This window comes from Pristis pectinata, chromosome 6 (genome assembly GCF_009764475.1).
Source record: "Pristis pectinata isolate sPriPec2 chromosome 6, sPriPec2.1.pri, whole genome shotgun sequence".
Classification (NCBI taxonomy): Eukaryota; Metazoa; Chordata; class Chondrichthyes; order Rhinopristiformes; family Pristidae; genus Pristis; species Pristis pectinata.
This window is the reverse complement of record NC_067410.1, coordinates 62,844,732-62,905,679: the sequence shown is the minus strand read 5'-3', so window position 1 is coordinate 62,905,679 and position 60,948 is coordinate 62,844,732. Positions and strand designations below refer to the sequence as shown.

Sequence of the window (60,948 nt, the reverse complement as noted above, 5' to 3'; positions counted from 1 at the left end):
AATATGTGAAGCCTTTAAAAAATCTGCTCTCAGCTCAATACAGAAAGCCAGAAATGACATCACTATTGTGATTTAAGACAATATTTCTCAACTTGAAATCGTGCATAGAATGTTCTGGTGTAGGTGAGTAATGAGTTTGCATACCAGTGTCACATAAAAACAATTCTAAATAGGGCGAAGGCAAAAAAAAAGTGAATGAAAGAATAGCTAAATAAGTTAAGCAAATAAAACGTTTAATGTAATGATGGATAACAAAAGGACAAGGATGAAATACAGAAAACCAGATGATAGGAAATATGTTCTCTGAATGCCCAAACAACATTATTTTTATTTATGAAATGAACTAATGTCTAGAATTAACAGGAAATCCCCTCCTAGTTCCCTTGGAGATTACACTCTGTTCCTTCACTACATTCCTTGAGGTTTAAACAATGGTTTATTTGTAGGTAGCACAGGTGGGTTGAGTTTCAGTGAATGTACCTGTGAAATATAACCCAAGCAGACCAACGTCAGTGTGTCTCATTCCCTAGACTTTATAAAGGAGAGAGGAATACAAAGTCCTGCTACAAACAACTGCACAGCAGGTTTGTGACAGAGCCACACAATTTCTCTATTCCGTCACTCCATGGTTTGACGAGATGGTGTATCTCCACAGTGTTATATTCGCTGCAATTATTTGTGAGTATGATGTTTGTTTGTTTTGCTGGAATTTTAATTGATGCTATATTTCCATACAGATCTTTTCATTTCCAGATGTAAATATATATCTTAAATTTTTAGTTCCTCAAATGAACCAGAGTTCAATTTGCTGCAATAGTCCAGAATCAATATTGTACATAACGACTGAAGCAAAGCTCACTCAGCTGGATGTCTGAGTATCATTTGAAGGATAGTGGCGGATACGTTCCTGGAGTCCTGCTCAAAGTTCTTTCCTCATCCAATGTGCAAAATTCCCTGTCTTTCTCTATAATTCTCTGCATCTCTGTCTTGCTTTTGTACATGATGTTTGCCCTTCCTCTACAATTAGAATCCTTTCCCTTCTGTGTCATTGATGTGTTCACTCTCTCCTTTATAGAGTCATAGAGCTGTGCAGCACAGAAACAGGCCCTTCTGCCCAACTGATCCATGCCGACCAAGTTGCTTAACTGAGCTAGTCCCAGTTGCCTGTGTTTGGCCCATATCCCTCTAACCTTTTCAATTCCATGTAACTGTCCAAATGCCTTTTAATGTCCTAAGTTTATCTGTCTCTACCACTTCCTCTGGCAGTTTGTTCCATATGCTCACCACTCTCTGTGTGAAAAAGTTGCCCCTCTGGTCCCTTTAAAATTTTTTCCCATCTCACTTCAAATCTATGCCCCTCTAGTTTTGGGGACTCCCTACCTGGGAAAAGAATGTGGCTATTCACCTCATCTCTGCCCCTCATGATTTTATAAACCTCTTTAAGGTCTACCCCTCAGTCTCATATGCTCCAGGGAAAAAAGTCCTAGGCTATCCAGCCTCGCCTTATAACCCAAGCCCTCCAGTCCTGGTAACATCTTCGTAAATCTTTTTAGCATCCTCTCCAGTTTAATAACATTCTTCCAAAGCAGGGAGACCAGAGCTGCATGCAGTACTCCAAATGTGGCCTTACCAACGTTGTGTACAGGTGTAACATGACGTCCCAACTCCTGTACTCAATATTCTGAATGATGAAGAAAAGTGTGCAAAATTCCTTCTTCATCTGTGTTGCCACTTTCAAGGAACTATGCACCTGTACCCTTTAGTCTCTCTGTTCTAAAATACTCCGCAGGGTCCTACCACTTACTGTGTGAGGCTTGCCCTGGCTTATCTTACCAAAATACAATCTGAATTAAACCCCTTCTGCCATTCCTTGGTCCACTGGCCCAGTTGCTTAAGATCCCACTGTAATCTTAGATAACCACCTTCACTGTCCACCGCACCACCAATTTTAGAGTCATCCACAAACTTACTAACCATGCCACCTACATTCTCATCCAAATTGTTAATATAAATGATGAACAACAGCAGACCCAACACTATGTTGTTGTCTTCTTTTCTTCCTTCCTCCCTCTCTCCCCCCTCCCTTTTTTCCTATATCTCGCTGTTCATGTAGTCCCCTGTATGTTATTTTTCTCTATTTCTTTACCAATAAATCCAATCTAACCTTCCCCCTTTTCTTTCACCGTAAATTCACTCCACTCTCTCCTTCTACTTATTGTTGATAATTTCCCTCTCCACCCCTCACTGCTTCCAAAAATGGATTGATGCACCCACACTCACCTTTGCTGAAGTTGGCTACTGAATATCCAGTACACTTAAAGTAGTATTTTGGCAAGAATGATCATTGAGGTGCTTTGGCATAAAAGATGATATACAAATGTATTCTTCTCTCCCTCACAGAATTAATGTACTGAGCTGTATATTAATTGTCTCCTTTGTATAATCACTGTCATCTTCTATCCTGTGTTTTTATTGATTGTTTTCAATTCTGTATAACTTTGCAGTTTAACTGTATGATGTTCCTTTCCCTTTCTCCTGTACTACTGCTATTTACCTTTTTGCCTCCTACAGAACCATTGTGCTTTTAGTGTCCCCGCAAAACCATTGTGGTCTTTGCCCTATATAATCACCATATCTTTCATTCTGAACCTCGTATAATTTCTGTGCTACTTCCCCCTTTGCTAATTGTTCTCTGATGCCCTTTTTTAAATCTTTTTGCAGCGTTTTCATTTGCAGATGATGAAAAGATTACATGGTGTACAATCTCAACAGCAGAGTTGTCAAAATGCAATGATTTGAAGGATGCAATGTCAAAGCATTTCTTCAACTTTCAATGTATAATCGAGGACTCGACTGCAGCTTGTTTGACTGCTATCAAGGTAAAGCTTTATTTGGACTTGGCAGAAGTTTGTATTCCAAACACAACAAACAATCTGCTGGAGGAACTCAGTGAGTCGAGCAGTCCTGATGCGGGGTTTTGACCTGAAACATTGACCATTTCTTTTCCCGCACAGATATTGCTCGACCCACTGAGTTCCTCTAGCAGATGGTTTGTTGCTCCAGATTCTGGCATCCGCAACCTCTTGTGTCTCCTTTGTATCCCAAGCATTTAATTACTTGAGTTGCAGTACAATTAGAACAGCAGATGGCACTGTTTGTTTTATAATTCTAAACTGAGTCTCCCCAAGCCCATTGAACACAAGTCCCCTCTGCTGCTAGTCCCTCCCTCTAACTGAATGAGCTGTTGGTAGAGGAAAGGTTTATCAGAAAGCATCTTGTCTATGGAGTGTACCTTCCAGCAGGTATCAGCTCATAGAGTATTGGCATGCTGAGGTGATGTTGGAGAAAAAGATTCATTATTCAAGGTGTTCAGTAAAGGCCATTGATAAGTATTCTGAAGATTTTTAAGTTTAGGTCTTCCACATCCTTTCTGTTATGGGTGCCGTGGGACTGATGTGAGCAGGTTTGTCACCCATATATATATGGTTTGTGCTTTGACCCCTCTTCCACATCTACACCACAACATTTCTTCACAACTTTTCCATCCCATCCCCATTAATCTGTTGTGAGATATGTAAAACCACTGAACCCAAATTTAACTTCAGTTGCCTTAACAACATGTGAGCCATCATCCTAGAATATTTCTTTTTTGTTAAAAAATTACAAACAGAATTACAAACAGTGCTACAAAGTGGCCAATAGCTCCTGGTGTTGGGTCAGCAGATGAGCCTATAAGATGCTGTGGTCACCTGGAGCTGTATAATACCTGGTAATATGCTTGGTATAGTTATGTCTAATGTTTCAAGACTGCAAACCCCTCTTTGCCCAGGACAAGCCATACTACTGCCCAGCTGATGGTATCCCTCCAACATGAATGTGGGAACGTGTGGAAACAGACACAGATACCGATATTCCTCATATGACACAGAAGAAGGCCATTCAGCCCATCAAATCTGTGCTGGCTTTCAGAACACTCCCCCTGTCACATTCCTCCACTTATTCCCACAAGCTACTTTCTTTTACATGACTCATCAACTCCCCCCGATTCTTCTGTCATCCACCCGACACGAAGGCAAGTTCCCAACAGCCACCCCACCCCCAGTTGTAGCCAGTTAAGCTACCATCCTTCACGTCTTTGGGATGTGGGAGGAAACAGTAGAACCCAGAGGAAACCAACATGATCACAGGGAGAACATGCAAACTTCATGTAATTAGCACCAGAGGCCAGGATCGAACCTGGGTTTCTGGAGCTGTGAGGCAGCAGCATCATTGTGCTATCCCAACAGCATCTGGTTATTTTCATATGTTATGTTAGCCATCAAGACTATGCTGGCTTTCAGTCCAATCCTGTAATCCCATTAATCCCTTTCTTCCATTTAGTTCCCTGTAACCTATTCTCTAGGGTAGTGAATCTAGGCAAGGTAGATTTCTATACTGGAACCCTGGATTTGAGAATATTTGTGGTATAAATTAAGCCTGAGGATTTGCTTCTTAGCCAAAAGGGAACTTGCAACAGAGGGAGATGGAGTGACTTTACTTTACTTCGTGATATATGTCTCACCACTCTGATCAGATGTCACTGAAGTGAAAAGTACAAAGGCATCACCATGTGATATGTCATAAATGTCACATGTGATATGTCTTAAATATATTTAATGAGGTAGCCTCTACTGCTTCCCTGGGCAGAGAATTCACAGATTCACTATTCTCTGGGAAAAGCAGTTTCTCCTCATCTCCGTCCTAAACTGACTCCCCAAATCTTGAGGCTACGTCCCTAGTCCTTGTCTCACCTACCAGTGGAAACAACCTTCCTGCCTCTATCTTATCTATCCCTTTAATAATTTTATATATTATATAGGATCCCCTCTCATTCTTCTGAATTCCAGGAGTATAGTCCCAGGTGACTCAATCTCTCCTCATTAGGCTAACGCCCTCATCTCCAGAGTCAACTTGGTGAACCTCCCTCTGCACCACCTCCAAAGCCAGTATATACTTCCTCAAGAAAGGACACCAGAACTGCGTGCAGTACTCCAGGTGCAGCCTCACCAGTACCCTGTACAGTCGCAGCAAACCAACCTTTTGCGATTCATTCACAAGCACTCCCGAGTCCCTCTGCACAACAACAGCGTGCTGCAACCTTTCAGCACTTAAATGATAATCTGATCATCTATTTTTGCTTCCAAAGTGGATGACCTCGCATTTACCAACATTGTACTCCATCTGCCAAACCCTTGCCCACTCACTTAACCTATCTATGTCTCTCTGTAGACGCTCCGCATCCTCAGCTACATCTATTTCTTGGTTTATTGCCCGTGCCACTGTAATGTTATTATTTGGTGGCCTATAGACAACTCCCACCAGTTTTTTTTCCCTTTACTATTCCTAAGGGCAGGTGCAGTAGTGCAGCGGTTAGTGTAACGCTATTACAGTGCCAGAGACCCGGGTTCAATTCCAGCCGCCATCTGTAAGGAGTTTGTACGTTCTCCCCGTGTCTGTGTGGGTTTCCTCTGGGTGCTCCGGTTTCTTCCCACATTCCAAAGACGTAGGGGTTCGGAAGTTGTGAGCGTGCTATGTTGACGCCGGAAGTGTGGCGACACTTGCGGGCTGCCCCCAGAACACTACGCAAAAGATGCATTTCACTGTGTGTTTTGATGTGCTTGTAACTAATAAAGATATCTTGTCTTGTCTTGTCAAGTTCTCAACAAATTTGAAAAAGATAGAAAAGAATTTGCCGCAAGAATGGAGAAAAAGGCCACATGAGGTGTAAAAGTAGAACACATTTTGAATCAGTAGTTAGAAATTACTTAGACAACAAACTGGTGATAGAAGTCATGCCAGATAGATTACCTTAAACAGACTGACATATGAGAGATCAGTTTACAGGAAGTAAAAGGAAGGCATTTATCCATGTAAATCTTACTAGATGTCAATTAGAACTTCTTTATTGTCAAAATGCTGAATATACAGGAAACAAACCCAGCTTTGGGAAGTGTAGACTAAACAATGGTGAAATGGATTTTATGAACACAATAATATGAAAGAAAATGGGGAAGAACAATGTCAAAGTCCTGAAAATACTGGAAACACTCATCAGGGCAGGCAGCATCTGTGGAAAGAGAAACAGAGTTAATGAGAGAACTCCTTTTGTCCGAAGTATTGGCTGATTAGAAGGAAGGGACAGGGAGCCCATTTAACCACATTCATATTTCTGATTCTCAGAATCGAAAAGCAGATGCTATAACTGTGGATGGGGGAGATATATATGCAGGAGGTCTCGTGCCTGAGCCGCGTCTTAAGCCAATCATAGCCGAAAAGACTGCAGGTAAACAATTATCAGATGTTGAGAGCAAAAGCATGACTGCAAATGAGAGGGATAGTCACTGCATTATTTGTAATGTCTTCCCAGATGAAAATCTGCCACCTTTACCTGTTTCTGGCTGCATGTGATTCCAGAGCACAGAATTGTGTTTGGCACTGAAATGGCCTAGTAACTCATTCAGTTGGACAAAAAACACTATCTTAAAACACATGGTGAATAAAACCAGGAGTGAAAGTGACTTAATTCACAAACAGAGCATCGACTACTTTCTAATCCATACGCCGGACCAGTTGGTACCAAACTGCTGAATAAAACTGAATAGACTACCCAAGTCATTAGTTAGAGACACGGCAACGTTCTTCTCAGCCCCAGTTAGCTTTGCAGAATCCTCTTTACAAACATCTGAGTTGAGGGAGCTGTTCCACAGGTTAGCCAAGGAATAGCCTGTCATAGTCGTACTCAAAGAATTATACCTTAGAATCAATATCCTAGAATCCTCTGTCATAATTTCTCAATATATCCTGCATTGCTGGCAGGACAGACCAGAGATGTTATCATAGTAACCTGCAGTCGGGAAAGGAACCTGACAGAACCCCTCCCCAATGTTCTCTATAACCTGTGACAGACCCCTCTCTAGTCACCTCTATAATCTATGACAGACCCCAGATCAGAGTCCTCTACAATCTGCAGTAGACCCCTCTCCAGTCATCATCATAACCAGTGATAGAATCTTCTCCAGAGACATCTCTATGATCTGTAGAACTCACTGTATAATCTGTGGTAGACCCCTTTTGAGTCATTTCTATAACCTGTGAAATGACTGGAGAATGGTTCATCACAAGTTAAAAGTAAATGAGAAATAGAAGCAGGAGGAAGCCATCTGGCCCATCAAGTGTGCTCTGCCATTCAATAAGATCACGGCTGATCTGGCCGTGGACTCAGCTCCACCTACCTGCCTTTCCTCATAACCTTTAATTCCCCTACTATGCAAAAATCTATCTGACTGTGTCTTAACTGTATTTAATGAGGTACCCTCTACTACTTCCCTGGGCAGAGAATTCCACAGATTCACTATTATCTTGGAAAAGTAGTTCCTCCTCATCTCCATCCTAAATCTATTCCCCCAAATCTTGAGGCAATGTCCCCTAGTTCTAGTCTCACCTACCAGTGGAAACAACCTTTCTGCCTCTATCCTATCCATCCCTTTTATAATTTTATATTTTTTTATAAGATCCCCTCTCGTTCTTCTGAATTCCAGTGAGTGTAGCACCAGGCAACTTAATCTCTCCTCACAGGCTAACCCCTTCATCTCCGGAATCAACCTGGTGAACCTCCTCTGCATCGCCTCCAAAGCCAGTATATCCTTCCTCAAGTAAGGAGACCAGAACTGCATGCAGTACTCCAGGTGCGGCCTCACCAGTGCCCTGTACAGTTGCAGCATAACCTCCCTGCTCTTAAAATCAATCCCTCTAGCAATGAAGGCCAATATTCCATTTGCCATTTTGATCCTTATTACATTTATAACATATAGAGATCTTTATAACATTTAATACTCCCATCCAAAAAAATCTGTACAACAGCCAAAAGCCCTCTTTAATAATTATTCCATTAATTTGCAATGAACCCATCTCTGCTGTTCTCAGTATCACTGTTACTATCCTTTCTACAGTGTTCTTGAAAGTAATTCTCTATTACAACACTTTAAGGCATTTGACCTTAAAATTTGTGTCTGTGGCTTTCAGCAGAGATTCCACAAGCATCTTATTTCATGAGTATAATAAGTAGAATATTGGCATTATATTTAAATACAGTTGGTATTATCTATGGTTCTAATAGTTCCTGTATTCTTAATTCTACCTCCCTCGGTTATTCCGTTATTGTCACTTCAGCATTTCTTTTTGCAGTACTTCGGTTTGCACTACAATATTTGCACCATTCTGCTGTTTTTGCACTCATCTTTGTATTTATTGTTTTATTTATTAATACCATGTACATTGTTTACTCTGTGAGCTTCATACGAGAAGGAATTTCGTTGCACCCTGGTGTATATGACAATAAAATAATCTGAATCTGAATATGATGGACGGTACATTTTATATTGCTACAGGGAAATCCTGTTACTATGCTGTAGCAGTAGTAAAGCAAGGAAGCAACTTTGGGTTCCAAGATCTAATGGGCAAAAAATCCTGCCACACCGGCCTGGGCAAATCTGCTGGCTGGATTATCCCAATAGGAACGATTTTGAAACACAACCTAACATCTTGGAATGGAGTTAACCCCATTGAAGAAGGTAAAATGTTGTACTTCCTTATACTCTCAAAAAACATCTCAATGTTTAGAATATACAAGGTAGAAGAACTTCACACAAGGATGTCATCGAACTCAGCAGCAGGCGCAATGCATTGGACTAATGTATGCTGCAATTATGCAGTAAATGAAATAGGATTAGCAGAAGGATATAAAGAAAAGTCCAGAGGTAACAGTGCACCAGTCACGACATGGCAACGCAATAATGGCTCTAAAAATATCTTGGAATGTATAATGAGAACCGTATTGTACAGCGCTAATTTTGCAGAATTACATGAATTGTTTAGCGCCTTATCGCGGACAGAGAACATCTGAAATTATAGTGCGCACTCTCCCACTTTATCTTGCCATAATGAGCAATGAATCACAGATTGTGCATCTGAATTTCTGACCAATGTTTTAGGAGGTGATTTCAAAACTCAGGCTTATGCGCATTTATCTCAAGTGATAAAAAAAGTAAGATTTGATGGATCAGATTTTGCTGTAGTGAGGCTCCCAACTATATCTGTCATCCTTTTGACTTGTTCCTACAATCTTTACTGAAAATATCTTTCACTTCCCTTCTTCCTCCTTGGTCTTTCAAACTAACAGTTCCTCCTTCAGTTCTCACCTACCCGTCTCTTTATCTCCTTTCTGTCACACTCTCCCTTCAGGTTTTCTGTTTTATCCTCTCTCTGCTGGAATTTCTTTCCCTCTCTTTGTTATTACCTTCTAATAGTAACCACTGGCTCTCTTACCTTTGTTGATTCACTCACTCTCCGTTTGTGTGTCTCTCTCCCCCCACTCTTTTGACTCCCCGTTTCCTCTCTCTGTTCTTCCTTTCTCTGATTTTTTTACCTCTGCCTTTTGGTGCTTATTTGTGTGGAGGGAACAGGGACAGAAGACCTGGATCAAAGACAGGTCTGATAGTAGTGTCCGAATCTGCTGGCTACAAGACAGCAGACAGTTGTCTGGAACAGTATCACTGCAGACTAGGACTCTCACAGCTAAGCTGGTGTAGAGGAATTAGCTAAGGCCAGGACTGTAGCAGCCATAGTGAGAATGTGGAGGGATGAGCTTGTGCTCTGACTATCTTGGCCACAGTGGGAAAAATGAGCTGGATTTTAGACTGCTATAACCATAGGGGTGGGGGGGGGGGTGGAGGTGAGGTGGGATTATCTGAGGGTAGGGCTGTCACAGCCACAATGAGAGTGTGGAAGTTCACACAACAAAAAATCTGGTAGACAGGATAAGATAAGGTATCTTTATTAGTCACGTGTACATCGAAACACACTGTGAAGTGCATCTTTTGCGTAGCGTGTTCTGGGGGCAGCCCTCAAGTGTCGCCATGCTTCCGGCGCCAACATAGTATGCCCACAACTTCCTAACCCGTGCATCTCTGGAATGTGGGAGGAAACCGGAGCACCCGGAGGAAACCCACGCAAACACTGGGAGAACGTGCAAACTCCTTACAGACAGTGGCCGGAATTGAACCTGGGTCACTGGCGCTGTAATAGGGTCACGCTAACCGCTACACCACCGTGTCTGCTACGCAAGACCTTTTTTTTTTTGCTTTGCTGAAGTTACTTTGGTCTTCTGCATTTTTGAACTCTTTTCCCCATGCGTGGAATCCAATTGTCACTTACTGCATCTTCATTTCCTTTTCGTTTCCAGTTGTGGGAAATTTCTTCTCCTCCAGCTGTGTTCCAGGTGCCAAGGCAACTTTCCCTAAGCTCTGTGAGCTGTGTAAAGGAACAGCTGAGAACCACTGCAAACGATCACATGATGAACCATACTACGATTACTCAGGAGCATTTCGGTAGGTGTTCCTCGTTTTTTACATCATTAGATGTTTCTGTAATACAGCAAGTTCCATTTCTCTGCTAATCACATGTGCTTTAGTCTAAACAAGTCCAAATCTCTTCCTCTTTTCTCTAGTTGATATTAAGCATCTGTTGAACAATTTGACTCTACTAACAATAAGGTTAAAATTACTTCAAACCTCTGAAGTCAGTGGTTTTATTGTTGATCCACTTGCAAAATGATGAAAACCAGCCAACCCTGGTGTGGAAGGAGCCAACAGTTAATATCTCAGGTGAACACCCATAAGGAGAACTGGAGGAAATTTTCAATTGAATAGCATTGAAAAGAAGAATAGTAAAGAGCAAAGGGAATGTGTGTGTACATGCGTGTGAAAGAGATGGAGTGTCTATAATGTGCAGGAGTGGAAAGGAAGATGGTTAAATGATGGATTATTCATCAGGGATTTTAGGGGCATTCTTAAAAAATTTGGACCATACCTTGTGCTTTAGGGCTATTTTGAGGATCAAAGACAATACTGGCAGAAGCCAAAGCTAGTACCACAGGAAATGGTCATTGTACCTGACCTGCTGGAGGCCACAAGTGCTACAAGAGTTGGTCAGGGCAGGGTACATCCACAACAGCTTGATTCAGTGCTTCTGTCATTCAACAGTCTAGGGGCAATCATCCGCCAGAAAACCAATGAAATAATTCACTTCAATTCTTCAGTTGCTGTTGTAAGTTGTATTTCTTTGCAATGGCTTGCTCATCTTCAGACTTCCCCAGAGCCTTTTTGTTACCTACAAGCCATGTGAGGAGTGTGATGTATTACCCCAAGTTGCAGCCCCAACATCACATGAAAAGCTCAGTTCAATCCAGGTCAAATCAACCTGCTTGATGACTACTTTGTACATGTGCTGAAACATTCACTCCCTCCACCTTCAGCACCTTATGCCTGCAGTGTGTTCTCACCCAGACCGAACTGCTGCAGCTCACCATATTGTCTCCAATAGTACCTCCCAAACACACAGCCTCCACTGCTTAGATGTTCAAGGATATCAGGTACGTGGGATCACCATCACGGCCAAGTCACATACTGATCTAACTTGGACGTTTCTTGCTGTTCCTTCATCATACTGGGTAAAAATCCCAGAACTCCCTGTGAGTGAGAATGGTTTCACAAGTGGACTGCAGCAGTTCAAAAATTAGGCAACCAGCACTACCTCAAAGGTAACTAAGGTTTGGGCGATAAGTGCTGGCTTGTTAACAGTTGTCATTGTACTGCTTGCTGTTATTTGCCACTGAAGAGGAAATCATCCTCTGCGCTGAGCCTGTGGGCCAATTTCCCCTTTTGGTTCTCCGTCCATCTCACCTAACCTTCTCTTTATCTCCTTTCTTGGCAGCACTGTGTGAAAGAAGGTGATAAGACAGTCCTATGTGTGAATACTATGCAGAGCAGTGTTTATGGTATGGTGGAAACTTGTCTGTGTGACAGGAGGAGTTTGTTCCTTCTTCAATGGAGTTGTTGATAATATTATAGGTTTCTCTATATGTTGCCCTTTCTTCATAAATAAATATGAAAACAGCTGGCACAAAACCACCTCTTGATTTCATTTTATTCACAGTCTAATCCTGCTGGAGACTTGTGGAAGTTATTTACTATGTCACAGAGCCCCTTTGACACTCTGGGTAAAGAAGTGACTTGCCCTTTATAGAAACTGATACATCTGGTTATTTCTTTCCAGATGTTTGAAGGAAGGTGCTGGAAATGTGGCCTTTGTGAAACACACCACAGTGCCAGGTGGGTGAATCTCTGCAAATAATCCTTAATTCTATCTCTTCTCAGACAAAGTGTGCTTCACATCTGGTGGTCAAAGATCAGACTGGGTGCTGAGCTGGAAGTCAGGTGCGACAGAGGGAGACCACTCAAAGGAAAGAACATAATAAAGAGGAGTAGGAGCAGGCCTTTCAGCCTGACGATCCTTCTCTGCTATTCAATAACATTACAGCTGATTCAACTTTGGCCTCAACACTATTTCCTTGGACTCTCCCCATGCCCTTTGACTCCCTTGTAATTCAAAGTCTGTTAATCTCTGCCTTGTATGTTCAAGGAACACAGGAACAGAAGAAAATAGGAGCAGGAGAAGGCCACCTGGTCCCTCAAGCCTGTGGTGTCATTCAATATGATCATGGCTGATGTATGGCGGCCTCCACTCCTCTTCTGTGTCAGTTCCCAATAACTGTCAAGTTCTCAGTCTTTCAAATATTTATCTAGCTTGCCTTATATATATCTAATGATCTGGCCTCAATCACCCTCAGGGACAGAGAATTCCAGATAGTCACTACCTTCTGAGAGAAGTTTCTATGCACCTCAGTTTTAAATGACTGGCCCCTTAGTTTATAACTATGTCCTCTTGTTTGTGACTCTCCCACTGGTGAAAACATCTCAACATCTTATCCCGTCAAGACCCCTCAGGATCTTATATGTTTGAATAAGGTCACCCTTCATTCTTCAAAATTCCAGGGAATACAGACCCAAAAATGTCTAGCCTTTCTTCATAGGAAAACTCTCTCATGCCAGGAATTAGCCTGATAAATCTCCTTTGGACTTGCTTCAATGCTACAATACCATTTTTTTAGGTAAGAAGACCAACTGTAGCTTCACCAACACCCTCCACAACTGTAACAAGACCTCCCTAGTCTTATACTCCAACCCTGTCGCAATAAAGACCCAAATACCATTTGCCTTCTTAATTACCCATTGGACCTGCCTGCTAACCTTTTGTGCTTTATGCACTAGAACACCTAGATCCCTCTGAACTTCACTCACTTGCAGTCTATCTCTATTCAGATGATAATCTACTTTTGATTCCCCTTACCAGAGTGCATGAACTCACACTTCCCCACATTAAAGCCCAATTGCCAAGTTTCCATCAAATCATTTAATCTATCTATATCCTGTTGCAGAATCACAATATCCTCATCACGACATGACACCAACTTTCATATCACCGGCAAACTTGGAAACCTTACATTTTGTTCTTTCCTCCAGATCATTAATGTATAAAAAATAAAGAATTGAGGGACAAGAACCGATCCCTGGATCCCTTTGTTTTCTATGCAACAGCCAGTTTTCAATCCATCCATACCCTGGACTCTGAATTTATTCACCATCCTCTATATGGCACCTTGTCAAAGTCCTTTTGGAAATCTAAATACAGTACATCTAGAGGTTGCCCCACTTCCCACCCCATCAATTCTCCCTGTCACTCCTCAAAGAATTTTAGCAAATTTGTCAAACATGATTTACCTTCCATAAAACAATGCTGACTAGGTTTAATCATATCCAATTTTCCTAAATAATTAGTTATCTCCTCTTTGATTATTGACTCCAGTATTTTGACAACAACAGATGTTAAACTAACTGGCCTCTAGTTCCCCGTCTTCTGTCTTCCTCACTTTTGAACAGAGGAGTCACATTGGCTGTTTTCCAATCTTCTGGCATCTTCCAGGAATTTGACAAGTTTTGCAAAAATCAACCAATGTGTCCATTATCTCTTCAGCCGCTTCCTTTAAAACCTTTGAGCACAAGCCACCAGGTCCCAGCGACTTGTCTACCTTCAGTCCCATGAGTTTCTCTAATATTTTATCCTCTGTGACTGGGATGTTTACAAGTTCCTCCCTGTGATTTGAAATTAGCTCATCTGTTACTTTAGGGATATTTGCAGTATCTTCCACAGTGAAGACTGATGCAAAAAAATTGATTGAGTATATCTGCCATTTCTCTGTTTCCTGTTAATCATTCACCAGCCTCATTCTCTAAAGGTCCCACATTTACCTTCGCAACTTTTTTCCTAGTTATATATCCATGATTCTGTCAAGGATATGTAAGTAGGAAGAATGGTTCTGTCTTCACAGACCTTCCTGGTCATACAATTCTAAAGATTCATGAGGCTCTGACAGAAAAAAATTCCTCTTTGTCTCCATCTGAAATGGATGACCCTTATTCTGAAACTAAGCCTGATAATTTTAGATATTCCCACAAGGAGAAACATCGCTTCAGCATCCACCCTGTCAATACTCCTCAGAATTTCATATATTTCAATGAGATTACCTCTCATTCTTCTATACTTGGTCAACTGTTCTTCACATATCTCAGGGATCAACCTTGTGAACATTCTCTGAATTGCCTCCAATGCAAGTGGATGCATAGGAGATCTTTGAATGTGGGAGCAAGAAGGCATGGTCATGAAAGGGGCTTACAGCAACATTGCTCCACTGATAATTACATTGAAACATGTATTTATCAGATCCTGATATTTGACATTTACTGCCTGAACTAGGACATTGGGTTGGGAGGTGTGCTTAAGTCCATCTGAAGGATTATTTTCTTCCATTGTTTTTTATCCAGCTGCTGAGAAGCATAAATATGAGCTCCTGTGTGTAGATGGCACCAGAAAACCCATTGAACAATACAAGAATTGTCACTGGGCTATTGTGCCAGCTCATGCAGTGGTGGTGAGAAGCGGTGCTGCTGAGGAAGCCAAGAATGAGGCCATCTGGAGATTTCTTTCGAGAGCTCAGGTATGAAGGAGCAGCAAATAGCATGAGTGTTTCACTTCTCCTTCTGTGTCAGTTCCAGTTTTCATTCAGAGCTGGTGCCCAAAATTCCGAAAAGAAAAGACAGCTTCTACTCACCATCAGCTGGGCTATCAAAAGAGCCTTCCAAACAATGCATAGTCATGGTAATTTCAGCCCAATTGTGTCTGACCTGACTCGACAATGTGGAGTTATAAGTGCTTCACTCTTTTCCCACATTTTAGAATACTTTTGCAATATTTATCTAATTCTTATACAAATGTAATTAATTTGACTTATATCCCTCTTTGGAAATTTGATTCGGAAGTATGTTTAAAAGGAGGCAAGCGGTAGAAAGGTAGATGGCCTTAGAAAGAACATTAAAGGGTGTGGGAACAAATGAGATCAAGAATGTACCACCATAGGTATAATGGTGCAAGGCCAAAGTGGGCCAGAGGTGGAAGAGTGTGGTTGTTGTAGGGACATAGGCTGATGGGAGCTGTGGAAGGCAAGATTCCCAGTGTGCCAGCAGTTTGGGATTTTTGAAATCAATGAGTTGGGAAATGGCAGGGTTGAAGAATAACATGGGGACAGAAATGTGAATGGAATATGCTAAAAGTGTTGTTTTGGGCCAGAATATGGGTGACAGAATTTTGGATGAGTTGCATTGTGGAACAGCTAGCAGGGAACAACTTTAGATATTGGAATATACTTTCCTCAAAGCAGACATGAACTCTGATCAAGGGCCAGTGCCTGACTCATTCTGAAGGACCTACTGAATCTTTTGAGCATTCCCTGTTCTTTTGCTTTAGTTTTCCAGCACTTATGTATCAGCTAGGAACTTTTAGTATTGGGACCAGTTTGAGGAAGAGACACAGGAAAGCAAAAGGTACCACTTGATGATAATGTGAAGCTTCAGTATTCAATAATTAGAAGGGTGAAATGTTTGTGCTACAGTTCAAAGGCTGCTTACTGCAGCTTTAACAGACTTTATATAATAACGACTCAGTTATGTTTTCCAGGATTTATATGGGGAAAATATTAATCCAACATTCAACCTCTTCAGCTCCACAAAATATGGGAAACAAGATTTAATGTTCAAAGACTCAACAGAGAAACTGATTCATCTTCCTAGTGGAATGGATTACCTTCTTTATCTTGGCAGTGAATACGCAAATGCTATACGGATTCTTAAAAGCAGTAAGAGTTTGTTTTGTAAGAGACATCCTGATGATTGGGACTGCGGGGGCCAATTCCATACACAAATGTCCAGGGATATAGCCATAGGCAGCCTCCACATGACTGGTGGTCAGAGGGGAGTTCCACAGTGTAGTAGAGTCTGGCCACTCTGGAATCCCGGTGGAGCAGAGCGTGCCTATCCAGCCCTGGAGGCACTTGTGGAACCCCACGTCATTCGATCTGTCCCACCTACTGCATTTAAATTGCTGACATCCAACACCCACAAGGACAGCAGGGCACAGATACCACACTAACTATATCCTCACTTCTTTGCACCGGCACCAAAGAATTGTTCCCTATTGGCAAGACCACCACTAATGCCATGTGCAGATCCTACAATAAATTTTCATACATCATTATCAGAAGCACGCCATAAATGATCTAGGATGATTCTGATGGTCAGCCCATTAATGTGCAAATATTGCAAATTGATTCACTTCGGGTCTGGTTGCTGTCCTGACTGGCTTACATGACTTTTCAGGTTTAATTTCAGTGAAGAGTAAATTCAGTAGGGTGGTAAGCCAGTGTCGGTTGTAATGTGTGTCACTGGTGAAGATATCAGTTTAGGGACACCATCTGTCTAACCCAGGGGTGCTGAGGACAGAGTTATACCTCAACCACAGTCATTTGAAGTATGCTGTCCATGATAATAAAATTACGGTTTGTGCTAAATGAGTAATTTAAGGCGTGACAAACAGTAAGTGTAAGATGTTTGGAAGGTGAATGGTTATTTTACTAATGGTTCCCAAAGCTCTGGTCCTCTGGGATCTTCTATTCCCCAAGTCTGGGTCACTTGCAGGATAAAGGCAGTCCTGGGTTACGTAAGGATTCCATTCCTGAGAACTGTCCATAAACTAATTTTTTCGTAAGTCAGAAATGAACAATTTTCCCCAAAACCAAAATAAAAATCCATTGTCCAAAGTCATTAAGTTTCCCCTTCTTGATGTACTATGTCACTTTCTCTCAGTACTGCATTGCACTGTCATCCGTTTTCTATAACTACCCATATTGTATCACTCTGCATAAATTTCCTATAATTCCTTCATTTCATTGAATATCCATTCACCCTAACACTACCCATAACAGAACATATACTGAATCCAGTTGTTAATTATCATAAAACATTTGTTAATTTATTCTTTAACATGATGTTAAACAAACGTTTTAATATTATTTGTTAGGCTAACAAGGCACTTATGGGAGAATTTGTGTAAAGTTGGATTTCCGTAAGTCAGGTCTTCCGTAACCTGGGGAGCCCCTGTACTTAATTCAGATTGATTACCACAATTAGCAGCAAACAGAATGGTAGGAGGCAAACTGCAGAGGACTTTGCGTTTGCTGGGAAGTTTCGATGTCCCTAACCTCGCATAGTGAAACTCGGAATCCTCGACTCTGTATACCAAGTCTCAGAGTGACCTTCACTAATGGGACCATTGGGAGGAACGCTGAATCTTCACTGTGTAATGCAATGCTGGAGCTTTGAGTTTGTCAATATGTGCCAATTAATCCAACAGTTCACTAATTGAATTGCTGCACGAGTTGCTAAGTACAATCCATCAGGGGAGAATAATAATTCTTTCATAATGACTGTGTTACAGGTGACAGCAGTACTTTGAATCCTGGAAAGATTCGTTGGTGTGCCATTGGTGATCTTGAACTCCAGAAGTGTAACAGCTGGAAGGCAGTAAGTTGTGTTAAAGGCAAAAACGCTGAAGACTGCATTAGACTGATCAAGGTAATGACAGCATTGTTTTAATCAAACATTTCCCATGGTTGACTGAATATAATATAAAAGAAAAACAAAGAATATTGGAAATAATCAGCAGGTCAGGCAGCATCTGTGGAAAGAGACAGAGTCAATGTTTAAGGTCAATGACCTTTCATCAGAACCAGAGAAGTGAAAAAGCAAACATGTTTTATGTCGCATAGAGGGGGAGGGTTGGGGTTAACAAAGGGAATGTGTGTGTAAGGGTGGAGACTAAGCTTGTGACACAATTGCTTTGGTGGCTATCAAAGAGAGGGAAGGAAAGGCTTGTTAGTCATGGCTGACCTTTCTGGAAAAGCATAACTCGAGGGAGATGATTGAGGACATTAGAAAGAAATAAAAACAACATGCTGGAATCAAGATGCAGAAGGCCAACTGGACTCTTGTTTCAGCCGGAAGGGCATTTAAGGTCCCTGGATGATGGGAAGGGACGGGGTAAAAGGGAAGGTATTGCATCTCCAGTTTAAGTAAAATGAGGAGCGGTTGGAGATAGAAGAGCAAACTGGGGGGTCGTGGGGGGAATAGCCCAATCAGAATGCTGGAAGGGAGGGGGAGGGGAATATATGTCAGATTTATTTCGGATTTTATTTCAGATTTCCAGGATCTGCAGTTTCTGAATTTCAGTGATTGGATATAATATTTATCAAGTTAGCATTAACATGTGGACCATTCTTAAGTCATCTTAAGGTTCGGTTGGAGAAGTGCTCAGGTTAGATACTCAGGTTAAACTCCATTTGCTCAGTCCCAAAAGCACAGCAAGTTGGAAAACTGAGATAAACTGGGCAGATCAGGGCACATGTATGGACAGAGGTTTGGTTGACGTTTCAGGCCTTTGCCATTTGTTAAGGTTCAGTGGCTAACTAGTCTAGTCACATTAAGGCTGGGTGCTCTGCAGTGACTGGCTCACCTCCAGACCCCTCAAAACCTCAACCAAATTCAGGTAAGGGTTGACTGAGATACTCACCATTGTCCTGGAGAGTGTGCCAGCAACATCATTCAAGGAGTTCTGTACCATCCAGGAAAAGTACTTTATTTATACTTCTCTCTTCCTCAGTAAAGCAGCCAGCATAATCAAAGACCCCACCCACCTGGGACATTCTCTCTCCTCCCCTCTTCCCATCAGGCAGAAGATACAAAAGCCTGAAACCATGTACTACTAGGCTCAAGGACAGCTTCTATCCTGCTGTTATAAGACTATTGAATGGTTCCCTAGTACAATAAGATGGACTCTTGACCTCACTATCTACCTCGTTATGACCTTGTACCTTATTGTCTACCTGCACTGCACTTTCTCTGTAGTTGTGACACTTTACTCTGCATTCTGTATTGTTTTACCTTGTACTACCTCAATGCACTGTGTAATGAATTGATCCCTATGAACAGTATGCAAGACAGGTTTTTCATTGTACCTCGGTACAAGTGATAATAATAAACTCCATTAGTAAACTCCAATAATAAATTCCATTTCACTGGCCCCTGACCACTGTCTCCACTATTGATGCTCTGATGCTTTGGCAGCATCATTTCCACTTCAAGCACAGTAAACAGACCCAACAGGTAAATTTACTTCCAATCCTTAGATTCAAAGAATGTCATTCTTACAATCTTTGTTCTTCCAATAATCTATGTCATCACAGCTCAATGCAACTTCTTTCTCAAACCATCTGTGTAAAATTAATCACCTCACATCATAGTCTCCTTATTCATGGTGGGACACAAACCAAACTCATCTATGTTATGGTCACATTTTCTAAGAGAGTCCCTAATCTGTTCAATTTTCACTGGTTTTCTACACAAGGACCTTATGGATGTTAACGGTACTTATTAAAGCCTATATTTCATGAATAGTGCAGAATAGACTCAGTTACTGAAAGCAGTTACATAAGAACATAAGAAGTAGGAGCAGGAGTGGGTCATCTGGCCATTCAAGCCTGCTCCACCATTTAGCGAGCAGGCTGATCTTCTACCTTGGTGGAATTTTCCTACACTATCCTTATATCCTTTGATTCCCTAATATCCAAAAATCTATTGATTTCCGTTTTAAATGAACTCAATGACTAAGCCTCCACAGCCCTCTGAAGTAGAGAAGTTCAAGGACTCACCACCCACTGGATGAAGACTTTTTTTAATCTTAGTCCTACATGGTCTTCCTCCTATTTTGAGATTGTGGACCCTGGTTCAAGGTTCCTCAGACGGGACAACCATTATCCCTGCACCCACACTGTTGAGCCTTGTTAGAATTATGTATGATTCAATGAGGTCACCTTTCATTCTTCTAAACTCCAGACAACACAGTCCCCCTTGACCCAACTTCTCCTAATACCACAAATCCTTCATCACAGGAAGCAGACTAATGAATCTTCACTGCAATACCCCTACATCAAATAAGGAGACCAAAACTGCACACAGTACCCAGGAACAGTCTCACTAAGGCCCCATAATACTGCAGTAAGACATCATTACTCCTGCACTCAAATACTCTCAATAAAGGCTGATAAAAGAGCTTGGAAAGCAGAGTACAGCTAAGTAAAGACATAAACCATCTTCCAAATCCCAGTTGATTCGTGACTGCATCTGGAGCAAGAGGAGCAGAACTGGAATCTTTTCCTACTTAATGGCTCTAAGTACAGAGAGATATCTATGGGATTAGGCTGCAGAGGAAAGGGAAAGACAGGTAGTTGCAGAGACTAAGTAAGTTTTATGGTTGCAGTTTGGAGATGCTGATGCAGCAAGTCTTGATGGAGGAGAGGTCTACATTGGAGGAAAGTGCGGCCTCGTTCCAGTTATGGCAGAGTATTATGACAAAAGTAAGTGACCTATACAGTGTTTCAAATTTTTATCTTAATTTAATTCTTTTGAGGTTTAACCAATATCCTTGTGTGAAGGATTAACTAGAAAAATACAGAGAAATCTTTGGGTTTAGGTTCCAGAGAAATGGAAAGAGAGGCTTTTCTCAGTTCTCAGATTGGGATTTTTTTCTCAGTTGCTCCATCTGTACATTTGCATATGAGACTTTGATGTGTGTGTGTTGAATCGCAGTTTGAATTTCTTGCAATAATACTGCATCAGTCTGTTCTGGTTTCACAGAAAATTTGGTCTGGCTTTGGTCCTCAATCTGTGCAGCTGGCATCTCTGCCTCTTCGTTCTCATTATGGCTTCTTTCCATAAGGCTGAATGGTTTGCATGGTTTCCATTTTATCATCATGTTCGTAATTGTTCTGGCAAATTTGGAAAGTTACGGTAGTTTCACAGAAGTGTTCTGCAGCATTGTTCCTTGAAATAGTTCATAACAGAGGTCCAGGTACCCGTGCATTATACAGGGTGCAATTTGTATGAAATTGAAAAAAGATTTCTCTGAAGTTTATTATCTGACTGTGTACAGGTCAGGAAACCTTCTAGAGGAAAGTTTTCCTTAATTATCAGGCAGGTATTTTAGGTTTATTGAGATAAGTAGATATTGGATATTGGGGAGGATGGATACTTTTTCTGCCTCTCACTATAAAGAGAACATAAAGTAACCAGTGCTTAAAATGATTTTTTTCCTTTGTCTCCACAGCTAATCTTGATTCATGTAAACCCTCGGCAGTAAACACTAAGGCTTGTAAGTATTAAAATACTTAATGACTAGACAATTCTTGCTGACTCTATGATCACTATGATAAGCTCCACTCTCTGCACTATGTACTTAACTTGTCAATGACCCTGATATACATTACTGCATTAAAACAATGAGGCCCTTTGGTATTTCACAGCCCTGGTGCAATGCCAAAAATGCAATTGAATTGAGCATTACAGGAAAAGTTAGATAACTCTCCCAAGGGCGAGTCTACATCAGGAACATTGGATACAAGCAAAAAGGGTGAAGATGGTCTAAGATTTCCATATATCCTCAGCTTCCTTTGGTATGAAACAAAAAGAGCCAAAAATTAGAGCTTAATTTATGAAAAATAGCTAACATCTGTTGCCATGGATGTGCCACAGTTTTCCTTGGATGAAGGCAGTAGGGAAGTAACAGCCATACTCAGGATAGAGCTATGCTTGGTTGTGATGCTAAAATCCCTGGCTGTTGAGCTGTTTGATGACACTGACTGACCAGGATCAGAGATAAAGAGCGACCATTTGGTGCACTGGTAGCATATAGCGTTACATCTAAACTATATCACAACATTTCTCCAAATACTGCAACATTGCCTGCAAAACATACTACAGCATCTTAATTATGTTATTGACTTAGTCTATACAAATGGATCTGTTACCTATGTTCAAATTCCACCAATGTATTTTGGGGAATTTAAATTCAGTTCATTAAATAAGTCTAGAATAAAAAAAAAGTAATTATATGTAATAGTGACCATGAAATGACTGGGCTTATTAAAAACACATCAGTTTCAATCATGTCCTTAGCCCTAACAATTTCAGTAACGAAGGCGATCTGTATCATGTTCTAATGAATGGTTATTGACCCTGTTTCTCTTTCCACAGATGTTGCCTGACTGCGGAGTGTTTCCAACAATTTCTGTTTTTATTTTAGATTTCCAGCATCTGCAGCTTTTTGCTTTAGGATGTAGGCCGATTCTACCAAGGAGCTCAAATAGTCCCCAAAATTCCAGTGGGGGAGGAGCAGAAAATGTTATGTCCTCAAATTCTGGAGTGGTGTTTGAAACCTCAGCCTTTTATTTCAGGAGCCCATTGGGTGTGCCAGAGCAATGCAGGGCCATTCCATTGTTTTGCTTCTAGAAGGAGGGTCCCTTTGAAAGGGCTGCCCATTCAAGCAGAAGCGAGGGGACATTATTTCTCTCAGAGGGTCGTGAGTCTTTGAAACTCTCTTCCTCAAAGGACGGTGGAAGTTTAGCCCCTACGCCTCTTCCCTCACCAACCAAAACAGCCTTTCACATGTGGCAGTCTTTGAGGCACATTGAAGCAGTCTTTCATATGTGAATCCATTGGTGTTGTTTTAAGACTTGCCATGGTGGAAGTAGAGTCTTTGGATATTTTTAAGGCAGAGAAAGATAGGTTCTTTATAAGAAAGGAGGTGAAAGGTTTGCAGGAGCAGACTGGAATGTAAAGTTGAGGTCATAGTCAGACCAGACACTAAATGACACAGCAGGATTAAGGTGGCCTACCTTTGCTCCTATTATGAATAATTGGGTGCTCCTATAGTGCATCAGGCTCTGCTTCAAATATTCTCACACTGAAGTTATCACATTGTTTGTGCTCTTTACTCAGCCTCTTACTATGCTGTGGCCGTTGTGAAGGACCCAAACCTGACCTGGGAGAAACTAAAGGGGAAGAAGTCCTGTCATACAGCTGTTGGCCGCACTGCAGGTTGGAATGTCCCCATGGGAACTCTCATTAGAGAGGGAAAGATCAATGCTTGTGACATTTATAAATGTAAGTGAGACTGATAATTTCTCTGTTCTTGTCATCTTGTTTTTCAGTAGCTTGAAACAATCTCCATCTTACCAGGACGTTGGTGAGACCACATTTGGAGTATTGGGTGCAGTTCTGGTCACCCAGCTATAGCAAGAAGGTTATTGAGATGGAAAGGATGCAGAAAAGGTTCGCAAGAATGTTACCAAGACTGGACGGCTTCAGTTATAAGGAGAGGCTGGAGAAGCTGCGTCTTTTTTTCCTGGGGCATAGGAAGCAGAGGGGTGACCTTAGAGGAGTACAGAAAATCATGAGGGGGAATAGATAAGGTGAATGGTCAGTCTTTTTCCCAGGGTAGAGGAATCTAAAACTAGAGGGCATAGATTTAAGTTGAGTGGGGTAAGACTTAAAGGTAACCTGAGGGGCAAGTTTTTCGCACAGAACAAGCTGCCAGAGGAAGTGGTAGATGCGAATACTATTGCAATGTTTGAAAGATATTTAGACAGGTACATGGAAGGGAAAGGTTTAGAAGAATATAGGCCAAACGCAGAAAAACCTCAGGTAGGCAACTTTGTCGACATGGACGAGTTGGGTTGAAGGGCCTCTATCTGTGCTGTGTATGCAGATGACACAAAGGTTGGTGGTGGTGTGGATAGTGTGGAGGACTGTGGAAGATTGCAGAGGGACATTGATAGGATGCAGAGCAGATGGAGTGGCAGATGGAGTTCAATCCGGAGAAGTGTGAGGTGGTACACTTTGGAAGGACAAACTCCAAGGCAGAGTACAAAGTTAATGGCAGGACTCTGGGTATTGTGGAGGAGCAGAGGGATCTGGGGGTTCATATCCACAGATCCCTGAAAGTTGCCTCACAGGTGGATAGGGTAGTTAACAAAGCTGATGGGATGTTGGTATTCATAAGTCGTAGGATCGAGTTTAAGAGCCACGAGGTAATGATGCAGCTCTACAAAACTCTGGTTAGACCACACTTGGAGTACTGTGTCCAGTTCTGGATGCCTCATTATAGGAAGGATGTGGAAGCATTGGAAAGGGTGCAGAGGAGATTTACCAGGATGCTGCCTGGTTTAGAGAGTCTGCATTATGAGGAGAGACTAAGGGAGCTCGGGCTTTACTCTTTGGAGAGAAGGAGGATGAGAGGAGACGTGATAGAGGTTTACAAAATATTAAGAGGAATAGATAGAGTAGACAGCCAGCGCCTCTTTCCCAGGGCACCAATGCTCAATACAAGAGGGCGTGGCTTTAAAGTAATGGGTGGGAAGTTCAAGGGAGATATCAGAGGGAAGTTTTTTACCCAGAGAGTGGTTGGGGCATGGAATGCACTGCCTGGGGTGGTGGTGGACGCAGGTACATTGGTCAAATTCAAGAGATTGCTAGATAAGCATATAGAGGAATTTAAAATAGAGGGATATGTGGGAGGAAGGGGTTAGATAGTCTTAGGTGAGGTTTAAAGGTCGGCACAACATTGTGGGCTGAAGGGCCTGTATTGTGCTGTACTGTTCTATGATTCTATGGTTCTATGATAACTCTATGACCCTATGGCTCTCTCTGGGGACCAGATACTGGAGATCGGTTATATCTACAGGTGGCGCTGCATCAAGTAGGCAATTTCCATCATCAAAGATCCCCACTATCTGAACCATGCCATCTTTTCACAGCTACATCAGGCAGTAGATACAGAAGCCTGAAGTCCCACACCACCAGGTTCAAGAACAGTTACTCCCTTCAACCATTCAGTTCTTAAACAAAGAGGCACAACCCTAATCACAACAGTTCAGCAACACTTTGATCACTTTGCACTAAAATGGACTTAGTATTTTTTTGTTCTAATTGTGTACTTTCTTGTAAAAATTGTGTATAATTTATGTTTAATTTATGTTTTTCTTGTGAATGCTGCTTATATGGTGCTTTGTGCCTGTGATGCTGCTGCAAGTAAGGTTTTCATTGCATGTGTGCATACATGTACTTGTGCATATGACAATAAACAAGACTTTGACATTGACTTTGACCTACCTCAGCAGTGACTGGAGATTAAATGGCCTGGTACTGAGGCAAAGACCGAAGATTCTGGGAATTCTCAGGGACACTGCCTGACCTGTTGAGCATCCACAGCATTTTCTGCTTTTCTTTTAGATTTCCAGCATCTGAAGTAGTTCATCTGTCAATAGTGACGAAGCCCCTTTGACAGCAGACAAACTCCCCATGGGCAGAGCTTTGCCCCTGGTCTAAGCCAACACAATGCTTTTCCAGAGTCTTTTCAGAGACATTGAAAGCAATGTAAACTTAAAAAGATATCAATGAAAAGAAAGTTAAATAAAACACATTAAATCACAAAGCAATAAAAACACAGAACTTGTTATATAAGTTTGAGAAAAAGCCTAACCTTCTGCATTCTCCAGGCTGAGAATCTGTCACTCTGTAAGTTATGACTGTGTGGTCCTTGCACAATGATGGCTGAACACCAGCATTTTCCTTGCAACAGCCAACTGGTGAGGCCCAATGTTCTTTCCCATGCAATCCCCTGTCAGCTGCTGTCCTGTTCTCTTCCAGCCTCCTGTCCCTGTACCTCAGCCTTTTCATTTCTGTCTGCTTCTCACACACTTCCTTTCCTTGTAATCTTCGCATTCAGTCCTTGTCTCCGATTCTATTTCCCAAACTTCGAATAACTTTGTGCTATATATCGTCCTCTCATTCAAGAATGTTACCATCTACATTTCCTACACTGGCCCACAGTAACTACAGCTGGGAGACAAACTGAGGGTGAAGGGCAGCAGCAGAAATACCCAGGATGGATGGGCGAGCGTAAGAGGCAAGAACCCAAAAGCCAAAAGTGTGAGGAAGGCAGAAGCAGGGAAGGGAGCTATTAACATGCATGTTTATTTGTGTTTAGAGATCCAGATACACTCCAACCCTCCGTGCAGAAGCAGGTGATTGATAGTGTGAGGTTTAAAAGGGTTCACAGGGCCATTTAATGTTGGCACCAGCTGTTTTACTGACTTCCTAATGCAATCCTTCTGGTTATCCACCTTAATATTTACCACACTGTGCGGAGGTCTCAACACACGCGTGCGACCTAGAATTTGATTCAGTATGTCCTGCAGAAGCGGCCCATGGAGAGCAGCATTAGAATACAAATGCAGTCGGTGGTGAGGCTTGGAGCTGTGGGAACTTAGGACATTCCCTTGGAAGGGATGGCAGAGCTGGAATGGTCCTGAAAGATGCAGGAACAGAGACTGGGGGAGTTCTGTGCTATGGTGCAGACGTTAAGCAGAGTGGATTGAAAAATGGACAATCAGAAACCTAAGATAATACTGAAAATGTATTGTAGTCTTCTTCCTAACTATTTGTGGTACCAGTGCATCTGGGCCTGAGCATCTGTGGGCATCTTGTTTGGCATAGACCAGTTGGGCCAAAGGGCCTGCTTCCATGCTGTATGGCTCAGTGAATAACACAGATGAATTATTGTTGGGTTCAGATGGTCTACGGTAACTATGTGACACTATAAACCAATCAGGAATGATATAAAAACACTAGCTCCTGAGATTTATTAACGTTTGTTTTCTTTTTGGATAAAGCTACGTATTTCAGTGACAGTTGTGCCCCTGGAGCAAATGCTACCCTGCATCCTAGACTGTGCTCCCTATGCATCGGCAGTGAAACATCGACACACAAGTGTGAAGCCAACAGCAATGAGAGGTACTTCAGCTACAGTGGAGCCTTCAGGTAAATAAAGACTGGCTTTCACAGAACATCTTTCAGAACCTCCATACATGCTCTACATCAGAGAAAATAGACAATGTTTAGCCGCTCTTGAAATTCAGCAGCCAGGTTCAACACAATAACATCCTAAGAGACCAGTGACCTGATAATTGGGGGCAGTACAATTATACACCAAGTAGAGCTGCTGCCTCACAGCTCCAGCAGCCCGGGCTTGATCCTGACCTTGGGTGCTGTCTGAATAGTGTTTGAATGTTCTCCCCATGACTCCCTGTGGGGCTCCTTCAGGTGCTCCAGTTTCATTCCACATCCCAAAGACCTGGGGGTTGGTAGGCTAATTGCTTCAACTGCATGGATGAGGTGTAGAATCTGGGAAGGGAAGATGGGAAAGTGGGGAGAATAAAATGGTAAGGATAACCATTCCTGATGAGGGGTCTTGACCAGAAACGTCAACTGTTTATTTCCCCCCACTGATATTGCCTGACCTGCTGAGTTCCCCCAGCACTTTGTCTGTGTTGCTCCAGATTCCAGATTCTGCAGAATCTCTTGTGTCTCAGAATAAAATGGGATTAGTGTTAATGGGTGCTTGATATTTGGCGTGGACTCGGTGGGCTGAAGGGCCATTTCCATGACTCTGTGATTCTATGAACTGTATTTTAAGTAGTGTTGGTCGGGGGATAAATTGAGCAAGATTGTGTTGCAAACTTCACTGCCTTACTTCAAAATCTGTGCCATGGATGCTTCATGCCCCTCTGAAGAGGAAGATGGGTCCTTAATATAACACCTACTCTGAAGAACTGCACCTCCAACTGTGCAGCAGTCCTCCAGCACAGCTCTGGAGTGTCAGCCTGGGATTTGCACCCACAAATATCTCACCCGCAGACAAGGGTGCCGAACGATAACAGCTGCAAAGAGGAGAATTTTTCTCTGAACACGTAAGGTGTTTTTGTGAGAGCACCTTCCTCCTTCCTCCTCCTCGCAACTTGTCCTGCTCTGTTCGTTCTCCCAGTCTAGGCATGGTCCAAAGGGAATGTCTGTTAGTGCACCCACCTCTGCCAGCAACTGGTTGGTTCAGAGGATCTGAGGTCAGGATAAAGTAGTTCCACATCTGCACACCACTCTCAAGTAGACTATGGGAACTTGAAACAATTATAGAAACCAACAAACAGTTACAGACATTTAGCAACAGCCAGAAGAAATGAATCCGTGAGTGGTTGATGGTCCCTTTAAGTTTTGCTGTTGGGGCAGCAGGGGTGCCTCCTGTTGCTGTCTGTATGAACAGCTGTGTGAGGTCGAAGGAGGCTGTTAGCTGAGCTCAAAAATGCCAGTTTGGTCTCACTGCACAATGATCAGCATCATTATCTGCCTGCTCTGTATATTCCAGCACATGCTAACTCCCTCACCAAAACGGCATCTGACAAAGCATGCCCATTTCTTTATCATGTAGAAGGAGGCCATCCAGCCCATCAACTCTATGTTGGTTCACAGACCAATTGCAACCCGTCTGTAACCTCTTCTCCCCACATTCCCATCAACTTCTGCCCAGATTCCAGTTGTAAATGCTCTCATGCAAAGGCACGATTTTGAATCTCCAATAAATGGGTGGTAACAATCCTAACTTCTCGATCTCACAGCCTAGACTATTATTTTACGCAAGGTCCCAGGCAGTGCACGGTATTTGATCAGAAGTCAACAGCATCACAAAATTGGAGAGGAAAATTGCATTGCATGCGAAGCACTTATATGATTTCTAAATGAATTTGCCTGAATCTCCTACAGGTGCCTGGTGGAAGTGGGTGATGTTGCTTTCGTTAAGCACACCACTGTGCCTGAGAACACTGATGGTACGTGGAACTCTCGGGATGTGGGTCAGAAGTTCTGCTTTTAGTTCCTGGTTTGTGCTGAGCTGGACTGCTCAGTGCCTAAGCTAAAGATGATGATCAGGAGTGAAGGTGGTTTGGAGGTAGGGAAAGGTAGTTCAGAAGGGCAAGAGTGAATACAGATAGAGGATGGCAGATAACAAAGTCGGTGGTTCAAGGTTTCACAACCATTTAAAAAGCAGAAGAATAATCAGACGGTACATGGCCACCTGGGAGTGAACAGTGTTAATTATGGAGACTGAAAGTGTGATGAAGATGTAAGATATCTCTACAAGTGTGCATGATAGACTGTAAGTGCACTGGTGGAGATCAAATGAGGAGATCAAAAACCTGTAGAAAAGGACTGGTTCTAAATTATGGGGCATAACTAATCCTGGTTCAGTAACACCAAACATGCCTTGTAGTCACACCAGAATGAATTTCAGAGTCAGAGTACAGTGATATTGTACTTGCTGGAGCAAGTCATCAAACATTGCTGATTTTAATCCGATTCAAATGTTACTATGTCTCTTGATGGCATTAACCATTATCAGTTATTAGAGGTGAGCTTACAAAGGCTGTCACCATAACTTTTCACCCCTCTACATACACCAATTGTCCCATTGGATGTATAGTAGTTTCTTCTCTGGAGAGAGTAAGATATATGAAGACCAATTGGTCTAAAATCACCACCCAGAGATTAGGGATGATTAAAATTAGGTGAGCATTTAGAATTTCATGACTGATGAATAACAGTCAATATGGATGTACTAAGCATAGAAGTTCACTCCCATTGGTAGAACAATACAATATTGGTATTGGTATTAGTTTATTATTGTCACTTGTACTGAGGTACAGTGAAAAACTTGCCTTGCATACTGTTCGTACAAATCAATTCATTACACAGTGCATTGAGATAGTACAGAGTGCAGTGAGGAGGTACAGGGTAAAAATAATAACAGAATACAGAGTAAACTGTCACAGTTACAGGGAAGTGCATTGCAGGTAGACAATAAGGTGCAAGGTCAAACAAGGTAGATTGTGAGGTCAAGAGTCCATCTCATAGTATAAGGGAACCATTCAAAAGTCTTATCACAGTGGGATAGAAGCTGTCCTTGAGCCTGGTAGTATGTGCTATCAGGCTCCTGTATCTTCTGCCTGATGGGAGAGGAGAGAAGAGAGAATGACCTAGGTGGGTGGGGTCTTTGATTATGCTGGCTGGTTCACCTAGGCAGCGAGAGGTATAAACAGAGTCCATGGAGGAGAGGCTGGTTTCCATTATGCGCTGGGCTGTGCCTACAACTCTCTGCAGTTTCTTGCGGTCCTGGGCAGAGCAGTTGCCATACCAAGTTGTGATGTATTCAGATGGGATGTTTTCTATGGTGCATCGATAAAAGTTGGTGAGTGTCAAAGGGGACATGCCAAATTTTTTTAGCCTCCTGAGGAAGTAGAGGTGCTGGTGAGCTTTCTTGGCCGTGGTGTCTACATGGTTGTACGAGGACAAGCTATTGGTGATGTTCACTCCCAGGAACTTGAAGACCTCAATCCTCTTGACCTCAGCACCATTGATGTAAACAGGTGAATGTACACCGCCCCCTTTCCTGAAGTCAGTGACCAGCTCTTTTGTTTAGCTGGCATTGAGGGAAAGGTTGTTGTCATGACACCATGTCACTAAGCTCTCTATCTCCTTCATGTACTGCAACTCATTATTTGAGATATGGCCGACTACGCTGGTATCATCTGCAAACGTAGATGGAGTTAGAGCAGAATCTGGCCACACAGTCATGAGTATATGGGGAGTAGAGTAGAGGGCTGAGGACGCAGCTTTGTGGGGCACCAGTGTTGACAATAATTGTGCTGGAGGTGTTGCTGCCAACCCTCACTGATTGCGGTCTGTTGGTCAGAAAGTCAAGGATCCATTTGCAGAGGGAGGTGTTGAGGCCCAGATCTCGGAGTTTGGTGATGAATTTGCTTAGAATTATAGTTTTGAAGGCGGAGTTGTAGTCAATAAACAATAGTCTAACATAGGTGCCTTTATTGTCCAGATGTTCCAGAGATGAGTGTAGGGCCAGGGAGATGGCCCATAGAAAGCATCCTATCTGAAGAGATGAGCATAGGACCAGAGACCTGTTTCAGTGGTAGGCGAATTGCAGTGGGTTGAGGTTGTCTGGGAGGCTGGAATTAATGAGTGCCATGACCAGCCTCTCAAGGCACTTCATGATGGTGGATGTCAGAGCCACTGGTCAGCATTCATTAAGGCATGTTACCTCTCTCACCAAAATTTATTCGATTGGCCTCAATACAGTTTCAAACAGTTTCAAAGAGTTCAACATTCTGACTCGATTACACAGCCCAACAATAGTATTCCATTCACCTAAAGGAACATTTGAAATAAATGACCAATAGGATGTTTAAAAGAATTGAAATAATGTAATAAATATGCAATTTGAGGAAGTGCTTAATGAGATAAAGACTGCAGTATGTGTAAAAGGATTGCTATTTGAATCATTTTCTTCTCAGGGAATGGAATGATGGACTGGAACCAGAATTTGACCTCTGATAATTATTATCTGTTGTGCAAAAATGGGAGCACAACCTCAGTCGATCAGTTCCTGAACTGCCACTTAGCTGATGTCCCAGCACATGCTGTTATGACACGACTAGATAAGAGGGCTGAGGTGCTCAAGCTGCTGAAACGTGAACAGGTGAGGGTGTGAACCATCCTATTGTCTAGCTTTATGCACTCAAAACTTCATTGGAAATGGGATAGGGTAGAAACCACCAAAGGTTGACAGCACCAGACAGGTTGAACAGACTGACATCCAACATCTAACTGGTGGGTGGTTGTAAGATTCAGTCAAACCGGTTAACTCTTGGGTCCATATCATGAAATTAGAAACATGTCAATAAAGCATAGTATTGAATTCGAAATTTAGCACTGATCTGTCACTCATTGGTTCTTTCCACATAAATCCCAGGGAACAAAAGAGTTAACATAGAATAGACAGGGTACAGGGTGTAAACCACATTATCATCCAACTCTAAAAATTGAAACGTTCATTGAGGAATTACAGCAAGGTGAAAACTACCAGAAGTTGATACCACTGATCAATGATTCACAGATTAATCAGAGCCACAAAAAGAAAATGGAACTCAGCTTTGGAATCTCTTCAGTGGGACAGTCAGCTGGCACAGGCCAGAACATCCGAGGTCCATACTTCATCACTTCTGACCTAAAATGCCAGCCAAATTCCTATTTGCATCAAAGAAACCACACCTTTTAAATGGGTATTTTTTATGACTCCAGGCATGAGTTTGGGCCCAAGGTGTTTCCATGGCAACAGGGTGATATTACATTAGCCACCATTTTCAGGGCTTTACTGAGATTGGAGAAGTAAAAGTTGGTGACACCATTTCAATTCCATTTATCCTTGCAAAGATGAAGCAAGCATCAAAATACATGAAACTTCCTTCAGTTACAAATTGAGACAGCTGAAGTCCATCACACCTCAATGGCATTGCCTTACTCATTATTCTCCAGATTCATGAGGGAGAAGTGTTTAAACACAAAGGGGTGGCTTGGAAATATATCACAAATAACAAGCAGCTTTATGAATGGTATAGAATGGGGGATTTTCTAGGTAACTAAACATTTTAGATATCATTAAATGTCAGCCACACATTTTATCCATGAACATTTAATCCCTTTATATCCCCATGCCACACCAAGATGGTCTGAAGGCTTTTCACTTCTTTCTTGAACAGAGGTCCAATTAGTCTACCACCAAACTCCTTTGTCTGGCTAAACTCATTCTTATATTAAACGATGCTCCTTCAACTTAATTCACTTTCTCCACGTCAAAGGTATAGCTTGTCCTTGCCTATCATCCTCCATCATCCTCCATAATCTCCACCATCTTCAAAAGGATTCCACCATCAGTCATATCTTCCCCTTCTCTCACCTTTCACCTTTTTGGTGGGACTGTTCTCTCAGTCCTGGATCACTCTTCCATCTCTATCAGCCACTTTCCTTCCCAGAGCATTCTCCCATGCAATGGCAGGTGATATAACACCTGCCCTTTTACCTCTACCCGCCCCACCATCCAACGACACAATACTCCTTCCATGTGGAGAAGTGATTCAATTGCGCTTCTTCCAGTTTAGTGTATTGTGTTCAGTGCTCATATTATGGTCTCCTCTACCTTGGAGAAACCAAATGTAGATTGGATAATCACTTTGCAGAGCATTTCCATTCAGTACACAGGGGTGACCTTGAGCTTCCACTCACCAGTCACTTTAATTCTCCTTATCATTCCCATTCTGACCTCTCTGCCTTTGTCCTCTTGCATTGTTCTGACGATACCCCACATAAGCTTGAGGAACAGAACCTCTTCCTCCATCTGGGCACATAGCAACCCTCAGGACTCAATATTGAGTCTATTGGTTTCAGGTTAACCACTCCCTTTGTTTTCTCTCTGTGACAAAACCTTTCCATTTCAATTTATTTTTTTCTCTGTCTTCTGTCTCCAGCTTCTGGTACTTCAAGTAAATTTTACTTTGACAACCTTGGTCTGCAGCCCATCATGGACATTCCTCTTGTCCTCTCCGCCCTTTCCCTTATTTGTAATAACACAATAGTTTTCTCAGCTTTCCATCTCTGGAAGGGTCCTTATCCTGAAACATTAACTCTGTTTCTCTCTCTACAGATGCTGCCTGACCTGCTGAGTGTTTCCATTTTCAGCCCTTGTTTTAGGTTTCCAGCATCCGCAGTTTTTTTTCTCTCCAAATTATATCCTTTGTAGATTTGCCAGATTGCAAGAGTGAAGGCAGGCTCTAAGGATTATGTGCATGATATAGGACTGAACCCAATTACAGCTAGCTTGGATAACCAGTAAATAGCTATCTTATGGCATTAAATGACGGTCATCCTCAGAGACAGCACAGTTGGACTGGTGTAAGGTACCTTAAATTGTCACACTTCTGTTTAGGATGTTCTCCTGTAAGTTTGGCACAGTTGCTAAAACATACCACTCAGAAGTACGGTCAAGAGTCAGTTTTCCTTGAAAAAATCAGAAGTCCCTCCTCCAAAAGGTTCTTGAGAAAAGAGGCAGACAGTTCAATTGGGGATATGGAGCAGGTTTAGTTAAATGTACTGATCTGCTGTGGTTGAATAAACTTGAAAGCCTAAATGCCCATCACTGATACTCTGTTCCAAGTATAATTCACACAGACCTGCAGAGTGTGCTTGCTGTCAACGCCAGTGACGGTGTTCTTTTTATTCCAGCTAAAACACGGTCGCAATGGAACCATGGAAGACACCTTTCAGATGTTCAGCTCAAAATTATTTTCAGGGAAGGACCTCCTTTTTAAGGATTCCACTCAGTGCCTCGTTGAAATCCGAAACACTAATTATGAAAGCTTTCTGGGTGATCGTTATATCAGTAATTTGGAAGGACTCCACACTTGTGAATCTCCTGGTAAGTAGTAGTGAAATATGCATTTGTCAATTTTTTCTTTTAAACTGTATGATTCTTCTGTGTGTCCAAACTTGTTGATATATGGGTTCTGGGTCCAGGTACAGTCTGAGAATAGTAGTAATAGTACTTGTCTATTGATTGCAGGTAATCTTTTGCTATTCTTTGAGTTCATTTAGGAGTTGGAGAGTGCTAACACCCTCATGGACAGGACAGCTGAGTTGGTATAGATATGTTAAAATGTCACACTTTTGCACATGATTTGTTCCTATAAATCTGGCACAGATATGCTTTTGGAACAGAGTCAAAGGGGGGAATAGTATTCCTTTATCTAACTTGGTATTTAACTTTTTATTGGTTAATGGTGTGGTATACCGAAGATGAAAGGAGTGCAATGCCCTTTATTCTCTATCTAACATATAGTATACTTGACTTGGAAGTTTTGATATTAAAAATGCCAGTGCTCTATTCTTCACCACTAATTTTCCTCACCTGGCAAAGACCAAAAATTCAGAAAAGAGACTATATTAATTTGTTGCTGCTAGTGACATTTACAGGGAGAACATTGCTACCATGTTCTAGGTATCTTTTGCTCTATATTCCAGATCTCCTAGAAGCTTGTACCTTTAAAAATTGCTGAACTCCGTGGTGATGACCTGACTGGGAGTTTCACCTCGTGACCTGGAATTTTCCACTTAGCCCTGGATGCCTGCCTAAATACAATGACATCTATCTAATTAGTTCTTAGTATTTCATAGATGATCTGCAGGTATGGTGAGCTATATATCACACTGCTTTATGTCAAGAAGAAATAATTGATTCTCTTTCTGCAAAACATAATAAACTATGATTAGTACACTCAGACTTGCTGGGTTGTTTTTATGACATTAATAGTTTCTAATCTTGGCAAATAATTTGCTGCACTTTTCAAACAAAATTCTTTCCAAGGTTTCTTACTGCTGCTGCAATACAGTTCCACTGGTACAGATGTCACAAGTTTCCTCACTCAAGGGACAGCAAGCAAGTCCAATCAATAAAAATGACCAAAGGATATTTTAAAACAAGGAAGCATTTCAGGTGACAGACCATGTACTTCTCTTCTCCTGTGAGTGGAGTGAATGATTCCCCTGGGAAGTCAGCAGGAAATGTAAACACAAGCACCCACTCCTCCAGACAGTCCTTGCCAACACTGATGTACAAACCAGACCATGCAAGAAAGGCTCCTCTTATCTGCCTGATACTTTAAGCACATCTGGTTGCAAAGACCTTGGCAGAGTCTGGAAGGATTTCTGAATTGAGATTGAGCGTTCTGGTCCAGAGTCATTCAACAGGTTCAAAAGGCAATAGATCTTTTGTTCCTAGAAGGATGCAGAGATTTGCTATCACCTAATGAGATAGCGTAAACCTACTGACACGCCAGTTTTCCAACATGCACCACTTCCTCTAGACTCCATGTTTAGGGTATGGTTTCCTGTCAGCTGTTCCTCTGTTATCAGCCCATCTCTTGCGTGCGGCTTCAGGTTGGTCATCGTGGCTTCATTGCTGCTGATCCTGAGGCTCCTTTGGTTGTCCATTTGCTTTATTCTTGGGTCTCTCATCACTGGTGCATGAGCAATACCTATCACAAAGTCTTCATTGAGATATACTAACTGCTGAAAATGAGTGGAGTGAAACTGAATAGCAAGTTGGTGAAGCTAGCACTGATCATCTCAGAACACACGTGCTAAGGTTCAACACAATTCTATGGATAAATTGTTGAAATACTTTCACAGAGGCAGCAATGTAAAGCTGCAGTACATATAATTGGAAAAGACTGTCAACTCTTTAGCCCTGTTTAATTCCTTCCACTCCTTTCATGCCTAAACTCTGTGTGGTTTAGCAACCTGTGTCTGGTGTTAAATTTTAAAACTGCTACTAAATTCAGTATTAATGAGCAATTAACAAGTTTAGGTCAGATATCTACTCTCCAAAACATTTCACGGGTGATGCCATGTCTTCAGAATGCAATGAGACACAACAAATGAAGATCCAAAGAGGTGGAGTTTAATTGCAAAGAAACTCACAAACTACTTACACGTTGAGACGCTAAGCTCTTGGTGTAAACCTGAATGTCTGTGAAACTGTCGCATTATTTGGGAAGTCAGCACAAGACGTGTCTTTGTTCTCCAATAGCATCTCACTATAAACACCCCTGCAGATACGGAGGAAACAGCATCCTCTAAACTTAAAGATACATTGCATAAGGATTCTTATTAAACTGGAAGGCACAATTGTCAGGTAATTAAAAACAAACTGGGGCTCTTTTTTCAAATGTGAGGAAAAAGAGATCAGGAGTACAATTCAAATCAATGATTATTAAACAATAATACTGTGGAAAAAAACATTTGAAATGGTTCAATCATCTTTAAAGATTCCCATCAAATTGCTCCAACAACTTGCCCTCCCAAGCCCCTCCCTTCTGTAATTTCCTCATAACTATACTCATACTCAGGACTCTGTGTTCTCTTAATTCCAACCTTTTGTGCATCCCTGATTCCACCACTGGTAATCATTGTGCTTGTTGCACTCACTAATGGAGTTTCCAATCCATTGTCCTGAGTCCCAATAACACATCCTTATAAATGGTAATGAAATGGTGCATTCCAAAATGGATGAGACCAGTTTGATTGCAAGCCATGTCAACTATGGTGCTGTACATATGAACACTAGAATCAGATTTATTTCTCCCATTCCCAAGTAAACAGCGCTTGGGAAATCAATCTCACATTCTGGTAGAGTCCTGCCAATTTAACCTACATGGATAAAGAATTTGAGGTTGTTCTCCTTGAGGGTAGAAAAGGTTGAGAGGGGAATTGACAATTGAGAAGGAATTGTTTAATAGTTCAAGGCTAAAAATTACAGTATAATGCAGAAAGACCAAAGTGTTGATTCAAAAATCTTCCCCACCACCAAACTCATGGGTTGTACTTTGTCTGGTATGGCCTTGCATCACTTCTTGAACAAGGGTGTTATATTTCCCTTTCTGCAGTCCTTTGGCATCTCCTTGTGACCAGGAGGATTAGAAGATGATGGTTAGCTCTTCAATTTTATTCCCACTTCCTTCAGGAACTCAGGATACATTCCAAACAGACTGAATGATTTGTTTAATTTAGGCAGAGCCAACCTTTCCAATGCATTCTTGCAATCAATTTGTAAAATGACATGCAGACACATCCATGTTTTAGAGCAAAAGGCAGCCTTCAGAGGGATATCTAATGCAATTTAAGACCATTCCCATAGTGGAGAAAAGGAGAAGCAAAGCTAGAAGAGAATACAATGAAACAAAAAGTGAGTATCTCATGCACAACAGATGAATAGCTTAAGTAAGAACTGGGCTTATCACAGTAAGCAAGAGGAAGGATACACCTGCCTTAGAGGCAACGCAGTGAAGACAATACATTGAATTCTGAGGTGAGGGAAAATTGAGTAGAAAAGGATGGTGTACACTGGAGTATGGAAGAATGAGAGGTGACCTTATTGAAATATATAAGATTCTGGAGAACTTGACAGAGTACATTCTATGAGCATGATTCCCCTGGAGGGAGGAGTGTAGGATGAAGGGCATGATCTCAGGTAAAAAGAATAAGTTTCTAAGACTGATTTTTTCCTAAGGGTTGTGAATCTTAGGAATCTTAGTAACAGAAGGCAATGGACACATCACTAAGTATATTCAAAGCTAAGGTGGAAGAACTATAGGGAATCAAGGGTTATGAAAGTTGGGCAGGAGAGAGAAGTTAAAACAAGTTAAGCCACGATGCTGTTGGGCAGGCCAGTGAAGGCCCAATTATTTACAGCCTGTGTTCATCTGAGATGAAGGGACCAAGTACATCGAAGTTACATTTGCCAACAACACAGAGAGAGGTGGCAAAATAAGTTGTGAGCACACAAAGAATCTGCAGAGGAAGATTGATAGGTTAAGTAAGTGGAGAACAGATTGGTATATGGTGTATAATGTGGGAAAATGTGAGGTTACCCACTTCAGTAGGAAGAATAGCAAAACAAAGTATTGCTTCAGTGCAGAGGGATTATAGGGTGTTCTGCTGCAGGGAGATCTGCATGTCCTCATATATGAAGCAGGCACACAGGAACAGCACGAAATGAGGAAGGTAAATGAACACTGGGCTTTTTTGCAAGGAGGGTTGTTGTGCTGCTCATTTACAGGGCAGTGGTCAGACCAACTCTCGGTTATTTATTCTTGCCTAATTTCCTGAATAAACATTTTGGCAGATAACTTGACTCACATTATGTGATGTGATGTCTGTAAATACTTTGATGCTGCAGTTTAATGTCTAAAATGTCTCCTCCATTTCCCACACTCTGCCCTCACCCCTCTCTTCCCACAGAACAAGGATAGAGATCCCCTTGTCCTCGGCCTTCACCCCACCAATGTCCATATTCAATGAATTAATTTCTGCCACCTTCTATGTAATTTCACCACCATATACATCTTAGGACAAGATAGGACTGGTCCACAAGTTAAGATCCTAAATTTTGGAGGTACTAGGTGGGAACTTGCAGAGGTTGTTTGGGTGAGGCTGTTTGCAGGTAAAGGGATGTCTGGTAAGTGGGAGACTTTTAAAAGTGCGAGTTCAAGAGTGCTAGGACAGCAATGTTCCTGTTAGGGTGAAGGGTAAGGCTGGAAGGTTCAGGGAACCCTGGTTGATGACAGTTATTGAGGCTCTGGTCAGGAAAAAGGAGGAATACATCAGGTTTAGGCAGACAGGATCAACCGAGTCACGTGATGAGTATAAGAAGTGTAGGCGTACACTTAAGAAGGAAATCAGAAGGGCAAGAAGAGGGCATGAGATGGATCTGGCAGGCAAGGGTAAGAAAAATACCAATATGATAAACAGGTATATTAAGAGTAAAAGGGTGACCAGGGCGAGAATAGGTCCCCTTGAAGATCAGCATGGCTGTCTATTTGTGGAGCCACAGGAGATGGGTGAGATTTTTAATGAATATTTCTCATCGGCTTTTACTATGGAGAAGATCATAAAAGCTAATGATCTGACTATATCTTGGACCACATATGAATTACCAAAGAGGGGTATTAGCGGCCTTAAATCTCATTAAGATGAATAAATCCCCAGGGCCTGACTAAGTGCATCCTCGGACCTTGCAGGAAGCTAGGGAAGAAATTGCAGGGGCCCTTGCAGAGATATTTACCTCATCTTTAGCCACAGATGAAATTCTGGAAGACTGGAGGGTGGCTAACGTACCATTATTTAAGAAGGGCAGCAAAGACAAGCTAGCGAACTACAGGCTGGTGAGCCTGAGATCGGCAGTGGGTAAGTTACTGGAGAGGATTCTAAGGGACAGGATCTACAAGCATTTGGATAGACAAAGATTGATTATGGGTAGTCAGCAGGGATTTTTGCATGGGAAATCATGTCTCACAAATCTGTTAGAGTTTTTTGAAGAGGTAACCAAGAGGACTGATTAGGGCAGAGCAGTTGACGTTGTCTATCTAGACTTTAGAAAGGCCTTTGACAAGGTCCCACATGGAAGACTAACCTGGAAGGTTAGATTGCATGGTATCAAGGGAGAGCTAGCTAACTGGATACATAACTGGCTTGATGGAAGGAAGCAAAGGGTGATGGTGAAGCTTGTTTTTCAGACTGGAGGCCTATGACCAGTGGTGCGCCACAGGGATCAGTGCTGGATCCATTGTCGTTCATCATTTATATAAACAATTTGGATGAGAATGTACAAGGCGTGGTTATTAAGTTTGCAGATGAGGCTAAAATAGGTGGTATCATTGATAGTGAAGAAGGTTATCAAAAATTACAGGGGGATCTTGATCAGCTGGGTAAGTGGGCCAAGGAATGGCAAATGGAGTTTAATTCAGATAAGTGCAAGGTGTTGTACCTTAGGAAGTCAAACCTGAGTAGGAGTTTCACAGTGTAGGGTGCTTGAGACTGTGGTTGAACAGAGGAACCTAGGACCCAGGTATATAGTTCTCTGAAAGTGGCATCACAGGTAGACAGGGTGGTGAAGAAGGCATTTGGCATACTGGTGTTCATTAGCCAGGGCATTTAGTCGGGACGTTATGTTGCAGTTGTACAAGACGTTGGTGAGCCTGCACTTGGAGTACTGTGTACAGTTTTGGTTACCCTGTTTTAAGCTGGAAAAGCTGCAAAGAAGGTTTGCGAGAATGCTGCCAGGACTCGAGGGCCTGAGTTATAGGGAGAGGTTGGGCAGGCTAGGACTTTTATTCCTTGGTGTGTGGGAGACTGAGGGGTGACCTTATAGAGGTGTATAGGTGTATAAAATCATGAGGGACACAGATAAGGCATATGCACACAATTATTTTCCCAGAGAAAGAGAATCAAAAGCTAGAAGGCATAGGTTTAAGGTCAGAAGGGAAAGATTTAAAAGGAACCTGAGGAGCAACTTCTTCACACAGAGGGCGATGCATATATGGAACGAGCTGCTAAAGAAAGTGATTGTGGCAGGTACAATAACAACATTTTAAATTTTTTTAAATTTCATTTACAGCATGGTAACAGGCCTTTCCGGCCCAATGAGTCCGCGCCGCCCGTTTTAAACCCAAATTAACCTACCCGTATGTCTTTGCAATGTGGGAGGAAACCGGAGCACCTGGAGGAAACCCACGCAGACACGGGAGAACGTACAAACTCCTTATAGACAGCGACGGGAATCGAAACCTGACCGCTGGCGCTGTAATAGCGTCGCGCTAACCGCTACGCTACCGTGCTGCCCTTAAAAGGCATTTGGAAAGGTACCTGGATAGGAAAGGTTGACAGGAATATGGGCTAAACGTGGACAAATGGGACGAGCTTAGGTGGGCATTTTGGTCGGCATGGATAGATTGGGCCAAAGGGGCTGTTTCTGTGTATTACTCTATGACTTGAAATTTCCCTTATTTTTCAGCATTCCAAAGGGATCATTCCTTCCGTGACTCCCAGGGTTCACATTTCCTTCTCCATCAACACTCAATGCATTTCTCATTGCACTTTCCCTTACAAGTGCACCACCTACCTTTTTACCTCTTCCTTTCCTACCATCCATGTCCCAAATGCTTCTTCCAGGTGAAGCAGCTATTCACTTGAACTTCTTTCAACTCAGTGTATTGCTCTCAGTGCTCACAATATGGTCGCTTCTTTGGAGAATCCAAGTACAGGTTGGTGACCACATTGCAGTTTCTCCCTTCAGACCTCAAGGGTGACCCTAAGCTTCCAGTGGGCTTTCCCTTTAAATCCATCCCACTCCCACTCTGACCTCTCTGTCTTTGGCCTTCTACTCTGTTCCAACGAAGCTCAATGTTAGCTCAAGGGACAGCATCTTATCTTCCATGGCTCTGTCATAGCTCTGAACTGAATAATGAATGATGAATTCAACAATTTCAGATAACCAGCCTTTCCACTTTGTGTCAGACCTGGCCAGTTCTGATGGACACTATTAACCTGTAACATTAACTCCTTTTATCTCTCTACACAGATACTGCCTGAACTTTTGGGTATTTCCCTCATTTCAAGTTTAAATAAAGTTAAGTTTATTGTCATATGCACAAGCACATGTATACACTGGTGCAATAAAAAACTTACTTGCAGCAGCATCACAGGCACAATGCATTAGAGATACAACATTCACAAGAGAAACATTACTCACAAGTAATTAGGGTTGTGCAGGTTGGTTCAAGAACCAAGTGGTTGAAGGGAAGTAGCTCTTGAACCTGGTGGTGTGGGACTTCAGGCTCTTGCCCAATGATAGCTGTAAGAAGCTAGCATGCCCTGATCATGGGGATTTTTGATGATAGATGCTGCCTTCTCGAAGCAGCGCCTCATGTACTCTTGATGGTGGGGAGAGATGTGCCCGTGGTGTATTGGGCTGAGTTCACTACACTTTGCAGCTTCTTATGCTCCTGTGTATTCAAGTTGCTGTACCATTCTACATTATTTCCGGTTTTCAGCAACTGCAGCGTTTTGTATCTAACAGTTTCAGCATTATGTTTATTTTCCTCCACACAGCTCAGCAGCAAGTCATCAGCTGTCACCACCATCTCTCAGCCACCACCATACCTTCTGTGTCGTTCAGCCTCACCTACTCTCTAACTTACTGCAGACATTTCTTTTGTCCCCCCCCCCCCACCCATCCTCCTCCTCTGCAATTTAAGATTTTAAATCATGTTTGATTTCTAACTTTTCTGAGTTCTGATGAATGGTCGCCAACCTGAATGTTAACTCTGTTCCTCTCAACACAGATGCTGCCTGACCTGCAGAGTATTTCCAGCGTTTTTTACTTTGATTCCAGCTTCTCTAATTGCTTCACATAACTTAATTACTTCATCCCTGATATCATTTATGGTATCCTCACTGCATCCTCTCCAAGGTTTCACATTCTTCCTAAAGTGCATTGCCCCAAATGAACATATTGCTCTGATTGATGCCCGGCTATGGAGACTGTAAAAGGTTTTGAATGACCAGGTGCGATTCTGAGTTGGAAGGAACGTGTGAAGAGGCTTCAGGAGGGTAAAGATGAGCTACATCAGTGGGAGGGAACATGGCAGATGGAATATAATGTGGAAAATTGTGAGGTCATCCACTTCACTGCACAACACTGAAAAGTTAATATTGAAAGGGATATAGGTGTCCTTGTACATATCACTAACAGTTAACATGCCAGTGTAGCAAGAAATTAGGAACGCAAATGGTACGTTAGCATTTATTACAAAAGGATTTGTGTGCAGAAGTAAAGATGCCTTTCTGGAATTATATTGGGCCCTGGTAAGATTACACCCAGAGCATTGTGTAGAGATTTGGCCTCCTTAACTATAAAAGGATATACTTGCCACAGAGGGAGTGCAGCGAATATTCACCATACTGGTTGCACAGATAGCAGGCTTGCCATCTGAGGAGAGATTGAGTAGTTTCTAGAGTTCAGAAGAATGGCATGTGACGTCACTAAAACTTACAAATTCTTACAGGGCTCATAGGCTGGCTGCAAGGAGAGTCTAGAACCAGTGGTCATAGTCCCAGAATAAGGCACAGGCTATTTACAAATTAAATGAGAAGGAACATCTTTACTTAAAGGATGGTGAATCTTTGGAATTCTCTCCCACACAGGACTGTGGAGGCTCAGTTATTGAGTTCATTCAAAATAGAATCCTGGACATTAAAGGATTCAAGAAATATGAGAGTGCAGGAAAATAGAGCTGAGGTAGAAGATCAGTCAGGATCTTAATGAACAGTAGAACAGGATTGAAGGGCTAGATGGCCTACTCTTGTTCTAAATTCTTATGTTCTTATGTTATGTTCAAAGTCCCTGCTTACAAAGTCCCCGTACATGTTCACAACTGCCTTATCAACATCCTTCTGACCTGCTAACTTGAAACTTGTTAACGCCTATCTCCAGTTTCCTCAGAGTAGTATCCCATGGAAGGCCTGTCCTCAGATATGCTGCTCAGATCATCGATGTTGGTGAGATCCCTGAAAGGCCTGGCTTGGGTCTCTCGGGTGGCAATTCTGAACTTATTGCAAATTTGGCAATGTAAAACAATGATGAGAAAAACAAGAGGTTAATTCATTGAATGTGGACGTTGGTAGGGTAAAAGAACAAAGTGCAAACAAGGCTGTAGTATCCTCTGTGACTTCACATTGTCTGTAAACGTTACAGAGAGACTCAGTTGTAAAGTAGAAAAGATGACAGTCAGTCTGCACACACCAGGAAACAGCAGTGAGAGAAACAAGAGAACACAATGAAGGGCACTCGACAAAGCACTGGTAAACTGAGGAATTAATGTGAAATCTGAATAAATGGGGAACTGTTGGGGTCTCAGTACATGGAGAAATTAAGATAGGTTCCAGGAAATGGGGGAAATTAGGGAAAGGCAGGAGTAATTTGGGGAATTATGGAAGGGAACTGGCAAACAGGAATTACAAACAGGCACCAGTAAACAGGCTGATTCAGACAGGCCATCAGTAAACAGGGGGCAAATGGATATGAATGATAAAGGTAACTGCAGGCTCATACCAATAAGTGGGGCAGTGAGAGACAAAACAAAGAATGGGCAAACTCGGGAAAGACACCAGTCAACATGGGGGTTAAGAGAAGGAACCAATAATCAGGAAGAGCACAAGTAAATGGGAGAAATTAGTGGAGGGCACAAAGACGTAGAGGAATTGATGAATGGTGTGAATATAAGTACCGAAAAGTATTTATTTAACCAGGAAGTTCCTTCTGTCTACAGTTAAATGCTCTGTATAAATATATTTTCAAGAATGGAAGGAAGATATTTGGGAAAATAATTCTCATTGTGCAGGCAGAAAAGCATGTTAAAGCCACAACAAATAGGCACTTCATCTCCAGACAACAATTTCAGCTTCAGTAAACATGGACACAACTGGGTTGCCTGGTGTTGCAGATCAACATTACTCAATCTGAAATGGACTCAACATTACTCAATCTGAAATGGACTGAATTGGCCCATTGGATGAAACATTCAACTTTGTCAAGGTTATGAATGAGTTCATTGTGAATTGTGAACGTTTCCTGGCAAAGAGTTCAATCATTAAAGTGATATCAAATGAAGTGATCTCTTTACAGCCCCACTCCAAAACTTCAGTCTGTCACCACAAACTCCATTTATATTCAATCACAATCTTGATTAAACTTCTGAACCCATATTCTGTCCATTATAAGAGTTACACCCTTACCTCTGCAAGTAACCATATCTGTGCCACTTCTCAGAACAGATACAGGGACAGGCAGGTAGCTGATATTGGGCCAACTATCCTGCACCTCCATGAGATAGATATAAAGCTCTGGTGATGTATCTAATCCTGCACTGTACTTGCCCAACTGTTGGCTCCTGGAGTCTCAGTCCCACTAGTCCCAAATATTCATCTTTGTGTTTAATTCCCACCTCTGTTTCTTCACCTTCCTGCCTTTCTACCTTCATGATTCCCATCATGACACCAATCCCACCTCCCCCCTACTCTGGCAGCTAGTTTTCACCTGCCAACTCTGCACTCCCAACTTCCCTCATCAAACTCCTCCTGCTCTCTATCCTCTCCTTTAAGATTTCTTAAAAAAATGATTTGACTGAAGAAGGCCAGAGGAGAAACTAAAACTTTCATTACCGAAGACTATTTAAGGATGGTATTAATGAAATGGGAGAGACAAGGGGATCTTGAAGAACATTCCAAAGATTGGGATGTACATGGTCCAGGAGGACTGAAGGTACACAAGGGAGCAGTATCTACTGAACAGGGAGACCAGGGATGGTGGTGTGGAATGGGTTGGGCAGTTTGTATCAGTGGAGGAGATTACAGAGAGAAGGATGGAGGCAGGGATCTCCCTTCCATTACAACGATCTTTCTTCCGTTCTTGAAATGATGAGAATATTAAACAGGGAGTCATTGAAGACTGACAAGCACAGAGGCGATGCATAAATGAAATAGTGTGGGGGTGGTAGGGGCAGCAGGTTGTTTAAGCTGAGTTTTTGTTGCACAATAATTAATTGAATGTTTGGAGCATCAACAACCAATAGTCTGAAGTAAAACAGCACAAAGGAGAATGCTTTCTTCATTTCAGTCAGGAAAATAAAATGAACTTGTTGGAAAATGTATTACCCAGTCTCCCACCAATTTTCTGAGTCCCTCTTCTGGCCGTAATCTTCTTGGTGAAGTACTCCAACCAAGTACTATTTCTCAAACATTCATAATGAAGGGAATCAAAGGTCTAAGTTCAAAAGTGGTCTTACATTTTGACTGCACAGAGAAGCAGGCATCAGGAGGGGAACTTCAGTTAATTCCGTTTTGGTCCAGCATTGTTGTCTGAGAAGTCAGCTAAGCCAAGCAAGGACTGAACACTGTGAGCATCCAACCCAAAGCACAATCCTGAGGAATCAAAACCATAATTCTACCCTTCACTAGCTCAGTGCTGGTAATGACTGAATTGTCCCTCAAGTCAGGTGGTCTGGGACCAGCATTAGCTGCGGATAGATTGAAGGGGAAAGCCAAAGAAAAGCCTCATCACTTGAGGGAAGAGTGGGAAAAGCAACAGACTGGAAATCTGTTTCTGAGAACAAACATTGCACAATCATTCTAAATTTACCACTTTTAAAGTCACAACACTTTTGGAAACAACAAAACCACAAAACTAAAAAAAAGTCTGAATTTGCAAAATCAAGGGTTTTCTTGAATTGCAACAGTTGGTCAATTTCCAGTAAGTCCTTGTGAAACATTCAGTAAACAGAGAAGGGTGTTTACCTTCTGTGTCTCTGCCAGTTGCAGGTCAGTAAAAGGAGAGCTGGAGCATCAATAACTCCTCAGAGCTGCTCAGCGACTGACTGATTCTCTCTTCTACCAGTCTTTGAACATGTCTGGCAGTATGAAGTGGCTCTTCACAGCGCTGCTCTTAGGAATTGTTTGTAAGTCATGAGATTTCATCAATTTTTGTGTGAAATTTGGGTTTTCTCAATATGTACAGTTCTTGTTCTGCTACAGCATCTGACATTTATGCAATTTTTGTTCAGATGTGGAAAGTTCATGTAGAGAAGTTGTTTTAACGTTTAAATCAACAGAAAGAAACTGGACTTTTATCTCTCTCTTTCTCTGCAGAGAAAATTATTAATGATCGACAGAAATATTTAAGGGTTTTGTTTGGTTTAAACTGCATACTGTTTGTGCACCTTTGCACTCGAGTATACAAATATTTGTTGACATCAGAGACTGCAGATTCTGGAATCTGGAGCAATAACCAACCTGCTGGAGGAACTCAGCAGGCTGAGCAGCGTCTGTGGGAGGAAAGGAATTGTCGATGTTTCAGGTCGAAACCCTGCATCAATTATTCAAATATTTGTTGTATCCCAGCAGAGATATACTTTCTCTATGTTTATACCAGATTTTGAGCAAGTTTGTAGCTCTATACCTGTATATTTTCTTCTGTCTCTGTACCCCAATACAGGTACATTTAATCCATCTTTGTAGCTCAGTAGAGCTATATTACTGTGTCCCCAAGTACATGTGCACCAACCCAGCCTCTTCATCCAATTCCCAAATATAATTATATTTAAATTGCTTATCTATCAAGTGTAATCAAAGTATTCTCATTGTTTATTGCTTTTAATCACTTTTGAATTGGATATTGATGTCTTTAATGTCTCGCTAGCAATCATGTGCCACTTCCTCATCTGCATTTGGGTGAGATGTAAAGCCATTATTGGTGTCACTAGGGATCCCATTGCAAGATTCAAAGCAAAGAAACAAGCGTCTCATGTCCTGGCCTACATTCAATCCTCAGCTAAAGCCAAGCTCACATGAACTTGTCATTCATTTCATTGTTCCTTGCACCATCTTGCCAAGAGAAAAATTCAAAATATCTCAGTGGAAGGACGTTAACAGGAGATCTGAGAGGAGTGTTTAAAAGTTTGGGACAGGCTTTGAAATGTTAAGTAGGAAACAGCTGCATTTGTTGGTTGGTGGGTCATGTTGGTGGGGAAGGTCTCATTTACGAAGAACAAAAGCAAGTTTACATAGGAACATAAGAAGCAGAGTTCGGACTTTGATCCCTCATGCCTGCTCCACCATTCAATAAGATCACAGCTGACCCATCACCTCAGTGTCACTGTCCTGCACTCCCATGCCCTTGATTCCCTTAATATCCAAGGTTTGGTGACACATTTTTGATTCTTATTACTGATCCAAAGAAACAAGCTCCCCAAAATTCTGCTGAGGGGAGAGAGCCAGGATAAAATAGAACCAAAGGTTGATGAAAAAAACCTGTAACAGGGCACTGGGGGAGTTTTAAGGAGGAGATGTTCCAGGTGGAAGCAATACGTTTCAGGGTGCTTCAGTTATAGATGCCAGTACAGTTACAACACTGGCATCTACCAGTGTGGAAAATTACCCAGGTATGTCCCATTCACAAAAAGCAGAACAAATCCAGTCTGGTTACTTACCCCTCAGCCAGTCTACTGTCAATGAGCAGCAAAGTGACGGAAGCTGTTGCCTCGTCAGTGCCAACAAACAACACTTACTCACTAATAACCTTCTCATCAATACCCAGTTTGGGTTTCACCAGGACCACTCAGCTCCAGACCTCATCAGACCCTTGGTCCAAACATGGACCAAAAAGTTGAATTACGGTGAAAATCAAATAAAAAACTGCGGATGCTGGAAATCTAAAATAAAAACAGAAAATACTGGAAATACCCAGCAGGTCTGTGGGAAGAGGAATAGAGTCAATGATTCAGGTTGAAGACCCTTCGTCAGAACAGGAACAAGACAAAAGCAACTTGTTAAGCTGCAGGGACGGTGGGGGAGGGGGATGTCTCTGACTGGGTAAAACCAGGGTGACCATGGAGTCAAGCAGTGAAAAAGGTCATCTGGTCAATGAGTGAGTGGGAGCAAATAGAGAGTGAGAACATAGACAAAAGAACTGAGACAAAAGAAAATGAGAATTGCAAAATGCAGAGCAGGAAGACATGCCTGGCATGTCCTCCACTCCCAAAGGGAAAAATGAGAGGAAAAAAAGGAAAAAAAACAATGAACGTTGGATTGTAACTGAATTATAGGGGTAAGGTAAGACCGATACCCTAAACATCATAGAACATAGAATATAGAACAGCACAGCACAGGAACAGGCCCTTTGCCTCACAATGTCTGCGCTGAACATGATGCTGAATTAAACTAATTCTCTTCTGCCTGTACATGACTTTATGATCCTATGACTTCATGGTTCAGTCTCACTTCTGAGCGATAGAGGTCCTGGGCTCAAGCACTAGGACACAAAATCCAGCTGGGCAATTTGGCACAGGCATGAGAAAGTACTGCATTGTCCTAATATGCTTTCTCCAAGTGATATATTCCTAGCTTTACCTGGACAGAGGGTTCACAAATTCACACTGGGTTGGTGCTTACTAGATGAAAGGTCCAAAAAAAACCCAATGGATATGTGTAGTTTCTCATTGCCATCTCTTCACTGGAGCAAACAAATCGATTCCCTCTGCTGGAATCACGAAGATGGAGGAACAATAAAAAAATAAGGGTTAAGTCACCCTGAAGCAAACTCAGGCAAGAATTCTCCATGCAAAGTGGACCTGGAATTTGAAATGCTCATTCCCCACAAGGTTGTTGATGATGGCATACAACAGAGTTTACAAGACTGAAATAGATGAGTACCCATTAGGTAAGGTTCTCTCAGCATAGAGAGCAGGACCTAGTTACAGATGGAAGTGTGCCACAGGCTAGAGCAGTTCAATTGTCTTCTGTTTCTGATGCTTCCATTTCAAGGAGTGTAGCACGTTTAAGACCTAAAGTGGTTTACTGTGACTTCTGCTGAGGATTGGCTGCATCTTTCTTGCTCTACCCAATGTGTTCCTAGATTTGCCCCTGATTCAGAGAGGGAAGGTCTCTACTTGAATGCCCAGCCTACCTATTTTAAAGTTTGAAATGTTGTATGCAGGATCTCTCATCAGATCGAGTTTGATGAGTAGCACCACATCTTCCTTGCACTAAGAAAGAGAGCCAAAGCCCATCCTGTAGAAATTTTCCCACAACTTTTATTACCAACTTCTTAAGACACTAGCATGGTGTCGGGCTGAAGATCTCAATTGTAAACAATAGGAAATAAAGTGATAAAATAAAATTCAATCTGCTCCTATTTCCTAGGTGAGTCCATTGTTTCCACCATTAGTAGGCTGCGTTGGTGCACTACCAATGATCTTCAACAAAGTAAGTGCAACAACTGGACATCTGTCGACTGCGTCCAAACTGTTTCCATAGAAGACTGCATCCGGAAAATTCAGGTACATGTCAGCTGCACTTTGAGTAACAAGTCACAAAAAGGGGACTGCATGGGGCTGCCAAGCCAATTCTTGACTTTTCCTGGATCAGTCTGGGTCAGCAAAGGGAGGCAGGCATGGAGTGATAGAAGTGGAGGAGGGAACGCTTGTAGTGGGAGGGAAATAGATGCCAAATGATTTTCAAATATTTGCAAAGAAGTATACGAACCCTAGAAGTCATGAATTGCCTGAGAGTTGACACAGAGGGCTTTGGCTAAGGCCAGAGATAAAGATCTTGTCTTCTCCTTACACAGAAAATGCCATGTTACTAGGGAGAACAGAAAATGTAGTTAATCACTCGGTTTCAATTATGGAGAGTATGCCATGGGATGGGAAGGTGTATTAGTATATTAGAGTAATGATGCATATTTGGAAGGGTGTATATGGAATGAGCAGTGTACATTTTAAATGTGATAGATGCTTTTTGGAATTCAAATGGTATATTTGCAATGTAATTAATATACTTGGGATTAGTATGTTTGAAATTAAGTATATATGGAATGCAGTGGTGTATTTAGAATAAGAGAGTTTACATTTTAAGTTCAAAGAACATATTTGGAATGTGAAGGAGTTAATTTGAAATATAACGGATCTTTAACACCAAGAAGTACAAGGGCAACGGATGCACAGGAACTCTCCAAGTCGCATATAATCCTAACTTATAACATATCGTATATCCTTCATTATTGCTGAGCCAAAATCCAGGGACTCCCTATGAACAGCACTGTGGAAACACAGCAGCTCACCACCTTCTCAAGGCCAATTGAGGATGGGCAGTAACTACTGGCCTTACCAGTGACACTCAGATCCTAAAGAAGAAGGAAGAAAAATGAGGGGTAGAATCAAATGAGTAAACACAAAACATATCAACACAAGGAACCATGATCCTGGTGATCTGAACACAAAGCGAGGCAGTAATCAAAGTTTGGAGACTGTACCACAACGTAGGAAGTTATGGGCAATACAGTATAATAAATATAGAATAATGGAAAAGCAGAATAGTGGCCCTAAATATTGGATATCCCTTCTTAAATGTTATTTTAATGAAATAAATTAACTTTTTCTTTGCATTAGTTTTGATTTCCAATCATTTTGCACAGGGAGTGGATTACTGGAGGGAATGATTACTGATCAGGTGATAACTAGGCAGGCATGCAGATGAAGTCAGTCTCTGTTTTAAAGCTATTCACTCTATTCTTACTTGTGTACTTCCTGCATCATTTTCTTGTAATGGAAACTGTCACATTGAGTGCGTCACGTTGTAATTACAAGTTGCTACAGGGGTGATGTCGGATGCTTTCTCTGGTGGAGACATGTAATTGCAGAATGATATAGAAGTTAATGCTGGGATCTGAGCTATTGGATGAACCAGGATATGTCACCATTTACCTTCCATGAAAAAAACTATTCCCAATCAGATTGACTAGCCCACCTCCTTGAGGTTTCGGGGTACTTGGAAGCTCATGATAAAATAGGCCAAAGTCTGCATGGTTTCCTAAAGGGGAGATCTTGCCTGACAAATCTATTGGAGTTCTTTGAGGAAGTAACAGGCAGGATAGACAAAGGAGAGTCAGTGGATGTTGTTTATTTGGATTTTCAGAAGGCCTTTGACAAGGTGCCGCATATGAGGCTGCTAAACAAGATAGGAGCCCATGGTATTACAGGAAAGGTACTAGCATGGATAGAAGATTGGCTGACTGGCAGAAGGCAAAGAGTGAGAATAAGGGAGGCCTTTTCTGGTTGGCTGCTGGTGACTAGTGGTGTTCTGCAGGGGTCAGCGTTGGGTCCACTACTTTTCACATTACATGTGATGTCTGGATGACGGAATTGAGGGCTTTGTGGCCAAGTTTGTGGATGATACAAAGTGAGGTGGAGGGGCAGGTAGTGTTGAGGAAGCAGGACGTTTGCAGAAGGACTTCTACAGGTTGGGAGAATGGGCAAAGAAGTGACAGATGGAATACAGCGTAGGGAAGTGTACGGTCATGCACTTTGGTAGAAGGAATAAAGACGTAGACTATTTTCTAAATGGGGAGGGAATTCAGAAATCGGAGGTGCAAAGGGACTTGGGAGACCTAGTGCAGGATTCCCTAAAGGTTAACTTGCAGGTTGAGTAGGTAATAAGGAAGGCAAATGCAATGTTAGCATTCATTTCAAGAGGACTAGAATATAAAAGCAAGGATGTAATGCTAAGGCTTTATAAGGCATTGGTCATACAACATTTGAGTATTGTGAGCAGTTTTGGACCCCACATCTAAGGAAGGATGTGCTGGCATTGGAGAGGGTCCAGAGGAGGTTTACAAGAATGATCCCGGGAATGAAAGGGTTAACATATGAAGAGCATTTGATGGTGCTGGGCCTGTGCTCGCTGGAGTTTAGAAGGATGAGGGAGGATCTCATTGAAACCTACTGAATATTGTAAGGCCTGGACAGAGGGGACATTGAGAGGATGTTTCCAGTAGTGGGAGAGTCTAGGACCAGCCTCAGAATAGCAGGATGTCGCTTTAGAACAGAGATGAGGGGGAATTTCTTTAGTCAGAGGGTGGTGAATGTCAGGAATTCATTGCCACAGACGGCTGTGGAGGCAAAGTCATTGGGTATTTTAAAGCGGATGTTGATAGGTTGTTGGTTAGCAAGGGCATCAAAGGTTAAGGGGAGAAGGCAAGAGAATGGGGTTGAGATGGAAAAATGAATAAACCATGATCAAATGGCAGAGCAGACTCAAAGGGCCGAATGGCCTAATTCTGCTCCTATGTCTTATGGTTTTATTTCCTTCATCTCATCCACCTAGCTACTGGTTGATGCAGCTTTTAACTCAGCCACTAACTTTGGAAGTCAATTCCACAGTCTTGCAATTTCTATATAAGTGTTATTAGAACATGAGAAATAGAAGCTTGAGCACACTATTTGGCTCCTTATGCCTGCCTTATCATGACTGCAGTAATGCCATGTCCCGTCATCCCTATCTAAAAACCTACAGACCTCTGTCTTGCACATACTCAGCAACAGCACTGTCCTCTTGGATTCACCACCAGCTGGTTGAGAAAATTCTGCTCACCTCTGACCTGAATGGTTGACCCTTTAGTTTGAGACTGTGACACCCATTTCTGATGCCTTCAAGACCTAGGTTGTTAATATGGGCACCTGCTCAAAGGTCCCCATTTATGAGTGGAAGTTGTCCCTACTCATTAACATCCTGGCCAAACAGTTCCTCATGGGGTAGAAATACGGGACCAATTACTCCATAGCTGACTCCCTGTGAGTGAGAGGCTTCAACAAGAATCAATGGAAGAAGAACAGAGAGGAGTGTTCACAGTGTGTTTCTGATTCAGGTAAGATTACCATTGTCACTTTCAGGTAATAGACAGATTAGTTTCAGATTCGGGTAGTTTTCAGGAGGATGATTTGCTAACAGAGTGTCTTGACTTGCAGCTGGAAGAAGCTGACGCTGTTGTTCTTCACCATCCGCTACTGATTGCTGCAGGGAAGTGTGGCCTAGTGCCAGTTATGACTGAATATTATGACACAGGTCTGTCTATGTCCTTTCCTCTGGCATCTGCGTTTGTGCCACCTTCTTCAAATCTCACCCTGATTTTTGCACAAGTCACCATGGATTCCCATTGGAAGTCCCATCTGTTTCTTCAGCTTGGAAGAGCTGTGGAGATAATCTGAACTGTCCCAGGGACTCCCATCACTTGTGTATATGAGTACATAAATGAGTGCCTGTATTATATCAAGGTGCAGTGACCATCAAGAGATTTTGCTCAAAGAAAAAGCAATTGCACAGACATGTGACAGAGAATTCTTCTCAAGCTCATGCACTGTTACAGCCTTGTCTGTTCTAGTTCTACTCTCCTTCAAATGTATACCATCTTCTGATGTCTGTAACATCTGCTGCACAAATGAACCAACAGGATGGTTTGTTGCTGTCTAAAGCTAGCAATGGGCTGATTGGTTGTCCTCTATTGCTAGCAATGGGCTGATTGGTTGCCCAGTAATGCTAGCAACAGGTTGATCCATTGCCCTCTAATGCTAGCAATGGGCTAATTCGTTACCCACTTAAGCTGGCAACAGACTGATTGGTTACCTTCTAAAGCATCGGGCTGATTAGTTGCCCTCTAAAGCTAGCAACTTCAGAGTCTCCTTGGAATAAAGGTAGCACAGTTGCAGTCACAGAACTTGTCTGTATTGTGACCATTCTATTGCCAGGAGGCCTACATGCCCTGCGCTGTTACCAGTAGAAGATATCAGGCAGGATCTGTGATGACAGTTAGATTTGACAGCAATGTTGGAAATCCACTCTGTCTCCACAAACCTCCGAATACCTTCATCACCAATAACCTTCTGTGGGATTTTCCTACAAAGGATTTTAGGCCAATTTGCAAATATTCAGCTCCGTCACTTGTTATTTGCTCAAAAAAAGTAGATGTTTGCACTCATTGGTCCATTCTGGGCAATATTAACCCTCTGTACATTTTCTATGTTTGTACCCACAGAAAACCTTGAACCCTGCCATGATCCAACAGCCCTTACAGAACCATGTGAGTCTCATAATTCACATTTTTGGCCTAAGCAGACCTCTCAAATGAAAGTCCCATTGGTGCATGGAAGGGAACTTGGGAGGAGGTGCACTTCTTCCCTTTACTGAGAACAGATCAAAGGTCCATTCCCTCACACAGTCTAAGACCAAGCAGTTCCTCCTCACTGGGATTGGGTTGTGTACCTTCACTAGGACTGGTACTGGGCTGGGTCTCCTCTGGAACTGGCCTGTGGTTCCACACTGGGGCTGGGACTGGACTGGGTTTCCAAACTGCAACTGGACACGTAGCTTCTGATCACCAGCAGTCCCCAGCAAAATCCCAGTGACTGAAAACGAAACGTGTGCTATCCTTGTGTCACACTGAATAAGCCATTATAATGCAAGTACTGACATCTCCATCATGAATCTATCCCTAACCTACTGTAACTGTACATTGCCCTATGTGTAACTTCAGCCACTATCCTCTCCCCACTCCTTGCATCCATCAGCCCTTAATTGCTTTGTATCATAACTCCCTCCACTCCTCTCTGTTCCACATAGCGACTTTACCTAACAACAATCTATTGGTCTCAGTTTTGAGATGTCCACTTGTCCCTGGCCAAGACAGCTTTCAGGGGGGAGTTCAGATTTCTACTACCCCCACTAACCCCCAACCTGTGTAGTAGGGAGGAAAACTTCTTTAAAGTTGGCAACTCCCTTGTGAAGTCTCTTCAAGGTATGCTGACTTTGAAGAAGTTTTTCTCCCTACTCCACTAATCCCAAACGGCCTGCTCTGATTTTTAACATTTTCCCCCTTATTTGGCATTGCCCTACTGCAGGCAATAGTTTCTCTCCGTCCATCTTATCAGACCACCTTAACCATTGCCAGCAGCACCACTGAATTGACTGTTAATCTTCTGTACTAAGACAAGCACAAACTGGTTTCCATAACTCATGCTTATAATTTAACTCTTAATTTCCTTTCTGTGTTGTGAGTTATCTGGAAGTTCCTCAAATATTGCACGTGGCTATGTTTTGCTCCAGATGTGTATATAGTAGCTGTTGTGAAGAATAAGGCTTTGACCTGGGATGGCCTGAAGGGCAAGAAGTCATGTCACACTGCCCTGCACCGAACTGGTTGGATGATCCCAATGGGCCTGCTGATTGCACAGGGAAAAATTGAAAACTGCAGCATTTATAACTGTAAGTTATATTTTTCTGATTGGTGGTGTGATCAACTGGACAATGTTGGCCTTGAATGAGATTGAAATACATTTGAATTTAGCAAGAGTCACTACTTGTACCTTATTGTCTGCCTGCACTTTCTCTGTAACTGTAACACTATTTTCTGCATTGTTATTGCTTTTCCCTTGATATGCTAATGTGATGAAATGATCTGTATGGATGGCATGCAAAACAAAGCTTTTCACCGTACCTCAGTACATGTGACAATAATAAACCAACTTACCAATTTCATTTTCAATATTAATAGTTACTCTTGCTTAAATAGGCTACTGGCCAGCAGATGGTGGTATAAACCACATTTTGGTCATACAGTAGGGAAACAGACCCTTTGGCCCATCATGTCCTTACTGACCATTGAAAGCCCATCTGTACCAGTCCTCATATTCCAATCAACTCCCCCCCCCACCCCACCCCCAGATTCTACCACTCACCTGCACACTAGGGGCAATTTATAGCTGTCAATTAACCGACCAACCTGCATATCTTTAGGATGTGGGTAGAAATTGAAGGAAATCCAATGATCACTGGGAGAATGAGCAAACTCTACACAGACAAGACTGGAGATCAGGATTGAACGCAAATCTCTGGGGCTGTAAGGCAGCAGCTCTACTGGCTGTTCCGCTCTGCCACCACTTCTCTTACCTTGTACCACTCTCTACAGCACCTCTGTCAGTGATGGTGATTCTCTCTGCAGGGAGCTATAAAGAGACATTTATTTCCTTCAAACATTTTTCTGCATCATTGAAACAGAGAGTAGGAACACACAGGTTTCTGTGCCCAGTAGGTACCACTGAGATTGATTCGGGGCCCAACTGTTCATAATCTATAGCAATGGTTTGGATAACAGACCCAAATGTAAAATGTTTCCAGGTTTGCAGAAGATGAAAGCTCAGTGTGGGCTGCGAGGAGGATGCAGAGAGGCTTCAGGGTGATATAGACAGGCTGAATGAATGGGCAAGGACATGTGGTGTGTCACACCTCAAGGATCTAGTACATCTTCAATCATACAAACCAGGGACTTTTCCACACCTCATAGGACAAAGGGATTTGTGTATGGGAACCCTACTGCCACTTGCAAGTTCCCCTCATGACTTAAAAATAGATTACCATTCCTCCTTTACTTCTGGACCAGAATCATGGAAATCTGTACCAAACAGCGACGGCTGAAGATCATCATCTTCTCAAGAACTTGGCATTGCCAGGGATATCCATATCCATGAACAAAATCAAAAATATGGGTTAATATTAAAAAAAAGTGAGACTGATCACAGAACTATTCAAAGAGAACTGTTTCCTCACTCTTTTAATCATTCTGCTTTCCTCTCCCTCCCTATTCCTGAGTATCCTTTTCCTTCTAACTGCTCCCACCCAACTTACATTTCCTCATCTTCCTTCCCCGTTGCCTATCCCCCCTTCTCATTGTCTGCTCTGCTTCTTTGCTTCTCTTGCTCCACTTTTAATCTCCACCTTCCACATCCCTTCTCCTCACCCTCCCCCCACTTTCTCTGATTTAATCTCTTTACACTCATTCTGTTCAATGCATAAGCCTGCACTATTCCATTTAGTATTCAAATGGTACACACTTCTAGACTGTTTAGTACACACATTCATTCCGTTTAATAAACACAACCTGTATTTCATGGATTCCATTCCATTTGGAGCACAAGGCGGTTCCCCTTACATTGAGTATTCCATGTGTTCCGTTCTGTTCAGTGCACCTGAGTGATCCCCATAGCCTCTCAGAACTTGTTCTTCAGTCTGTTCTTATTCCACTCAGTACATTTGCCTGTTCCAGGTCATGTTGCAAGCAGCGAATGTGCCAAAATTTGGTGTTCCTCAAAACTGTAAACAATTTCTGTTTTCTTTTTGAATGAAGCAACGTATTTCAGTGAAAGCTGTGTCCCAGGGGGAGATCCTAACTCCAAACTGTGCTCACTGTGTGCTGGACAGGACAGTTCAACCGACCCAGGAAGAGACAAGTGTGCCTTCGGCCAAAATGAGCGGTACTTCGGTTACAGTGGTGCCTTTAGGTACACGGTTTACAGTTTGCTTCAAATGCGTTAGAATGAAATTTTGCTCTTTATCTAACTAATCCTTTATAAGAGTTGGAGACACAAGGGAATGCAGATGCTGGAATCTGGAGCAACAAACAAGCTGCTGGAGGAACTCAATCCTGATGCAGGGTCTCAACCCAAAACATCAAGAATTTCTTGCCCCCAGCACATGCTGCTATACCTGCTGAGTCCCTCCAGCAGATTGTTTGCTGATTAATAAGAGTTGGCTGATTCTGTATGCAGTCAGCCCAGCTCTACTCAAATATCTGCCCTCCACTTTGAAAAATGGAACTGTGGTGCAAAGGGACATTATAGCCAAGGCTCTAGAATTAGTGCACTGCAGAGGCGGCTTCACTCTGTGTTTAATGTTTGTTGTGCCTGCACTGGGATGTTTGGAGGAAGCATGTTGAAGGCATTTTACTGTTTATCTAACCTGTTTTATAAGGGCTATGGGACTAGAAGAAATGAACAGCAGTGTGCTCCAATAAGTCTCTCCTCTGTTCAATATGACCCATGGGGGATCTTCTACATCAATTCCAGTTTCCCAGAGTATCCATTAATTTCACGATTGTCCAAAAAATCTCCTAATCCCATTTCTGAATGATTGAGCACCACTGATCCTCTGAGACAGAAAATTCCAGATTCTTGACTCTCTGAGTGAAGACATTTCTCCTGCATAGCTGATCTCCTTGATCTGAGACAAGGGTACTTAGGTTAAATACTTACTGCATGAACCACCAGCAAACTGGCATTGAAAGAGAAGGGGCAATAGAATGTGGCTTTTGATCTGGCATGGAAAAAGGGAGTCATGTTAAGGAACAGCAGCAGTAGCATTGGAACAAGAAGGAGTCAACCATCTGGGCAAGGCTCCATTGGGAATGGAAATAGGACAAATGCCCTAGCAGAAAAAGTAAAGAGATGGGAAAGTCTTTAAGCTAGTAAGATTGGTGGTGGGGTAGGAATGGGTGTAGGTGGGAAATTATCCTTGAGAAGTGTAACAACCATAAATGAGAAAGAAACAGGGGAGAACTTGGGCAGACTACACACACCAAGGGAGGATATAAATGGCCAGTGATAGAGCAGGTATATAAAAAAGATTGTCAAAAGAAAGTGGAAGGAACTGCTAGCAAAAATGAGCAAAACTGTGTCCGCAATAAAACAAATGAACTGGAGGCAATAACATTTGTTGCAGCTATAAGTCAAGATAAGGCAGCAGAAAGTGTAGAGCTGGAGATTAAAGGTTGCAGGGTATGGAGTGTAAGAGATGAAAAAGAAAACAGGGAGGTGGGTTAGCAGAAAAGTTATTTAGCAACCTGCAAGGCAATTAGAATCTGTGTGAAAGAGATAAAAGATAATAAAAGATCAATGGTGGAAGGACAGTGGAGGAAGGTAGATGCAGACCAAAGGAAAAAGTCATTTTATAATAACAATGGATGATTTCAGCTACTCCAAAATTAATTGAACAGATGAATGAGGTCTGGGGGGGAAAGGAGTTTCTGCAATCTGTACAAGACTCTTTTCTAATCCAACGTGTAGAAATCCCAATAGGGGATATTGACTATTTGATATAATAATATGAAATGAACTAGGACAGATAAGAGAAATGAGAGCAGGGAAGTTTCTAGGCAATAATGACTACAAGATAATACACATCGAAATAATGACCAAATCATTCCTGAGTTTGACAAAGATTAGAGTCATAGCCTGGAGAAAAGCCAGTTCTGAGCCAGCTCCGAGGGACTGATATGGGACTGTAATCACACTGAGTAAGGACACAGATTTCCTTCCCTATTGGACACTGGTGAATTAAACAATCCGATAGTTTCATGACAGGTCACTCCTGTTAGCATCTCAAAAGTCCACTGTGTGATTTAAATTTCTTTCTCTTAAAAGTCCAGCAAGATAAGCACGCCAACAAACAAGAACTTAATTATTTAATTTAATTACTTGCTTGAATTTCTTTCAGATGCCTGACTGAGAAGGGTGATGTCACTTTCATCAAAGATACAACCGTCTTTGAGAACACTGATGGTATGTGTGAGTTCCTGGTCCCTTGGTGCTGCCTGAACTGTTAGGATTCTCAGTGACAGCCTAATTCAGGATGGGCATTGGTGAGAAAGAGACTAAATACACACGGTAATTTAATGCACAAACCTTCTGCTGGACTTGCCTAGTTTTGTTGCTGTGGATTATTGGAGCATAAAGTGCAGAAGCAGACCTTCATCCTGTCAAACAGGCCCAATCTGCCTTTATTCCATGTCCTTTAAAACTCTATGACTTAAAAACTGTATCATATAATGTTGTATTTTATATGCTCCATGAAAGGATTTTTTGTGAAGTGCAACCAGTTACTTGGTAGATATTTGCCATGGTTTTGTAGATTGTAGTGAGGTTCTCCATGGGCATGTCATGCACAGCATGGAAGGAATGGCCTTCCATGATGCAATATAACTCAGGTCACTTGTCACATTGTGCATACATGGTTTATGGATGATTCCTTGACTGTACGCACAAGTGTTAACCAGAGGGTTAAGGTATGCTAATGTTAATTAAAAGCCTATCTCTACCTGAGTCATTATTGCCAGTGAGGAACTTTCCAAGACCTATCATTCTTCTTTATGTTAGCTTCCTGTTTCCATTTCAGATCTTTGTTAGTCGAAGCTGCCTCAAACCTGTGGCTCTCAGACCCCTCCCCACTAGTCCTCCCTTTGCATTCAGCTGGTCGAACAACTCTCTACCCCTTCCCCACTAACTCCCCATCTTCTCCCTGAATCTCCAATCTACACCCAGCCTATTCTGATACCCTCTGTAGCCCACTCCAATCTTTTCCCAGCCCCCAACATCTTCTACTGTGATTGGGTCCC

The 60,948-nt window shown here is 42.2% G+C and overlaps 2 protein-coding genes across 2 annotated transcripts in view; both read left to right on the top strand.

The window, feature by feature from the left end:
• Positions 1-530: 530 nt before the first annotated feature.
• On the top strand, positions 531-35,278 carry LOC127571503 (serotransferrin-1-like). The gene is made up of 17 exons (XM_052017922.1): positions 531-678; positions 2,722-2,879; positions 6,220-6,322; positions 8,427-8,609; positions 10,280-10,424; positions 12,151-12,206; positions 14,817-14,989; positions 16,006-16,183; positions 17,821-17,957; positions 20,698-20,794; positions 21,544-21,588; positions 23,214-23,378; positions 26,948-27,095; positions 28,869-28,933; positions 31,469-31,653; positions 34,233-34,425; positions 35,028-35,278. Exons 1-17 carry the CDS (start codon positions 639-641, stop codon positions 35,060-35,062), a joined length of 2,106 nt encoding a protein of 701 aa, XP_051873882.1. The 5' UTR covers positions 531-638; the 3' UTR covers positions 35,063-35,278.
• Positions 35,279-46,694: 11,416 nt separating this feature from the next.
• LOC127571504 (serotransferrin-B-like) overlaps positions 46,695-60,948 on the top strand; it is a 17,712-nt gene continuing 3,458 nt past the window's right edge. The window contains exons 1-7 of the mRNA XM_052017923.1: positions 46,695-46,855; positions 50,097-50,233; positions 53,699-53,795; positions 54,763-54,807; positions 55,830-55,988; positions 57,907-58,060; positions 60,051-60,115. Coding sequence (XP_051873883.1) covers positions 46,804-46,855; positions 50,097-50,233; positions 53,699-53,795; positions 54,763-54,807; positions 55,830-55,988; positions 57,907-58,060; positions 60,051-60,115 — 709 coding nt within the window. The 5' untranslated portion in view covers positions 46,695-46,803. The remainder of the gene's footprint in view (positions 46,856-50,096; positions 50,234-53,698; positions 53,796-54,762; positions 54,808-55,829; positions 55,989-57,906; positions 58,061-60,050; positions 60,116-60,948) is intronic.

Bases quoted from the DNA above. Each gene is read 5' to 3' on its own strand.
- LOC127571503 (XM_052017922.1), top strand. From the start codon at position 639: ATGGTGTATCTCCACAGTGTTATATTCGCTGCAATTATTT. The intron at 17,958-20,697 runs GTAATGACAGCA...TTATGGTTGCAG, and splicing joins ACTGCATTAGACTGATCAAG to TTTGGAGATGCTGATGCAGC. The intron at 28,934-31,468 runs GTACGTGGAACT...TTTTCTTCTCAG, and splicing joins TGTGCCTGAGAACACTGATG to GGAATGGAATGATGGACTGG.